This window comes from Camellia sinensis, chromosome 10 (assembly GCF_055761805.1).
Source record: "Camellia sinensis isolate YWXY chromosome 10, ASM5576180v1, whole genome shotgun sequence".
Classification (NCBI taxonomy): domain Eukaryota; kingdom Viridiplantae; phylum Streptophyta; class Magnoliopsida; order Ericales; family Theaceae; genus Camellia; species Camellia sinensis.
This window is the reverse complement of record NC_138970.1, coordinates 91,819,931-91,892,019: the sequence shown is the minus strand read 5'-3', so window position 1 is coordinate 91,892,019 and position 72,089 is coordinate 91,819,931. Positions and strand designations below refer to the sequence as shown.

Genomic DNA, 72,089 nt, shown 5'->3' with positions numbered 1-72,089 from the left:
AACATCTCCATTGTCGGTTTGCCGAACAACCTTTGTTGAAGAACTTGTGATTCTAGTTTAAACCAAAATGATTGGAAAGTTGAGGAACTTAAGTTGTGTGTCGAGTAAGTGGCGCCAAAATAACTGGATCCCTCTCGTTTATAATGTGATGACTTCGCCGAGAGCTTGGCCGGCATCACTTAGGGCTGCAATTGTAGCCACCATGATTATGTATACTTGAACCAATAAGCGTGGTGACAGAATTGTGGTGCCGAGCATCCAGAAATGGTTGAACGGCTGCACGAATTTAACAAGGTGGTGGCCGAATAACTTATGCTTGGCCGAGTAATGTGATGTAGGAGATGGGAATTTTTGAATAATGTTGTCGACTAAGCAACTTGATAAAGTTGCCAAATAATGTTACTACTGTAAAAAAATAAAAAATAAAAAGTAAATAAAAAAAACAATTTGTATGTATATATATAATCCCCAATAGTGTTCTCTACAAACTGATATATAAAATTCCTAATAATGGTCTCAGCAAAAAGGTAAGGGTTATAAGGGGAACAATGTTTTCGACAAACTTCTAATACCATTATATATATAAAATTTATTTTAATAGCCGAATTGATTGTACCCACTGGAATGCTCCATGGAAAGGTAGGTGAGAAAAGTTAGTTCCCAATTTTTAGAGAGAGAAAGTAAAGACCCAAGTTTGGAGTCCATAGAAATTGTTATTATATATATATATATATATATATATGTATGTTTATTCCAAGAAGAGATGAAATTTCATCAATCAACTTGAACAGTGTGAAGTGCACTTGCATAAGTTGGTAAAGTGCCAACTAACAGCTTTAACAGATTCAACAAGAAAATTTCATCACTTAGCTTTAATATGCTGAAAAGATGCTCTCTTCAAGAAAAGTGAAACCTATTTGTAGAGAGAGAAAAAGGAGATGCAAAAGATTCACAATGAACAAAATGCTCTATTTTGTAAGCATAAACATATGTATATCCAATCCAAGAACAAATCTTAAAATAATTTTCAGAGAGCAAATAAATCAAAAATGTTGTTAAATTTGTACTTACAAGAACATGTTTGTTGTGTTCTTCTTTGATCTCATTCAGTCATTCCCACAGATGGCGCCAATTGTGAGGCCATGAAATATCCCCTCACATGGATTGTTAGTGAGATTCAATAATGATAGTTTCGTGAACCTGCAAGAGATAAATATGGTTGATGCCACCCAACCGGGGTTACCGGCTGGGGACACTCCGATGATGAAGTTAGAATCCATGAATGAAGAGTATAGATAGTCAAGAGTGTTCTGTGTGAATTGCAGAGAAAAATCATACCTATATGCCATGAGGTGCCTTCCTTTTATAGACGAGGGTGGGCCAAATAAGCCTAATAGTTGGCCCCTTGGCAGGCCTTGTTTGGGTTAGCCCAATAAGTTGATATATATTATTTTTTGGCTTCCACAACAGCACAGGTTGCTCCCATGCATGGGATTTGGCCAGCTATCTTCTTTTGAAGATATTTTCGATGTGAGAAGATGAAATTCTATAAACAGATCACCTCTCCTCAGAGTTTAGGGTTAGAAAAATTTTCCCAAAGGCTTAGAAGATTGCCCAAAGCATTTCTCTACCCTCTTGAATATAGATACACTATAAATACACCATTAAAGCTCAAACTTAAGCCTTTTATTGAAGTTTTGAACCTTATTTCAGATGCTTGAGGATGCTTGGATTGAAATTTGCTAGCTAAGAAGCTCTTCTTCTTTCCAAGAGGTTAACCTTTGAACTCCTTTCATCACCTTTCTTTTATTCTTTTGCTCTTCATTTCTTGCCATAATACACTGATTTTCAGAGTTATTTTAGGCTTAAAAATGTGATTGAGCATTGTCAAAAGTGGAAGGGCCAGCCACCCTTCCATAGGCTAGTTGTAATCCCTTTATGCTCTTTCATCTTCGCTTTTTTTTTTTTCTTTTTTTTTCCACTTTTTTTAGTTACTTTTTAGCATTGTTTTAGGTTGTTTTTTGTGTGATGTGAACTGAATATAGGCTTGTAATAGTCCTCACGGATTTGGTGTGTTTAGGATATAGCTGCCAATCCGTTTGAGTTGATCGCTTTACTTTTATTCTTATAGCTTTCCATATGTATATTGGAACCTTGTGGTCATGGGAGGTTTAGAACTTAGCCACCCCACTACAAGTTTGATTAACTGGTTGTAAATCTTTCGTTTTCATACTATTGTTGTTCACCTCGAAGCTAAACGATAGCTTCATTTTCAAAAGTGTTGAAAAGCTCTATTCTTTATTATTTTTGGAACATGAAAATGGATGTTTCATCCTTATTCCATGAGTAGGAAGAGGAGTTGTCAACAATTTTGATGAGTTGTGTGTTTGAGCTTTAATAGGTAGCTTGATTTTGATTTTCCCTCTTGTTTTCTTTAAAGTGTTGTAAACTCTCTTCGAGTTCCATTTTGAAGCTTGGATATGGGTGTCTCATCCTTATTCCATGAGTAAGAAGATGAGCATACAACAACTTTTTATAGCTTCATATATTTGCTTAGTTTTACTTTTATTTTGCTTTGAAGCCAAATGAGAGCTCTTTCATCGAAAGTATTAGAAACTCTCTCCTAGTTCCATTTTGAAGCATGGAAATGGATGTCAATCCATGTTCCATGAGTAGGGAGAAGAGTCTATAGTTTATTTCTTCAATGAAATAATCTCTTGTTTATAAGCTTCCCTTTAAAAAATGGTTCTCATTAACCTATTCTCTCTAATTCGAGTACTCATTTACTCTTATTCATTATGAGACGTAGTAGGTTTGAACCATTTCTTCATTTGAAGTTTCAAGCTTTAATTCTAATTATTTGTTAGATCTTTCATCCCGTTGCTTCACTAATCATCATGTAATACCATTAGGATGTTTGATGATTTGAGAAACAAACCTATTCCCTTCTTCAATATCTTCATGATAGGAGGGAACATGAAGGGTAAACATCCTTTGGAAATCCTTTGTTTGCTTTGTTCCAATTCTGTTCCAACAGGTTGTCCAGAATCAATGGTCGGCCGACCATTCAAGTGTGCGGCCGACCATTTTATCAGGCCAGCCGACCAAATTTTTTGTACAACAAGTGTGATTGTTTAGCCAAGTAGAGCAGATCCTGAGGATAAAACAAAATTGTATTCACGAACAAGGCAATTTCTGATAAGTTGAGAGGTTTCTGAAAGATGTTCTTATTTGCGCACATACGACTTCCCTCCTTTCACCGCTCAAAATTTTATATTTGTAATAATTAGTTCATTCATTTGTCTTTGTAATAATTAGTTAATTAGGACATTCGGACCCTGTCACGACCTCATTCCGCCCTTAGTAGAATAGTGCCATGATGGCCAGTAAACCGAGATTACCCAAGGCCAACTGACAAAGATTCACACACAAACAGAGTATACATATGGGGCTAACATGTACGGAAGCAATGAATTTAAATCTAATTAGTCCACAAGAGCTGTGCATAAATCAAATAAAATGGCATACATAATACAGTTTTACATCTTGGATACAGATGAAATAGAGTACATAATACATCTTGATCAAAAGGTTTCTCAAGCCGACATATACAAAAGACATAAGTGCAAAGCCAAGAAGCATAATCTTCAAGATGCTAGCAAAAGTGGGAATCCAAAACAAACTTGCAATTTGCAAACAAACATCTAGGCGTCACCGCCTTCCTGCTCGTCACCTACATATATATAGAGAGGGTGAGCTTGGAGACTCAATGAATGATATTAGTAATAAAGGGTTGCATGAATGATATGCGAGATCTTTATCAAAACAATATCAAAACAACACATAGCACATCTAGTACAAAATCAAGGGATGAACCAAGTTCATCTATCAAATCTTTCAAGCTTCAAGGGATGCTTACAAGCATCAATAATACAAGGGATGACATTAAACAAAGGTGTTACAAAAGCTTAGAGTCCACTAGCATGTAAGGACTTGTGCTACAAAGGCTTAGAGTCCACTAGCATGTACGAACTTGTGCTACAAAGGCTTAGAGTCCACTAGCACGTATGGACTTCCAAAATAAGGGTGCAGTTGCATTATAGTCCCCTGGCACTAAAGACTTGTGCTACAAAGGCTTAGAGTCCCCTAACATGTACGGACTTGTGCTACAAAAGTTTAGAGTCCCCAAGCACGTACGGACTTTCAAAGAATGTCATCCAAAACAAAGCTAATACTTGATACACAAAATAAGGATATCATTCATGCTTACAAATACTTTTCCAAACAAGGCAAAACAAGACTTTATCAAAACGTTGTAACATAGCTTTATTAAGAATACCACTCACATAGCTCTTCAAGTGTAGGGCTTAAGGCAAGGATCCAAGACCTACAATCATATAACAAGGTCTACTGAATGCACTTCAAGAAGTCAAGAAGAGATGCTCAAAATGGATACGAAATGCATTCCCAAAACAAGCTTCACATGCATGCAAATGATCCCGGCATTTCCTTCAAGACTAGATCAAGACAAAGCAAAACATGTTAGGAGTTAAAACACTGTTTTTCATCTCGGGAAACATGCTGGGCACTAACCAGGTCTTGGCGGAGGTCTCACACCTCCTTGCCGAGGTGTGGTTCCGATGGCCACATTCAAGAGAGTGAAGTCGGGAAAATCTGGGTTTCCCTTCGAAGAACATGAAGAACATGAACATGGAGAAGATGAAGACTATGAATGCTAAAATCATAACTTCTTTATTCAAAATCTGAGATTTCATGCTAGGAGTTCGAAAACATGGAGTTGAGTACCCGTACTTGGAGATTTCGTGAAAACAAACACGAAAACATAAAACTTGATATAAGCTTTTGGATTAAAACTTGGTTTTCTTTCAAGAACACAAGAACACCATTTTCTCTTTCTAAAACCAACTTTAAATCAATGCATAACTTGTAAATCATGCTCGATCTTACAATGCAGCTAAATAAAGAATAAGAACGACAAGTGTAGGTTAAGATTCTAACCTCAAGACACGAATCTAATGGTTTGAATCCTAAGGATCAAGCTTGGAAATCTACTTCTCTCTCAAGAACTCCTTCTTCCTCCTCTAGAGCTTCTCTCTCCTCAAGAACAAAGACATGTAGCAAATGATATATTTTCCTAGGTCTACCGGCTGACTTAACCCTCTACAGGGCACGTGGCACTACCGGATTGGTTCTCCTCAAAAAGGTGATTGAAAGACAAGACATGTGTAAGACAAAGTGTATAAGACAAGCTAGACGGCAAGGACACTCTGGCAAGCAATGACATCGGCTAGGAAAAGGTTTCGGCAAGTAAGGTTGTAATGATCTCGGCTAGGAAGGACAACACTTGACTTAGCTATGCCACACCTTGGCCTAGATGTGCCACACCTCGGTCTAGGTCGTACCAATCCAGGAACAAGATCACTTGGGTTCAAAGATAACATCTTGGCCTAGATAATACACATCTTGGCCTTCGTGATGCACACCTCGGCCTAGATAGTGACATCTCGGCCAATATGCAAGGGTGAAGGTGGAGGTCAACCAAAGTGGTTCCAAGATGGTCCTAGGTGTAAGAAGTTCAAAGGTGACCTAGGCTTAAGATGACCTCGGCTACGCTCACTAAGCAAGAAACAAAGCATACAAGCAACACTTAAGCAAAACAAGACAAGATTTGCAATGCAAACTTAACAAGACAAAATCATATAAATGCATGCGAGTATGACTAAGATAAGGTGAGGGTTGTTACATCCTACCCCCCTTAAAGAAGTTTGGTCCCCAAACTTGAGTTACCTTGCCCCAAAAACAATTCTGGATGTTGGATCCTCATTTCTTCTTCCATTTCCCATGTAGCATCCTAGCCGTAATGCTCCTTCCATTCAATTTTCACCATCGGTATCGACTTACTCCTCAACTGTTTCACTTGCCTATCAATAATCCGTATCGATTTCTCCTCGTATCCTAAATCTTCATTAACCACAATCTCAAAATGATCAATTAGATGCACTGGATCCCGTATATACTTCCTCAACATCGAAATGTGAAACACATTGTGAACTTGACTTAGTTCTGGCGGCAAAGTAAGTCTGTAAGCAACGGGGTTAACTTCCTCAAGAATTTCAAATGGCCCAATGTAACGAGGTGCTAACTTACCCTTCTTTCTAAATCTTGTAACTCCTTTCATCGGCGAAACCTTCAGGTATACATGATCCCCGACTTCAAATTCTAACTCCTTTCTTCTCTGGTCAGCATAACTTTTCTGTCGACTTTGAGCGGTTTTGATTCTTTGATGAATGAGCTTAATCTTTTCAGTTGTCACTTGAACTAGTTCTGGACCAATCAGAGCTTTGTCTCCCACCTCGGTCCAACATATCGGCGATCTGCACTTCCTTCCATACAAAGCTTCATACGGCGCCATGCCAATGCTAGCTTGATAACTGTTGTTATAAGCAAATTCCACTAATGGTAAGTGCACTTCTCAACTTCCCTTGAAGTCCAATACACATAGTCTAAGCATATCTTCAAGTGTTTGAATTATTCTCTCTATTTGCCCATCGGTCTGGGGATGAAAAGCTGTGCTAAACCTTAACTCGGCTCCCAAAGCCTTTTGTAAACTCTGCCAAAATCTAGAAACAAACTTCGGATCTCGGTCTGACACAATAGACATCGGCACTCCATGAAGTCTAACAATCTCATTCATATACAACAAAGCAAGTCGATTGGCGTTAAAGGTAGTCTTACCAGGCAAGAAGTGTGCTAACTTAGTTAATCTATCCACGATAACCCAAATTGAATCCATACCCTTTTGTGTCTTCGGCAAACCAACCATAAAATCCATGGAGATGTGTTCCCATTTCCACTCAGGAATCGGCAAGGGTCGAAGAAGTCCTGCTGGCCTCTGGTGTTCTGCTTTCACTTGTTGACAATACAAACATTGGGATACGAACTCGGCTATTTCTCTTTTCATATTCGGCCACCAAAAGGTCTGCTTCATATCTTGATACATCTTGGTGTTCCCTAGATGAACAGCAAGTCTAGAACCATGGGCTTCTTGCAAAATTTTTCTTTTCATCTTCTTGATGTCGGCCACGCACAATCTTCCCTCGAACTTAAGCACTTGATTTTCGATAGTGTACCCTGATCTCGGCTTTGTGATAATCTCATCGGCTATCTTCATGAAGAATCCATCCTCCATTTGTCTTGCCTTAACTTCCTCAATAGTAGTCGGCTCCACTAAAATCATTGCTAGATATGCCAAATTTCCAACTATCTTTTTGCTTAAAGTGTTGGCTACGGTGTTAGCTTTACCTGGGTGATATTGAATTTGCATGTCATAGTCCTTCAATAACTCAAGCCATCTTCTCTGTCTCATATTTAATTCTTTATGAGTAAACAAGTACTTTAAACTCTTGTGGTCTGTAAAAACTTGACAAGAAGCTCCATACAAGTAGTGATGCCAAATCTTTAAAGCAAATACTACGGCTGCCAGTTCTAAATCATGGGTAGGGTAATTCTTTTCATGGGGTTTCAACTGGCGGGATGCATATGCTATAACCTTACCCTCTTGCATTAATACACAACCCAGACCCTTATGTGAAGTATCACTATAAATCTGAAATTCCTCATTACCTGTTGGTAGTACGAGAACTGGTGCTGTGACTAACCCCGTCTTCAGCTCCTGGAAGGCTGATTCCCTATCCTTGGTCTATTCGTATGCCGCTCCCTTCTTAGTCAATTGTGTCGATAGAATTGTAATCCTTGAGAAGTCCTTCACAAACTTTCTGTAATAACCTGTCAAACCTAGAAAACTACGAACCTCGGACACATTAGTCGGCCTCAGCCAATTCACAACAGCTCCAATCTTACTAGGGTCAATCGAAATACCCTTTTCATCAATTACATGACCCATAACTGAAATACTAAAAAGCCAAAACTCACACTTGTTGAACTTAGCATTCAATTTATGGTCCCTCAAAACTTCCAAGGTAAGTCTCAAATGATTCTCACGCTCAATTTTACTCTTAGAGTAGATCAATATATCGTCGATGAAAACAACTACAAACTCATCTAAGCACGGCTTAAAGACTCTGTTCATCAAATCCATAAATGTTGCGGGAGCATTAGTTACTCCAAAAGGCATTACTAAAAATTCGTAGTGGCCATACCTTGTCCGGAAAGCAGTCTTCTCAACATCCTCGGCTTTAACCTTAAGCTAATGGTAGCCTGACCTAAGGTCAATTTTTGAAAAGACTCGTGCTCCTTGTAACTGATCAAACAAATCATCTATCATCGGCAATGGATACTTATTCTTGATGGTTACTTTGTTTAGCTCTCGGTAATCAATACAAAGACGAAGTGTACCATCCTTCTTCTTAACAAACAAAACTGGCGCTCCCCAAGGTGAAGTGCTCGGCCTAATAAAACCCTTATCTAACAACTCTTGTAGTTGCAGTTTCAATTCCTTAAGCTCGGCGGGGGCCATTCTATAGGGTGTTTTAGAGATAGGCTTGGTTCCTGACATAACTTCGGCAGTAAGTTCTACTTCTCTATCAACTAAATGGCCAGGCAAGTCGTTTGGAAAGACGTCGGAAAATTCATTAACAACTGGGACATCGGCCAATTCAACATTTCCATTCATATTACTTAGTACACTACATAAATAACCCTGACACCCTTTTTGAATCAACTTATAAGCTTTCATGGATGAGATTAAGTACGGTGGGGATACTACTCCTTTACCCTGAAACGTAACCTCTGCTGGTTTGGGGGTTTCAATGTGACACTTTTGGAAACACAATCAATGGATGCATGATTCGCTATTAACCAATCCATTCCCAATATAATATCAAAATGAGTCATGTTCAACGGCATCAAATCAACTAACAGTTCGACATTCTCAATCACAATAACACATGCTCTATAAATGGATGCAACAATCATAGTTCTCCTAGATGGAGTAGACCCACATAACACATAATCAAGGGGTTCTAGTTCTCTATTTAACTTCTCGGCAAACTTAGCAGATACAAATGAATGTGTAGAACCCAAATCAATTAATATATAAGCATCTTGAGAGCAAATGGGGAGTATACCTGACACTACTGTCTCGGCACTCTGAGTGTCTCCTGGCACTAATGCAAAAACTCTGCCCTGCCTCATCTATCATTTCCCGACATTACTTTTCTGCGCGGAACCCGAGGTATTCCCGTCTTTCTTGCTATCATTAGTTTTTTTCTTGGGGCAATCTTTCACACGATGACCTACTTCACCACATTCAAAACAAGCTCCAGACGCCCAATGACAAACCCTGAAATGTGGCTTTCCACAACTTGAACACGTCGGCTTAGCGTTACCCTCCTGATTCGAGTTGCTGGAATTACCCATGCTTGCCTTCTTCTTGGCTCCATACGACACGCGACGATTGTCATAGTTCTGCCTCTTTCTCTGGTTTTCTCCTGAATTCTGGTACCTGTTCAGGTTAGCTTCTGCTAAGATGGCTTTGTCCAATACTCCGGCGCAAGTCGGCATGTTGGGTATGTTAACTCGATCTTGTATCGGTCCACGAAGCCCACTTTCAAACTTTCTAGACTTCCTATATTCATCGTTGACCATGTGAGGTGCGTACCTCGCCAATTCGGTAAAAGTACGGTCGTATTCAACCACTGTTCTATTGCCCTGCGTCAAAGTCTGGAATTCTGTGGTTTTGCGATCTCGAACACTGAGGGGAAAGTGCTTGTTGTAAAACAACTCCAAAAATCTGGCCCAAGTTAGACCTGGATTGCTTTCTCGGGTCATCATCCACCACCTACAAGCGTCGTCATCCAATGTGAATGCTGCCAATGACACCTTCTGAGCGTCGGTGCTGGGAAAAACCTCGAACAACTTCTCCATCTCAAGAACCCATGCTTCGGCTTTCATCGGCTCTATACCCCCAAGGAACCTCGGCGGTTTCATTTTCTTAAACTCTTTAATCAAGGCTATCATGCCGTCCCCATACAAGGCTGGCTATAGGGGCACTTGTGGTACTGGAGGAGGTGAAGGCGGAACTGCATTTCGGCCGTTTGTCTGCTCAACCTGAGTGGAGGTGATACTAGTGTCTTGTGGCCTAGGTTGTCTCAACTCACGAACTAAACCTTCGACCAATCTCTCTAATATGTCCAATCTATCCTCTGGATGATCTCGGCCAACTGGAGGTCTACCCTTTCTCATGATGCTAAGAGTATGCAAAATGTGGCTTTAAACAAAACGAGCAAATAGACATGTATGCAAGTAACAAATAATCATGCCGAGAGAATGCACATCTTGTCAAGTAGCAAGCAATATGATGCAATCCTAAGATCATTCTACGGGAAATCCTATGCTCTTTAAGACTCAAAATGTGTGAATAACGTACTATAAGGAATTTGTGCTCTAATACCAATCTGTCACGACCCCATTCCGCCCCTAGTAGAATGGTGCCATGATGGCCAGTAATCCGAGATTACCCAAGGCCAACTGACAAAGATTCACACACAAACAGAGTATACATATGGGGCTTACATGTGCGAAAGCAATGAATTTAAATCTAATTAGTCCACAAGAGCTGTGCATAAATCAAATAAAATGGCATACATAATACAGTTTTACATCTTGGATACAAATGAAATAGAGTACATAATACATCTTGATCAAAAGGTTTCTCAAGCCGACATATACAAAAGACATAAGTGCAAAGCCAAGAAGTATAATCTTCAAGATGCTAGCAAAAGTGGGAATCCAAAACAAACTTGCAAAAAAACATCTAGGCGTCACCGCCTTCCTGCTCGTCACCTACATATATATAGAGAGGGTGAGCCTGGATACTTAGTGAATGATATTAGTAATAAAGGGTTGCATGAATGATATACGAGATCTTTATCAAAACAATATCAAAACAACACATAGCACATCTAGTACAAAATCAAGGGATGAACCAAGTTTATCTATCAAATCTTTCAAGCTTCAAGGGATGCTTACAAGCATCAATAATACAAGGGATGACATTAAACGAAGGTGCTACAAAAGCTTAGAGTCCTCTAGCACGTAAGGACTTGTGCTATAAAGGCTCAGAGTCCACTAGCACGTACGACTTGTGCTACAAAGGCTTAGAGTCCACTAGCACGTACGGACTTGTGCTACAAAGGCTTAAAGTCCACTAGCACGTACGGACTTCCAAAACAAGGGTGCAGTTGCATTATAGTCCCCTGGCACTAAGGACTTGTGTTACAAAGGCTTAGAGTCCCCTAGCACGTATGGACTTGTGCTACAAAAGTTTAGAGTCCCCTAGCACGTATGGACTTTCAAAGAATGTTATCCAAAACAAAGCTAATACTTGATACACAAAATAGGGATATCATTCATGCTTACAAATACTTTTCCAAACAAGGCAAAACAAGATTTTATCAAAACATTATAACATAGCTTTATTAAGAATACCACTCACATAGCTCTTCGAGTGTAGGGCTTAAGGCAAGGATCCAAGACCTACAATCATATAACAAGGTCTACTGAATGCACTTCAAGAAGACAAGAAGAGATGCTCAAAATAGATATGAAATGCATTCGCAAAACAAGATTTACATGCATGCAAATGATCCCGGCATTTCCTTCAAGACTAGATCAAGACAAAGCAAAACATGCTGGGAGTTAAATCACTATTTTTCATCTCGAGAAATATGCTGGGCACTAACCAGGTCTTGGCCGAGGTCTCACACCTCCTTGCCGAGGTGTGTTCCCGATGGCCACATTCAAGAGAGTGAAGTCGGGAAAATCTAGGTTTCCCTTCGAAGAACATGAACATGGAGAAGATGAAGAATATGAATGCTAAAATCATAACTTCTTTATTCAAAATCTGAGATTTCATGCTAGGAGTTCGAAAACATGGACCTGAGTACCCGTACTTGGAGATTTCGTGAAAACAAACACGAAAACATAAAACTTGATATAAGCTTTTGGATCAAAACTTGATTTTCTTTCAAGAACACAAGAACACCATTTTCTCTTTCTAAAACCAACTTTAAATCAATGCATGGCTTGCAAATCATGCTGGATCTTACAATGCAGCTAAATGAACAATAAGAACGACAAGTGTAGATTAAGATTCTAACCTCAAGACACGAATCTAACGGTTTGAATCCTAAGGATCAAGCTTGGAAATGTACTTCTCTCTCAAGAACTCCTTCTTCCTCCTCTAGAGCTTCTCTCTCCTAGAGATCAAAGACATGTAGCAAATGATATATTTTCTTAGGTCTGTCGGCTGACTTAACCCTCTGCAGGGCACGTGGCACTACCGGATTGGTTCTCCTCAAAAAGGTGATTGAAAGACAAGACATGTGTAAGACAAAGTGTATAAGACAAGCTAGATGGCAAGGACACTCCGGCAAGCAATGACATCGGCTAGGAAAAGGTTTCGGCAAGTAAGGTTGCAATGATCTCGGCTAGGAAGGACAACACTTGACTTAGCTGTGCCACACCTTGGCCTAGATGTGCCACACCTCGGTCTAGGTCGTACCAATCCAGGAACAAGATCACTTGGGTTCAAAGATAACATCTCGGCCTAGATAATACATATCTCGGCCTTGGTGATGCACACCTCGGCCTAGATAGTGACATCTCAGCCTTGGTGATGCACACCTCGGCCTAGATAGTGACATCTCGGCCTAGATAGTGACATCTCGGCCAATATGAAAGGGTGAAGGTGGATGTCAACCAAAGTGGTTCCAAGATGGTCCTAGGTGTAAGAGGTTTAAAGGCAACCTAGGCGTAAGATGACCTCGGCTACGCTCACTAAGCAAAAAACAAAGCATACAAGCAACACTTAAGTAAACCAAGACAAGATTTACAATGCAAACTTAACAAGACAAAATCATATAAATGCATGCGAGCATGACTAAGATAAGGTGAGGGTTGTTACAGACCCTCTTGTAACGAAGGCAAATTTGTAACACTTGATGTATGTCTTCCAACATCTATTTTTTTCTCCCTTTTTATTTAGATGCTTACCGTGGTTGTATAAAGCATCACGTTTTCCTTTATCATTCCCATGCATCGTTTCCATTTTTACATGTATTAAGGTTCGACTCATCATACTGGATGTCATTATCATTTCCTACTTGATTATGTGCGCTAGCTCATGTTTTGAGTTGATTCGCATGTCATGTTAATAGCCGAATCTAGTAGTTACATTTTGTATGTGTTGCATTAGTCATGTGCATTTTTAGTGTGTCTGTTGTTACCATGTTGAGCATACTACCATGGGGCTATTTGCTTATTTGAAATATCTCTATGAATGCCTGTGGATGGCAGCTATTTTGCTTAAATTGGAATGACTTTGATTGTTATACATATGAGCTCATTTTTCCTTTGGGTTGCACATATTGTAAACTCTTTCAAAATCACATGAGATCAAAGCATTCTAAAATAAGTGACGTGGTCTATACTTGTTTGCCTCACATAGTAATGTTAGCGTATTAATAAAACAGAATATAAGCATATAATGTCTATAAAATTCACATTATGACTTAGTAGAGGCCAAACTGAGACAACTTTGGTTATGACGGACAAATGGCCTTTAACACGAGTTACATGATTTTTAATTCTCCCAAAAATATTAGGTGGCGACTCTGAAATCTGGCAATGCTGTCCATTTTTGGCATCTCTGGTGATTAATGGATTTTTCTAAGATTTGTTGGATATGGACTCTCATTTGTTTTTCTGTTTCACACTGCACTTGTGAAGCCAGATTTAGAACCACGAGAGTCCGAACTATAGGGAATCGTATCCGAGGAGACTAAACACCTCTGAGGAGGGCGAAAAACCAACTACAGTTTCTGGCGACTCTGCTAGGGATATTAGAGAACTTGACTTGAACTTTATGATGTGAACTTTTATCTACATATATATGTTCTTTGCATTGAATTTGCATGGTGCTCTGAAGTCACTGTGTTTACCACTTGATATCCTGGAGGGCTTGCTAGAGGCTTGCCAAAATGTTGGTCGAACGTAGGCAATGTCACGTTGGGAACACAACCCTTGGATCTGGGTTACTGCTGTACTGCTTGATCCTCCTTTTACTTTTCGGTGTTAGTTATGAGAGGTATATTAGGTAATCTTGCTGAGGTACCCTTTTGACTAATTGGCCTAGTGCATGTAGTAAGCTCTAGTGACTTTCAAATTAAGACAGAATACTCTCCAATTTTTAGGATGTCGTGATACTGCTTGTTTGAATTAATGAAACTCTATATCATTCCAAAGCTAGGACAGGGTAACCCTACCCCCTTATAGGGGTGTTTTGCTCTCTTTACCTAATATGTGCTATATAGTGGATCTATACAGGGGTTCCTGAATTCATATCAGTGGTTTAGTTATATCATTTTGTGGGGTAAAATTTAGTGGGAGTACAGTCATTCAGTTATGATCATATCTGTTCTAGTGAAATTAGACTGAGGTGTTGTCTGATTTTTTATTTTTTCTTTTCTTTTTATTTCTTTTGCTAGATAGTCTTGTAATCATAGCTTCGGAAAGACCTGATATCCCCTAAGTTTTGTGGACTCGCACCAGTAGGCTTTGCAAGATCAGATATCTGGTTAAAGGCCAGCTAGTGTTAGTCTCTCACCCGTTGGTTGTTCGAAGGACGAGAATCAGGCAGTTGTCGCCAGTATAGAGCATTCACTAGTCACCTGTACATTCCCACGCACTCCGCTCGCCAATAGCTGACTCTGCCGTATCCGTAATGGCACAAAGTTCAAAAAAGGTTGCAGTCATGATGACGCCCTTTCAAAAGTCCATAGATACACTAAACCAGAGAATCGCCATGCAGATGAGACCATTGCTGAAATGCGACATCTATCTAGGGCATCTACTACACATCCAATCCTAGCCACCCAGCCGAATCCCGACCCACCTCCGCTACTAAAGATTTGCAGGGTCCAGATCCTCAAGAAGGGTTAGTATAAGCCTGGGTTTTTGCACCTCTGGTACAGCCTAATGAGGGACTTTTCCCTCTTGATATTAATGATTTCAATCCTACCATGATAAAAATCTCCAAGCTTGAGAAAATGCTCAAAAAATCTCAAGGCTTTAACTCTATTCTGGACATCGAGGATAGTTACACTGAGGCTTCTGTAAGGTTGCCAGAGAAGTTTAAGATGTTGGATATTGACAAATTCGACGAAAGTAGAGATCCGATCATCCACATCCGTCTCTTCTCAGATGTTCTAAAACCAATGGGCCTAACACAGGCTCAAAAATTGTCTTTGTTCGAAAGGACTCTATTAGAAGTGGCAGCCATATGGTATGTCAAACTAGAGGATTCGACCAAGCAGAATTGGAAAGAATTAGTTGAGGGATTTGTTGATCAGTATTTCTACAACACTCAGATAGAGGTGACAATTAGCGAGCTAGAGGTAACTTCTCAGAATCCCAAAGAACCCTTTATTGACTTTGTTGCCAAATGGAGAGCAAAGGTCGTCCGAATGATGAATAGGCCTTTAGAGAAAGAGTAAGTCCGGTTGGTGGTTCAGAATCTTGAACAAGACATGCTGCAAAGGATGATAGTCTCTCTACTGTCCACTTTCACTGCTTTATATGAATTAGGGGTTCAGATCGAGAGTGCATTAAAAAAGGGGATCATTTGGAGGACAAGCGAACCTGTAAAAAGGCCATTTACCAGGGGTTCCAATGCTAGCGGTAGCACTATTCCTAGGTCCGCTGAAGTCAATGCCGTCACCACTACAACAAAGACAGTTGATCCCTTTGCTGGTGTAAACCCATAAACCACCTGCTCGGCTCAAAACCAACTCAGAACCTTTACCCCTCTTCACATGTCTGAACCATGCTTTGAAGGTCCTGGCAGAAAAAGGGCACCTCAAGCCCCTTGACCCTCGACCTCTCCCCGACCCATTCCTGGCTAGGCATGACCCTACCCAGTACTATGCTTTCTATCAGTAGGACAGCCATCATACTGACCTTTACATCCACCTTCGTCATAAGATTCAGGATCTTATTGACGATGAGATTATAGCTCCACCCAAAAAATCCTATGCCACCACTAACCCATTACCTCTACACCTCAACCTAATCCGTACACTGCCATCTACCTACAACCCCAGTGTATACATCACCCTAGACAATTTACCCAAGCCTGAGGCGTTCATTCCAGAAAGCATGGACTTGTGTATGATGGATGCACTTGAACTCCAATCACCTCAAACCTAAAATATTAAACTCCTTAATAGCCCAATTCCAATCTAACCCACTTCAAAGAGCCTAGCCCAACCAACTCACAAAGACCAAGTCGGTTCAAATACACCGCAAACACTAATGGTCGAACCTACTACTTCTGAGCTGATGAGCATGATTGAAGATCTTAAGAGAACTATGGTATATTTAGCCTTTGGGGTCTTGGCTCCATCATCAACTACATCACATGCCAGAAATTTCACGTCAAAAAGCTCCCCAATCTTGGGGCGAGCTATAATTAAAAAGGGCCAACCCGAAGCTATCTCAAGTCTGGGTGATGACATGTTAACAGCAAATGGGACTCGCTCCGATATAGCCACCCAATCCCTTGGCCAAGCTGAAGCAAGTGCAAGAACAAGGCCGAGGCAAGTATTGATCCCTATGTACATCTTCGGTGGCCTATTGAGACTTTAAAGGTTAAAGGACTGAACAAGTAGCAAGTACTTGCAATTGTTGCAAAGACTATGGATTACACTTCTGTCGCTCAAGTTGGGGGCATTTTGAATCAGGGGGTAAGCCATGAAAAAGGATGCCTTACCAGAAACACCTTTTTCAGCTCTAATCCTACACCCGTAAGAGATCTCCAAACCCAATCAACACTCGCTAACCCCTCTGTCAATACTTCTAGGACTAGTAGTCGCCCCTTCAATACCCTTTACATGATCTTGCCCAAAGCTCTCCAAATCCTCATAGGGCAAGGCCATCTCAAACCCCTTGACCCTCGGCCTCTCCTTGATCGCTTTCCAGCCAGACATGATGCTGGCAAGTATTGTGCCTTCCATCAGCAACCTGGCTACAACACTGACCGTTGTTTTCATCTTCGCCATGAAATTCAAGACTTGATTGACAACAAGATCATCACCCCACCGGGTCCTACCTAGTCTATCGGAGCTGGATCAATGAACTTGGAGGATAATATGAGTAGTTATGTGATCGGGGATGAACCACCTACTGATGGCACTCATTTTACTCCTATATCAAGTGGCTATTGATATCTAATCAATATGATTTTTTATAAGAATAAAGTACTTGACAAGTCTTACACATTGAATAGTTTGAATCATCGAGATGTACTCAAAATGGGCCCATACTGAGCCAGACTAGACCATCTAATTGACTAGCTCAACTGGAGGCAGTTTAAACCCTTTAAAAATTGTTAACCAATATTATTAGGACATTTATTAATAAGATCATTTTTTTAGTGGCCCACTTTTAAAAAGATCTCCTATACAATAAAAAAATTCTACCCTAGAACATAATACAAATTTTACAGATTTAGAAAAAGGTCTTGGTCCATGTAGTTTATAAATGAAAAGTAGTTATTATATTTTTTAAAAACTCCACATGTTTTGAAAAAGACTCACTTAAAAAGAATAAAAAATAAAAATCTCTACCAATTTAAAATTAGTTGAAGTTTAGTCTTTAAGTATGTTTTTTTTCTAGCATAGGCTACATTTTAAATCCATAAGCGCTAATTATTAGATAATCTTCATAAAAGCATTAAATAAAGGGAAAACTACAAATCATTGTAGTTTTTCAAAAAATTTCAAATTATTGAAAAACTATATAAACATAAATGATTAAATTTATAAATTTTTTCATTAATTTATAAATATTTTGTCCAATTCTCACTTATGTGTAATATTTCCTAAAATAAATCATAAAATTAATAACATTTTCGAATTGGGCACTCAGCCCATAAATTCAAATTTGAATTTTTTTTTACCCAAACGCTAAACTATTACGTCTATAAGGAGATTTTTAAGTGTATAAGGACACCATTCTCTATCTGTACAAATAAACACATCCTCTCTCTCTCTCTCTCTCCCTCTCCGAATAATCGAATATTCGCCATTATTCTCAACGCCGGCGATCCCAAATTTGAACGAGTCATAACTTAGGATTTGATCATCAAACCTTCATATCTCACAGAATTCGGTCGACGAGTCAAATGAAACTTGCACCAACTCAATGACATCTTCATCGCTCATCGTCATATTCAATAGAGGAAGACCAAACTCGTCATCAGAAGCTTCAATAAGGAAACCTAGATCAGGTTGAGACTCACTAGAATATAATATCAGATCCACCACTGTTACAGGTGGTGAAACGATTATCTTTACCTCAAAGCTCTTCATAAAGGAGTCCAGATCTAGACTTGTTGTGCACACATCTGAGTCATCGAGATTGCAAAGGAGATCATCTTTGAGCCTCTTCACCTCCGATGAGTCAGATTCTAACTTGTATGAGAGAGAGAGACGGACAGATAGATAGATATAGATAGATAGATGAAATAGTATGTAGGTTTATAGAGAGAAATAGGTTTCAGATATGGCAAAATATATTTGATTCAATGTTCAAGAACGTCTAGCCCATCATTGTTGGTTATTGATTTAGGCTGGGGGATACTGAAGACACGCTGGCTAATTCAAATCTGAGTAGGGTTAGAAACTCAAAGGAAAGACTCTAATGAAATGGGTTTGTAAAGAGAGAGTTGGATTTTGAACAGATAAAAACAATATTTTGACAGATATAACCCCTCTCTCTCTCTCTCTCTCTCTCTCTCTCTCTTCTCTTTATATATATTTGTATGTCTATGAGAATTTGAACCTATAGAATAAAAAATTGAACAAATATGAAAAAACAAGCTTGGTGAATTTCAATAGATATGGAAAATAACCTTGGTGAATTTCAATAGATAGGAAAAAATAGACTTGGTGAATTTTAATAGATAGATACAAATTTGAACAAATAGGCTAGAAAAATTGAATAGATAAGAAAAAGATTTGAACAGATAAGTTAAAATAAAAATTTCAACAAATATGTGGTAATATCCTTTTAACCAACAAATGTCCTTATCACCAAAAAAGATTTTTCTTTAGATCTAATATTATACCTTCTTTAAATTAGACTTTTCACAAATTTTCTCTTTCAAATTTATATTTAAATATTAAAAAAATCACTGGTATTTATTGTAAGCACTATTAAGTGCTAAGTTGGAGTGTAAATTTGTTTACACACACATTCTCATTGAATCATTTTATATTTTTTGTGAGACCATCTCATTGGTTATTATTATTATTATTATTATTTTTTTTTGGTAACCCTTAAACCCCCAAGGCCGAGCCCTTAGGACCCGACTCTATAAGCCAACTCAAGAGAGGATGTCGAGGACCTTACCCCTCACCCCCTAATTTCAGTCAAGGGCTATAAGAAGACTAGTAGAGGTTTTAAACCCTGAACTTATCATCATGCTGGCTGATACCTTATCATGTTATCCAACCTTGGGATATCTCATTGGTTATTTATTGGTTTAGAAAAAAAAAGAGAAAGTAATTTGTATTTTTGTGAACAAATTTTCTATCGTAAAACCAAGCCCTGCTACACTTGTATTAGGGTTGGATATCGGTCCGTTAACCCGCCTAACCTAGCTCTATTTTTCTAAGGGCCAGGCTAGACCAACATTTTCAATCCGAAATATTAATAGGCTGGGCTTCAGATTTATACTTTCAAACCAACTTGGCTTGCTAATTAATTAATTAATTATTTATAATACATTAATATATATATATATATATATATTTGGGATCTAAACTTTATCTTTATTAATTTTATTAAAACTCACATTTTCGGTGACGTATGATTGAATTTATTTGAGAAATCCTTCAATCTATATTCAAAATCTTTCAATTTATAATAATGTCAATATATTTATTTAAGAAATATAATGTGTGATTAAATTTAATTATTGAATGCTTTAATTTTTTTAATCACATAGCTCGATTTATAGATTTAAGATTTATAATTATTTTTTAAATCAAATTTAGACAAATATAAAGTCTCGATGTTAAGACCTAACCATACTTAGATAGGCACAAAATATCTTATTACGGGTTTGGACCGGCATTTGCCCACCCTTAGGGCTATTTTGGGAAGAGGGCTAAAAGCCATCTTTTTACTTTTAACTCATTTTAAATCATAAGGTGATTTTACTTACACAACTACTTTATCTCTTTACATTCTCTATATGAGTTTCCCCCCTCCCCAAATTTTATCCGTTTGTGAAATTACCTTGAAGGACAAAACACTAAAATTAAATTTATTTTGTTATCTCCTTATATCCCTTGGTCTTCAATTCCCACTCCTCTTTTTCTTTTACATATCTCTTTTCAAAAAGTGAGAATCATAATATTTTGATCATTAAAGAAAGTAATGGATGAAGAAACAGTGATGAAGAACCATCAAAAAAATTAAAATGGTGGGTTTTTTTTATTTATTTGGTAAGTTTTTATTGCGTTTTTCTAGACTGGTGTTCGACTTTCGTTTAGTGATTTGAAATCGAACAAAATAAAATAGTTCAGCAGTACATTGTCGAACAAAAAATATAAGTTCGGTAACCAACTACCAAATAAAAGATACATTTCCGATAATCCCAAATCGAATTTTTTTAATTTGTTTGGCTTCTCATTACCATATATTTTCAGTTTTATTTTTTTATATTTTTAATTTTTTTGCCTGAAATGATTATATTTATATTCATTGCAACAACGCAAGTACTACAATATTAGTGGACACTAGTCATGAATTCATTACAGACGAAATTTGTTAAGTCTTTTTTTTTTTTACAAATATAATTTTTTCTTATTTTTAATTTGTATTGCGTTTTATTAATAATTTGACGTATAAATGTATTATCTTTAGATTTTTCGTAGTCGTGAAGCATGAATTAAATGGGCTTCTGATATTGGGAAAAAGACTAGATTTATCATTGTTATAAAGACATCAGATGCGGAAGGCAATGGCAGAAAACTATGACTTACACTTGTTTGTAAAAGAAGTGGTTATTATAGAGATAACATGAAGATTAAGGGGGAACGATTGAGATTAACAGGCTCTAAAAAGTGTGGACGTCTATTTCTATTAAGAGGAGAAAAATTACCTAAAAATTATCAAGACGAATTGTGATAGCATGTTTGATTGATAGATGCAAACAATGACAGATTTTATGGATACTTTATGGATATTCGTACACTTAATGTTTTTATGAATAATTTTATGGATACTTTTTATGTATGATTTTATGGATGCGTGTTTGATTTATAAATTTTTTTATGAATGCTTCAAGAAAAAAAGTAAATCTTTCAATGTGGGCCTAGACAATTCTATTGTAGTTTGGCAACATAACATTATAATAATCCCATTTGTATAACAATGTATCACTGAACATGCACTTCACAAGTGACCTGAATTAATTTCTTATTATCATCTAATTGGATGGCAACATAATGCTGGGAAAAAAAATATTATCCAATAACATGGCACTGGAGTAATTTAAATTAATTAGCGTTGTATTACTGAACAGGCCCACCACAAATTAAAAAATCATTGTTTGAAAGAAAGTGTCTCTGTAAATGTATAACAACAAAATATTAGAGAGATCTATTTTTTCCAACAATATAACACCGAATAATGTAAATTGTTTAGTATTGTGTTACCAAAATTAGTGGTGTAAAAAGATAAAATAGTTAATTTAGGTTAGTTTTGGTAGTATATTGGGGGTGTAATAAGAATTACATTTTTTTTAGTGGTGCAATGAGATGGAAAGTATAAAAAAGTTAAATAATGGTGTAAGTACAATCACCCTAAATCATATCATCTCTCATATCTTTTACATAATTTTTTTAGAAAAAAAACAAAAAAATTAACTTTTAGGTCAATGATCAAGTCACATATACTTGTCGTTCTCATTTGACATTACCTATCCAGCAGCGATCAAGTCCGTTGTAATGGTTTACCAGTAGGGTTGCAAACGAAACGAACTGTTCACAAACATGCTCGAACTCGGCTCGATTAGGCTCGACTCAAGCTCGGTTCGATTGCTTAATAAACGAGCTCGAGCTAGAAATTTAAGCTTGTTTTATTAATGAGCTGAGCCCGAGCTTGGTAAGGCTCGGCTCGGTTGGGCTCGCGAGCCTATATATATATATGTGTGTGTGTTATGAAATTAGGGTTCAGTCCTCAAATTTGGAAGCTGCTGTGTGGTTTTCTCTCCCCAAAAAAAAAAGAGTCTAGCTTGTCTCAAGTTGAGATCAAGACTGGACCCGTCCAGTCCGGCCTATGGGGCCTATTTTTTGGGCCCGTTTTGATAATCTGAACCGTCAATGTGTAGAACTCGTCGAGTACTATATGCCTGTAAAAAATCACGTTGATCGGATATCAATAGCTATGTGATCAAATCAGTTTTGTATTAAAAAAAATAGACGGTGAAAAAATTAACGATTAATAAAAAATTATTTTATTCACATAACTATTGATATCTGTATTCGATGAGTTCTACATATTAAACAGTTCAAATTATCAAAACGAAAACCGTAAGCGCTCACGGCCCCAACAACACGGTCCAGATCTTGGACCCACTGCCAAAAAAACAAAAACCTTGTTTCCTTCCATCCAAGGTTTTCCTGATTCGCATAAGTGTGAGAGATTTGGTCTCATCTCATCTCTCTCTGCAGACAAATTTTGGGGCTACCTACGGTCACAAACCCTAGAACTCCTCACTCATCTTCATCGCCTTTCAATTTCTAGAGAGAGAGTGTATGTTTACAGATCGGAAATGGCGGAGACCGAGACGTTTGCTTTCGAGGTTGAGATCAACCAGTTGTTGAGTCTCATCATCAACACTTTCTACAGCAATAAAGAGATCTTTCTCCGTGAACTCATTAGCAATTCCTCTGATGTAAGTCTCTCTCTCTCTCTCTCTCTCTCTCTCTCTTACATGTTGATTATTGATATTATTATTGATTTCAAGATTGATCTGGTTTGAATTGTTCGTTTTTTGTTCTCTTTGATTTAGATCCTCCTTTGTTTATGAAATTTCAAGATGTGTTGTATAGAAATCAAAGATCTATGATTTTGTATCTCATTGTTTTTGTTTAATGTTTCAATGGAATGGAAAATATGAAAATAGAATTGATATATATATATATATATATAAATTTTGTAAAAAATGTGTACTAATCTCTAGGCATTGATGTTTTTATTTATTTATATTTATCTCCCACTTTTCATGTTGTTGCACCTGGTGCTTTAGATTAATGGTATAGGTTGGTGTTGTCTATATATATATATACATATATATGGTAGATTGACCATTCTATAACAATATGATGATCCACGTTTGATTTGAGTATTTATTGTTTTAGTGTATCAGATCACCTATATTCATTTTGGGTATCGTAGTAAGATTTGTGCTTGTTTATTTGGTGAATTATTTAATATATAAGAACAAGTCTGAAAGATTCAATTGTGGTTTGGATTTGATTTTGGCAGATTTGAACAAGTCTATAAGAACAAGGCAGATTTGATTTTGGCTCTGTTCATAGCTTAATTTGTTTGTGTGTTCGAGCTCGAGCTCGTTCGTTTGTAAACGAGCTATGTTGAGCCGAGCTCGAGCTTTATAAATATCTAGCGAGCCGAGCTCGAGCGCAACTTTCATAACTCGACTCGAGCTCGAGCCGAGCCCGAACATTATCAAATTCTATCGAGCCGAGCTCGAGCTTCACAGAACTCGACTCGGCTCGTTTGTAGCCCTATCTACCAGAGCAGCTGAGCTTACAAACAAAGCTGACAAAAGGTTTGATTTATTAATGTAATTCGGTAGCTCCGAAATCTGAACCCTGCTAGTAATATTCCTCTCGATTCACAGTTAACAGTTAATGGCATCTGTGACCCCCAACGAAATGGGTTCCGGGAAACTTGTTCGTGAGAAGATCATAATCGATACAGATCCTGGTATTGGTATGTTCTCTCTCTCTCTCTCTCTCTCTCTCTCACCACTGCATAATTGTTTTCCCATTTTATTCCTTAGCTACCTGTTTCAGTGTTGAGTCAATTGGGCTTCACATCATCTCTTTCAATTCTCTCTCCCATATACCCTTTTGATATGTTGTCCCCTACTTGCAAAAATAGATAAACAGTTCAATGTGGTAGGAGTTTTTTTTTTTTTTTTTTTGTGTGTGTGTGTGTGTGTGTGTGTGTAATATAAGTGGTTTAAGTAATAAATTGATAGTTGATTTTAAATGGAAAAAAATTTTAACAGAGCATTCTATGTCAGTGGAATTCTTATATATTTCTAGTTTTTTAATTGCTTATATTATTGGGCACGAGATTTTATTTACTGAATGATTATTTTTTAACAAGAATCGATCATAAGTATTTGCATATGTGGTTGTGACAAAAATTAATCATAAACATATTATTTGACCAAAAAAAAAAAAAAAAGCAAAAAGAAAAAAGAAAAAAGAAAAAGAAGTGTCCACTAGCTCAGTTGGGATATGTGGTGGGTGCTGTCACCGCACTTGTGCCGTGACACCTCATGGGATTTGTCCCGAACTTGTTTTGATAATCTGAACCGCTTAGAATAGGGTTCGTCAAACATCTTATCCATAAAAAAATTAAAAAAAATAAAAATAAAAATAAAAGAGAGATTAATCGAATATGTGTAGCCTCATGATCAGACTTTAATTTTTTTTTTTTTTTTTTTTTGTTGATAAATGAAATTTTATTACCACAACATCAAGAAGATGCCAAAAGAATACAAAACCAAGGCCGGCAAAACGGGAGCCTAACCACTACATTATCAACAAAATCTAAGAGAGCAAATAAATCTGGATTCGCCTTTCTTGACACCCAGCTGTACAAAACACCCAAAAACCAAGCCTCTAACCGTGCAATGGATTGAGCACTATCCTGAAAAATACGTCGATTTCGCTCACCAACCACATCAAACACAAAGGCGCAATCGCCAAACCCTTCTGCCGCCGCTTCCCAACTCAACCACCCCCTAACACCACAACACATCCATGACCCGCCTAGGTTGAACCCCGACCACACCAAACAAAGAGAAAACAAGCACCCGCAAGCGAGAAGCAAACGGGCAATAGAGCAGCAAATGGTCCACTATTTCCGCATCAGGTTTTAATTGTTCTCCAAAAGATATGTCCAATTAACCTAATTTTTTTCATGAATGATTTATTCAATGAACCCTATTATATGAATGTTTTGGATCATCGAAATAGGATCGAGACATGTTCCCATGAGCTTCATAACATGGTGTTGTGCCTATAAGGGCATCTCCAACGGTTCACCAAATATTTCATCAAATTTGAATAAAAAAAGCACGAATTCCTTTATCTAATATCAGCCACTCTGACGGTGCTGTCATCAGAACACAGATCGACCGGGGGGATGATTGGGCTGACGTCCAGCAACTGTTCCAGCTTACAGAGGCAACATTCATCACTATTCTAGTCTTTGGAAACATCAACCTTCTCCTTAGTCAAGAAAGAACCACCACAAACATCCATTGATGTCCTTTTCTTAGCAGTCTCAACCCTCATACTCTGATCAATATCCATATTTAGTTCAGTTGCCAGTGCTCTCTTACTAATCTCTGACCTTATGGCTTCTACTTCAATCACATCATCACAGAGGCATCGAAGTATCTCAATTCTTACTACTACTAGTTGTTTGTAATAATCACTCTCAAATAGCTTCAAGTATCTCAATTTTTACAAAGAACTCTTTGTTGATGGATACTTTTCAATCAGAGAGAGAGAGAGGTGCTTGATAATGGAGGTTGTTGAAGAATGTCCAAAACAGAGCATAAGTGAGAGAGACAGTGAGAGTGTTCTTGATATGTGCGAATGAGTGAGAGAAGAGAGAGACATTGATGGAAGCACTTTGAAAGTCAGGGGTGAGTTTATGAAAGCACTTGAGCCTTTTATAAAAGTGCCTCATCAACCATCACAACCACCTCCTCCTCTCCTTCTTCCCCCTTCCCTCCTCACTCTACTTCCTCCCTCTCTCCTCCCTCTACCTCCTCCTCTTCTTCTTCTTCTTCTTCTTCTTCTTCTTCTTCTTCTTCTTCTTCCTATTACCCTTTTCGCTCTCCTTACTCTTCTCTCTCTTCAGAGCCCAAACCATTGGGGATTTGGGGATTTCTCTTCCAGGCCGAACATAAAGAAAGTGGTGAGTTGGGGATTTCTAAAATGGGTCATCTTTAAAAATTGAAACTTTTTGTTGTTGTTTTGTTTTGTTTTTGGGGTTTTGAAGCTCAAGTCTTTTTTGTGTGAGCTCTCGATTGTGTTTTTACCAAAATCTTTGAATATTGATCAAGTAATCTTTGGAGAGGCAAGTGGGTTTTTGAAATGAGAAGCTGTTTATGAGCTCAAAGCAATTCCATCTACTGTTCTTGGTCTGGCATTGGATGTAACTCCAACAATCCATGATCGAAATGCTCGATCTTACGCTCTAAGGGCTAGAAGGTAATGTGTAACAGCGCCCGTGTGGGCCTCATGCTACAGTTCGGACTCGATTTGTGTCACGGTTCTAAATCTGAACCAAAGAGTCCAAATCAGGCAAATCGTTTTGAGAAACAGATTTTTGAAAAAGTAGTGCCAAACATGGACTGCTTTGCCAGATACAGAGTCGCCACCTAAATATTTTTTTTATGGGAGAATTTAGGAAACCCTGACTCGGTGCCGAAGGCCACATGTCCGTCATCACCGGAGTTGTCTCGGCTCGGGAGCTTGGGTACGATCGGGGAAGGTCAGCTATGAGCACCCCCTTTCGCCCGGTCCGAAGACCGGCCTCTACTAACCGTGATATCCGTTTTTGAAAACTTTATGTGTTCTTAAACCAATTGTTAGCCTAGAATTACTATGTTATGCGCGCAGCAAACAAGTATAGACCAAATCACCCAAATTGGAACAAAACATTTCATGTTCGTTTTGAAAATGGTTTGCTACTCGTAAGTAGGCTAAAATGAAGGTTTTGCCACCTTCAAGTGGGCTTTTGGAAAAGATGGTTTTGCCACTATCTAGTGGGCTTAAAAAATCGCAGTTTTAACGCATTATCCCAATTTAAGCAATTTGACCTCCACCCACAGGCATTCAAGCAGTTATATCACATAAGCAGCTAGCCTCATGGTAATCATACTGTCATGGCAACACTCACACGCATGCGATATGCTAAAGCATAAAAGCTTACCTCGTGCTCCGTGCCAAAACAGTAAACTAGTTAGCAAACATGCATGTCCTAGTTCATGTTAAAAGTGGCTAATGCATCACATGCAAAATGCGATCTAGGCAGGCTCGGCTAGCCCTAAACATGGCATATGAAATGCGATCAACTATCACATAGTCAATTTTTGAATTGAAGTACGAATGCAGTTAGCGTGATGTACCGAGCCTAATGCATGTCAACAAATGCATGAATGCACGCATGCATAGCATAAGGTATGCTAAAATAAATATGCCCTAATCTACCATCATAAGCAGGTAAATAAAAGGGAGAAAGAAGTGGGGGTTGGAAGACATACACACACGCACCCACACTTATTACAGACTTGCCCTCGCTCGGAGGGACCGAATAAATATTACAAATTAATTAACTACGCAAGCTAATTAATATTACAAATTAACTAATTTAATTAACAAATTAAATAAATTAATTGAAACAGGAAAACGCCTCGGGAAGCGCGCCGCCATGCGCAAGCTGCCTCTGTTTTCCTTCTTTCACTCCTCTGGAGACTGTCAAAACCTCAGGGTTGCATCCCTAGGCACTGGGGAGTACCACCGGCTGAGTGGAATCACCACCGGCACTGGTATATGTCCATCGGCACAAAATTGAATCTGCCGGCAGAGAAAAGGTTGCCGGCCGGCACCTTACACTGCCGGTCGGCAAAGAAAGTCTGCTGGACCTGCAATTCACAGCAACAGAGGGCAAAACGAGGCATGGCAGCGCAATTCAAGGCATGTATGCATCGACCATATCCCTTATCATTGTAACGACTCAAAGGGACATGTGCCTCGGTTCCCGGACCACCAATCACGCATTTCCATGCATGATGGCCCAAAGAACCAAGTATGCAACTTTGATTTCAAATGTATGCAAACCAATCAAACAAAACTCCCAATCCCTATCACCCAAGTCAAGGGACAAGGAATGCATGCAAGATGCAATGCAACTTAGGCATACAAGCTAAGAATGCAACATGGCATGGCAAGGCACTTATGCAAGCATACAAGCATACATATGGCAATGCAAATAGATGGAAAGATGGACTTATACATGAATTAGGCAGCTCTAGTTAGGCCCAAAACAGTGGCCAATGGAAGAAGGTGAAGTGCCTCGAAATGCGTGCGCACGGGCACGCAAACCGAGGCAATGGCATATGCAATGCAATGGCTAAAACGGCATATAGAATGCAACATGGACTTATACTAACATGAGAGAGCCTCAGCCACACTCACATGAGAGGCCGATGGATGAAAATGAAGTGCCTCGAAATGCGTGCACACGGGCACGCAAACCGAGGCAATGGCATGCGCAATGTAAATGACATGAAAACATGATATGGGCTTATACCAACATGAGTGAGCCTCAGCCACACTCACATAGGATGCCGGCGGATGAAAATAGGACTCTCGAAGTACGTGCACGCGTGCACGCAAACCGAGGACCGAACCTACGGCACGGAATGCCACTCTAACAAGACATGGCAAGATGATATGCTAGCATGCAAATTTCAGAAGCTAAACATGACCCGAAACAGCCCCGAATCATGGCAAAATGGCACCCGATGCATGACATGCGACCCGAAATGCAAAATTAGGCATACACAATGGCCTACAGCTATACAAAGCATGCACAATATGGACATGGAGCATGAAGACAGAAGCAAGGCAGCCTCAAAATTAGCATTTTTCTAGTACAAAACATGGCCAAACAGCAAGCAAAGACGGGGCAAAATTAGTATGCGAAAATGGCCCTAAACATGAGATTATGAAGCAACTCACAGCTGCAAACCCCAAATGGGTTAGGACCCTTCAACAACATTGAAGAGGGACCAAAAATAAGCACTTTCACAGAACTGTAAAAACCTCAAAAACAAAAGCATGGTAGGCTAACAAAACATGCAAGAAAACGGACCAAAAGGTGGCCAAAGAGGCAAGTGGCATATGCAATGCCCAAACTGAAAAATTCCCTTCTACAACATTGAAGAGGGACCAAAAATATGATGTTTTTCAGTAGATGACAAGGCTCGAAAACAGATACAAGCATGGCAAACAATTTATGCAAGATTAAGGCCACAAGAGGGCTATAACATGAAGTACACAAAATATTCATCAAATAGCCAAAGACCCTTAATGAAACATGACAAGGGGGTCAAAATATGGCCACTTTAAGTTCGGACCAAGCCACAAAAACAGAAGAAAAACAGGCTAATAAATTATGCAAAAAAGGGGGCCAAAGAGGGCTACAATGGCAAGTGGTACATGGAGATCCCAAACAAGGATGAGCCCTTCTTCAATGTTGAAGAAGGGCTCAAAATAAGCCTATTCACAGTTTATAACATGCTCCAAAACAGATTACACATGGGCCAAAAATACTATGCAAAAATGATGGCATACAAAGGTGTAAAGAGGCAAGTGCAAAATGGAGGTCTCAAATAGGGTAGGACCCTTAATGAAAGATGAAATACAGCTCAAAAAAAGGCTACTTTCAGTTTTGGCCGGAGCTCAAATATACAAGAAACTATGGCTTAGATATGATGCAAGAATAGGCTAGAAAAGGGAAGAAAAGGAGCTCACCCTTGTAGACCAAGTCTTGACAGCCTCTTGGCTTGAGTTGCAGCACTCCTAGCTCTGAAAATCAGCCTCAAGCTTCTGGAATGGATGATGGAAGCCTTGTGCTATGAGTTGGTGTGTAAATAGCCAAGGATCATGGACTTTTTAGCTTTGAAGAGGGGGGGGTGAATGTATAGATATAGGCTTGTATCTATATGGTGCCTCAGCTGGTTTCTTTTTCTTCTCACCTAGTATAAGGAAGAAGAGGGCTTCCTTTATAGAGCCAAGGGAGTAAGACTTCTCTTAGAAGCTTCAAAACCAAGAGCCAAGATCCTCCATACACGTGTATGGAGGATCCAGTCTGTGCCCTCCAGCTGGCACAGCTGGAATCCACTCAATCTGCAGAATGCTCCGGAAGGTCGTCGGCTAGCAAAAAAGGCCGGTCGGCTACTTTAACCTGCCGGTCGGCACAATAAATTGCCGGCCGGCACAAACAGAGTGCCGATGGGTGGCCGGTGAGGTCAAAAAAGTGCCGGTGGATGTCCAGATTGAAGCCCCGGAAGTTAGTTTTCCAATGGCGCAAACCTTGCATTAAAATTCGTTCTGTGCAAAAAGTTATGCCCTTTTCCGTGAAGCCGCGCAGATTCGATCCAACCGGGATGATGCCCGACTTCAACTGATCATATCTCCCCCACCCGGACTTGGCTCTAGGAGATTCTTGAGTGCAAAATGAAGCCTCGGAAGTAAGCTTTCCGATGGTGGTGGCCCCATAGCTAAACTCCAAGTGTACAGACAGATAAGCCCGATTCAGCGAGGGCTGCTCGACTCGCTTCTACCCGGATTCATGCCGAACTTCTCCCAAATTAGTTTTCTCCTCTCCTTTCCTCTCTTCTTCAACTCCAAACTCCAAACTCCTAAACCAAGTGTTTTGAAGGATTTGCCTCTCTCCTTGCCGAAGAAACTGAACATTTCCCCTGCACACCTGTCTCCACCAAGTAAACCATCAGTAATGCCCAAGTCTTAAGGGCGGTCAAAAATGGGGTGTCTACAGTTGCCCCTCTTTGACAGAACTCGAAAGTCATAACAATGACGGGAGTGAATGTCAAAGCCCCGAGACGACCCATTTTTGACAAGGCCGAAGACTTGGACAAACAAACAAAATACAAATGAATGAATGGTTGTGCCCGCAGGCTGCCTACGTATCCCTTTGCAAGGAATCAAACCAGCGTAGTTCAAAGGCAGGATGCAAATGATATGAAAGGAGACTTTGACGATTGGACTTATACGCTACGCGAAGCCGGTTTGTATTCAAAACAATGTAATGTACTAACAAGTACAAGTGAGGTGCGCAAGATAGCGCGATAGGATGCATGCAAAATGCAAGTAAGGTGCACAAAACAGTGCGATGCGCAAGAAAGCGCGAGTGATTTGAAATGCACAAGGCAGTGCGAGTGAGGTGAAATGCACAAGAAAGTGCGATTGAGATGCGCGAAATAGCGCGAAATGTAAACTGCACAAAACAGTGCGATGCGCAAAATAGCGCGAATGATAAACTGCACAAAACAGTGCGATTGAGGTGCGCAAAATAGCGCGAATGTAAACTGCACAAAACAGTGCGATGCGCAAAATAGCGCGAATGATAAACTGCACAAAACAGTGCGATTGAGGTGCGCAAAATAGCGCGAATGTAAACTGCACAAAACAGTGCGATGCGCAAAATAGCGCGAACACATGCAATGCACAAACAAGTGCAATTGAGGTGCGCAAGATAGCGCGAACAAATGCAATGCACAAAATAGTGCGATGCGCAAAATAGCGCGAAGGAAATGTGATGCACAAAACAGTGTGATGCGCAAAATAGCGCGAAGAAAATACAATGCACTAACAAGTGCAAGTAAGGTGCGCAAGATAGCGCGAACAAATGCAATGCACAAAATAGTGCGATGCGCAAAATAGCGCGAAGGAAATGTGATGCACAAAACAGTGCGATGCGCAAAATAGCGCGAAGAAAATACAATGCACTAACAAGTGCAAGTAAGGTGCGCAAGATAGCGCGAACAAATGCAATGCACAAAATAGTGCGATGCGTAAAATAGCGCGAAGGAAATGTTATGCACAAAATAGTGCGATGCGCAAAATAGCGCGAAGAAAATACAATGCACTAACAAGTGCAAGTAAGGTGCGCAAGATAGCGCGAACAAATGCAATGCACAAAATAGTGCGATGCGCAAAATAGCGCGAAGGAAATGTAATGCACAAAACAGTGCGATGCGCAAAATAGCGCGAAGAAAATACAATGCACTAACAAGTGCAAGTAAGGTGCGCATGATAGCGCGAGTGAATGCATGTTCTATGCAAATGAGGTGCATTTTCTATGCAAATATGGAAGAGTGCATTTTCTATGCAAAAGATACGAACATTTTCTATGCAAGAGATACGAGCATTTTTTATGCAAGAAACAGGAGCATATTCTATGCAATATTGAAAGCAAATTCTATGCAGAATCGAAAGCAAGCATATTCTGTGCATGAATCATAACGATATGCGGCACGCATGTCACAGAAGTGTATACGAAAGTGCACATTCTATGCAACGGAAGGGTATCAAACACGTACTCTGGTGCCTCCGATTTACCTTTCGGAGGACTTTGTAATACGCTTAGCTCAAAAGGGGACACCCTGTTTATGTTGGCAAGAGATAACATCTGCTGCTGCTTTAATTGCCATTCTGACTTGAAGCAGGCTTACACTTGGGGTCGAGATACACTCATACTCCAGAGAGATGGTGAGGCCTGAGAAGGTGCACCTGGAATGCAGTCTCGGATCTTGCCAAAGCTGGAACACCCTAAGATGCTCCGAATTTTCCTTTTTCTTTTGCTTTGCAGTCTGGAACCTACATAGCTTCAGATAGGTCCTTGTTCTACTGTTCACACTTATCGGGGGTGGACCCTGCAGTTTTATGAAAGAACAAATACTGTTTTGCACAAATGTGGAGAATGGCACAGCACTCTGAGCACAAGATGATTTTTTTTGGAAATTGAGAAATGAGTTCTTAACCGGGTATTGAGCCGACGACTGGCCACAGCCAAAACGACTCGACAAGGGAAAAACAAAGGTAAACAACCTAAACACATCGAGTAACACTCGAAGCGACTCAAAACAAGAATCGAGACAGACAAAATAAAAACACAAGACTCAAATGTGCACATGGAGCCTGTTTCCCCGGGTATTGTTTCCCACCCTTTCTCATTTGTGATTCTCACATCGCTCGGCCCTCAGGCTCTGTTTTTCTGAAAAAGCCCTTTTCTCACTTTTTCTCTCAACGCACATCTCTCTATTCTTTAATCTCTCATTTTTCATCCCTCCCCAGGGTGGTTGATGAATAAACAGGAAGTTGCGGGTTCTGGCTCCAAGCATTCTGCTAGATTCTCTTCTTCTGCTCACAATAGTGAACTTTCTCCCACAGAGGGGATGCGATGCGGCTGGATGTGCAGCGACGATGCTCTTACTGGGGAGTTTGGACGTGATTAGATCTGTCCAAACAAAGGAGTGGAATATCTTGATCCGTTCCCGTTCGTGCTTCGCGCTTGGCTTGATACCTCGTTGCGTAGAGGATGTGAGAGCCTTCTGCCCTTTTGCGGTCAGCTTCAGTGGTGCCCTTTTCTGGCAGGTAGAGTGCCCTTCTTGGCAAGTATGTTGAAAATGGGGAAAAGACAGGAAGCCTGACTCAATTGTGCCCCTAGTTCATCATTTTGACCATTTTTTATTTTGTTTTCTACGAAAACAATTTTGACCAATATGAGAGTTAGATTAACATACTTGTTCGATTTTTGATTTGAAAATCATGCAAGTCAGGCTATGAGCACTGAAAATTTTCCTTTTTTGGGTCCAAGAAATGGTCCAGTTTTTGGAAAAGATGGAACAATTTTCGAGAAAAGTAGTCAGCTTCAGTAAAAATTCTCAAAAACTATTTTTGCAAACGGCCAATGCTTAACAAGCACGGAACCTACTCTTGAGACGCACAACCTCGGATCTGGATAAAATTGCCCCCTTGCTCGAAGAGAGCTACATGGCAACGGAACGTTGCCCCTTGTTTGCACGGCACCGCAGCGCATTGAATGGCAACAGAAAGTTGCCCCTTGTCTGAATGGCCCCGTAGCGTATTGTAATCAGTCCTCAGAGCGATGATTGCAACCGAACTCCCGGATACAGAAAAGACAAAGATGACTAGAACCATCACATGGACACAAGTTGAATTTGAAGTATTTTACGGCTGGACTTCAGAATGAAGTTGCCTACGTATCCCAAACATGGGAATCAAGCCTTACGTAGTTCCGGGGTTAAGGTACACTCGGGTATTAACCTCTCCTTTTTAGGCTCTAACTTTTGCCAAGGCGCCCGATGCGGGTTTTCGACCTTGCGAGCTTTGTTTTTCTTTTCTTTTCAATTCTTTTCATTTCTTTTTGATTTTTTTGTTTTTTGCATTTTCTTCATTCCATTTTCTTTTGCATTTTTCTCCTTCTTTTTTTTTGTTCTTTTTTTTTTCTTTTTCTTGCTCTAACTTTTGCCTGGGTCGCCCTTCCGGGTTTTCGGCCCAGCGAGCCTCTCAAGGGTAAAAGTGTAGCTTGGTCCATGCCAAATGGTTTTGAGATCCTAAAATCATCTGAATCCAGGAGAATGGCTGCTGATTTGCAAGAGGACTCATCTTCAGCTCTTTGATCGTGTCTGATATCTTTGCCCCTAGTTCGAGGGGTACTTCCGTTCCAGCTTTGCAAGCTCATTCTGATCTTCTGATCTTTTTGATCTGACTTTCCTGGCCTCTTGTTCGAGGGCTGCTTCAAATCTGGCCACACAGGCCTCACATCGTAGTTGGCCGTTGAACCTTCTGAATTCAAGTTCAAGGTTTGGGAGCGAAGGGGTTGAGTTTCGAGGCTGAGGGCGATCCTAGGCTGCACAATCTCAAGAGCGATTCCACACAGGTCTTCGCAGGACCGCGCAAAACATTTTGTTTTTGAAAGTTTTTAAGAAAGCGACGGATCGCTCGTGCTGAAGACAGTGTGGGACCAATCTGGATCAAGTGAGGATCCTTCTCAGTACTCACATTAACAAGCATGATCTCGATCATTAAGGGCTTTGCATGCCTCTCTTTCTCTCAATTGATTAAATTTTGCAAAACCCAAGGAATTTTTTTCCTCTTTGTTTTTATCACAATGTTTCGAAAAAAGTTTTGGAAAACTTAGGTCATTACAATGACTTCAAAGGCACAGAAAAGGCAGGCGAAGAGCACTGTCATGTCATTCAAACTTCTGGCACAACTGGCACACGGCAGAAACAAACACAAGAGTATGAAAATTGCTGCTGTTTCATTCAAATCTGTTGGCATAACTGGCTCCAAGGCAGAAACAGACTCAAAATAAGGCAAAAAGACAAACGCAAAACAAGATAGTGATGTCCGAGGTAACACCCCCGGAATCACCCGACTCTTAACAAAACAGGAGTGACTCGATACAACAAGACAGACCTGAAACAAAAAGACTGACTCAAAACAAACTCAAAACAACACAACAAGACTGACCCAATACCCAAGTCAGAAAGTACCAAAGCTAGTGTTCGCACATTGCTCAAAACTGTGCGTGTCAAACGCCACATCTGAAGTAAACTGAACGCCGCCCGCAGGTGGTTCATCCCCCGATCGCACCGCATTATCCCCCAGGTTCACTGATCCAATGACGATAGACTTTGTTGAGTTGGTGCGATGATGACCTTATTGTCAATCAGATCTTGTATTTCGTGGCGAAGACGGAAACAACCATCAGTGACATGGCCGACTTGCTGATGAAAGGCACAGTACCTGGTCGGATCATGGGAGGAAGGAAGTCTATCTGGCAGTGGTCGCGGCTCTAAGGGTTTCAAATTTCCCTCTCTAATCAAGATCCTAAAGGCCGCTGATAGAGACATGTACAGTGGTGCGAACACCCTCTGGCCTCGAGGTGGATATTTTGAGGTTTGTGGATTTTTACTGGGCGCACCAGCAAAGGGATTGGCAGGCGTTGACTGGGTTTGCTGATCGTTTCCGAGCATGGGATTAGGGTTGAAGGGAACATTCCTAGTACAAAGGCCCTTCTCCCGGCTTGCCCCTTGATTCAGACTGCTCTCATTCTGAATGGCAAAAGTGTCATCCACAGTTTTTGTAACAATTGCGAGGACTTGCTCTTTGTTTAGTCCCTCAGCTTTCAAAGCCTCAATATCCCACCGAAGGTGTTCATGGGGACCAATGCCTGCCCCTACCTTGTTCTTACCACTTGCCTCCACTTTGCTAAAAGATTGGCCTTCTCCCAATGCAGCCCGTCCTGAGGAGCCTTTTGACATGAACTCCCTGGTATGTGATGCGGTTGATGACGGGGCCAAAATTCCAAAGGCCAGATCTGCCACAGTTCTCTGAAGATCTTCGATCATTTTCATCAGCTCAGAAGTAGTGGGTTCATGGGTTTGAGATAATTGGGGTTCAGATGCACCCATCATGCATAAGTTCATGCTTTCCGGGATAAACACCTCAGGCTTGGGTAGATGGGCCGGGGTGATGTATATGCTGGGGTCAAAGGTGGACAGCAGTATGTGGATGTGATTGAGGTAGGCGGGAGATGTTTGGTCGTTAGGGTCTGAAGGTGGAGCTATCGTCCGGTTGTCGATGAGATTCTGGACCTCATGACGAAGGCGGTAGCAACGGTCGGTGCCATGACCGCGCTGCTGATGGTACACACAGTACTTGGCGGGGTTATGTCTGGCTGGGAGTGGGTTGGGAAGAGGTTGAGGATCGAGGGGTTTGAGATGCCCTTTTTCCATCAAGGCTTTTAGTGTGCTAGTCAGGCTCATATAGAGGGGGGTGAAAGTTCTACCATGAGTTCGGGCTGGGCCAGTTGTTTGTAGGCTCGGTTTGGCAAAAGGGTCGGCTGTGGCGACGGTATTGATTTCGGTGGGTTTGGGAATAGCACTACTACCAGCGTTGGTACTCCTTGAAATCACCTTCCTTGTCAGTTCCCTTGTCCTGGGAATGATCCCGCTGTTGAACGCATTCTCGACTTGAACCCCCAGTTCATGCAAACTTTTGAAAGTGAATAGTGGAGCGACTATCAACTTTTGCAACATATCATGCTCGAGGTTTCGGACCATCATCTGCACTTGATCCTTCTCAGAAGGGCGACGATCTGTCATTTGTGCTGCCTTTGCTCTCCACCTTGCAATGAATTCCACAAAAGGCTCTGTTGGGTTTTGGCGAGTTGCTTCAAGCTCTTGGATGGTCATTTCAACTTGGGTATTGTAGGAATACTGATCGACAAAGGCCTCAGCCAGTTCTTCCCAGTTTTGCTTCACTGTATCCTCCAATTTGGTATACCAAGTGGCTGCCACACCCGACAGGGTTCTTCCATACAAAGAGAGTTTCTGTGGCTTAGTCAGACCCATCGGCTTCAGGATATCTAAGAAAAGTCGGATATGCACCATTGGATCTCCAGACCCGTCGAAACGGTCGATATATGGCATTTTGAATCTGTCTGGGAGCCGGATGGAAGCCTCGGTGTGCCCATCCTCAATGCCAGGAATGGAGTTAAGGCCCTGTGCCTTTTTGAATTGCTTCTCAAGGTTTGCAATTTTCACTGCAGTCGGTTTGAACTCATCAACATCAAGGGAATAAAGCCTCTCATTAGGCTGTACCAGGGGTCTGAGCACCTGAGCTTGAGTCAACCTTTCTCGAGGATTCGGACACTGCAAATCTTCAACTGGCGGAAGTGGGTCAAAGTTTGGCTGGGGTCCCAAAGCTGGATGTGAGGCAGATGCCCCAGATGGACGTTGCATTTCAATACTGGTCTCAGCCTGCATGGCAGTTCCCTGATTTAACGCTGCTATCACGGCCACAAATTCTTCTGAACCCTGTGCCATCATGGTCTGCTGAGTCCGAACAAAGGTGATGTGGCTGGTGACTGTCGGATCAGATGAACCAATGAGCCCTGTTTGGCCCTTCTTTGCCTTGCCTCGGCAAAAGAACACTGGTTGCCCTTGAATTGAATTTCTGACCTAACAAAGTCTATCAGCACTTGTCCAATGTACCCGGGGGATATCGGAGCCTTCTGAAGCTATAGTTCCAGGACTACCTTGCAAAAGAGAAAACAGACAGCATCTCAGCTCGGATATGATCATAGTGGAATGACTGTGCTCAACACTGATCACTGTTCCCCCAAATATCTGTCCCAAAATTGATACCCTCAGGTAAAACTGATTCCCCAAATACTAATGCCCACGGGCCTGATGCCCAAACTTGCAAACTGAAATATGCATTCCTATAGAGATACACTCTAAAAGCACATAGCAAGTAAAAAGAGCCAAAACACCCCTATGTTGGGGTAGGGTTTCCCTGTCCTATTTTGTCAGGAGCTAGGGTTTCACTACGCACGCAGTGGTTTCAAACAACCTATAATCGGGTAAGCAACCTGTCCTAGCTTGGAATGGTCACTATGGATTCCGAATATGCACTAGGTCGAATGGTCAAAAAGGGTGCCCCGGTAAAACCGGGGTTTGTGTTCCCATGCTGTCAGAGCCCATAGCCGGTCAGCCTTATGGACATGTCTTGACAAGACAAGCCTCCGGCAAACCGTTCAGGAATGGCAGATGGCAAACACTGTGTTCCTAGGCGCACCAATGCACATGCAATGCAAAGAAACACATAAATGAGATCAAAACAGGATATCACGAGTTCAAGTCAAGCTCTCTAAAATCCCCAGCAGAGTCGCCAGAAACTGTAACAGCGCCCGTGTGGGCCTCATGCTACAGTTCGGACTCGATTTGTGTCACGGTTCTAAATCTGAACCAAAGAGTCCAAATCAGGCAAATCGTTTTGAGAAACAGATTTTTGAAAAAGTAGTGCCAAACATGGACTGCTTTGCCAGATACAGAGTCGCCACCTAAATATTTTTTTTATGGGAGAATTTAGGAAACCCTGACTCGGTGCCGAAGGCCACATGTCCGTCATCACCGGAGTTGTCTCGGCTCGGGAGCTTGGGTACGATCGGGGAAGGTCAGCTATGAGCACCCCCTTTCGCCCGGTCCGAAGACCGGCCTCTACTAACCGTGATATCCGTTTTTGAAAACTTTATGTGTTCTTAAACCAATTGTTAGCCTAGAATTACTATGTTATGCGCGCAGCAAACAAGTATAGACCAAATCACCCAAATTGGAACAAAACATTTCATGTTCGTTTTGAAAATGGTTTGCTACTCGTAAGTAGGCTAAAATGAAGGTTTTGCCACCTTCAAGTGGGCTTTTGGAAAAGATGGTTTTGCCACTATCTAGTGGGCTTAAAAAATCGCAGTTTTAACGCATTATCCCAATTTAAGCAATTTGACCTCCACCCACAGGCATTCAAGCAGTTATATCACATAAGCAGCTAGCCTCATGGTAATCATACTGTCATGGCAACACTCACACGCATGCGATATGCTAAAGCATAAAAGCTTACCTCGTGCTCCGTGCCAAAACAGTAAACTAGTTAGCAAACATGCATGTCCTAGTTCATGTTAAAAGTGGCTAATGCATCACATGCAAAATGCGATCTAGGCAGGCTCGGCTAGCCCTAAACATGGCATATGAAATGCGATCAACTATCACATAGTCAATTTTTGAATTGAAGTACGAATGCAGTTAGCGTGATGTACCGAGCCTAATGCATGTCAACAAATGCATGAATGCACGCATGCATAGCATAAGGTATGCTAAAATAAATATGCCCTAATCTACCATCATAAGCAGGTAAATAAAAGGGAGAAAGAAGTGGGGGTTGGAAGACATACACACACGCACCCACACTTATTACAGACTTGCCCTCGCTCGGAGGGACCGAATAAATATTACAAATTAATTAACTACGCAAGCTAATTAATATTACAAATTAACTAATTTAATTAACAAATTAAATAAATTAATTGAAACAGGAAAACGCCTCGGGAAGCGCGCCGCCATGCGCAAGCTGCCTCTGTTTTCCTTCTTTCACTCCTCTGGAGACTGTCAAAATCTCAGGGTTGCATCCCTAGGCACTGGGGAGTACCACCGGCTGAGTGGAATCACCACCGGCACTGGTATATGTCCATCGGCACAAAATTGAATCTGCCGGCAGAGAAAAGGTTGCCGGCCGGCACCTTACACTGCCGGTCGGCAAAGAAAGTCTGCTGGACCTGCAATTCACAGCAACAGAGGGCAAAACGAGGCATGGCAGCGCAATTCAAGGCATGTATGCATCGACCATATCCCTTATCATTGTAACGACTCAAAGGGACATGTGCCTCGGTTCCCGGACCACCAATCACGCATTTCCATGCATGATGGCCCAAAGAACCAAGTATGCAACTTTGATTTCAAATGTATGCAAACCAATCAAACAAAACTCCCAATCCCTATCACCCAAGTCAAGGGACAAGGAATGCATGCAAGATGCAATGCAACTTAGGCATACAAGCTAAGAATGCAACATGGCATGGCAAGGCACTTATGCAAGCATACAAGCATACATATGGCAATGCAAATAGATGGAAAGATGGACTTATACATGAATTAGGCAGCTCTAGTTAGGCCCAAAACAGTGGCCAATGGAAGAAGGTGAAGTGCCTCGAAATGCGTGCGCACGGGCACGCAAACCGAGGCAATGGCATATGCAATGCAATGGCTAAAACGGCATATAGAATGCAACATGGACTTATACTAACATGAGAGAGCCTCAGCCACACTCACATGAGAGGCCGATGGATGAAAATGAAGTGCCTCGAAATGCGTGCACACGGGCACGCAAACCGAGGCAATGGCATGCGCAATGTAAATGACATGAAAACATGATATGGGCTTATACCAACATGAGTGAGCCTCAGCCACACTCACATAGGATGCCGGCGGATGAAAATAGGACTCTCGAAGTACGTGCACGCGTGCACGCAAACCGAGGACCGAACCTACGGCACGGAATGCCACTCTAACAAGACATGGCAAGATGATATGCTAGCATGCAAATTTCAGAAGCTAAACATGACCCGAAACAGCCCCGAATCATGGCAAAATGGCACCCGATGCATGACATGCGACCCGAAATGCAAAATTAGGCATACACAATGGCCTACAGCTATACAAAGCATGCACAATATGGACATGGAGCATGAAGACAGAAGCAAGGCAGCCTCAAAATTAGCATTTTTCTAGTACAAAACATGGCCAAACAGCAAGCAAAGACGGGGCAAAATTAGTATGCGAAAATGGCCCTAAACATGAGATTATGAAGCAACTCACAGCTGCAAACCCCAAATGGGTTAGGACCCTTCAACAACATTGAAGAGGGACCAAAAATAAGCACTTTCACAGAACTGTAAAAACCTCAAAAACAAAAGCATGGTAGGCTAACAAAACATGCAAGAAAACGGACCAAAAGGTGGCCAAAGAGGCAAGTGGCATATGCAATGCCCAAACTGAAAAATTCCCTTCTACAACATTGAAGAGGGACCAAAAATATGATGTTTTTCAGTAGATGACAAGGCTCGAAAACAGATACAAGCATGGCAAACAATTTATGCAAGATTAAGGCCACAAGAGGGCTATAACATGAAGTACACAAAATATTCATCAAATAGCCAAAGACCCTTAATGAAACATGACAAGGGGGTCAAAATATGGCCACTTTAAGTTCGGACCAAGCCACAAAAACAGAAGAAAAACAGGCTAATAAATTATGCAAAAAAGGGGGCCAAAGAGGGCTACAATGGCAAGTGGTACATGGAGATCCCAAACAAGGATGAGCCCTTCTTCAATGTTGAAGAAGGGCTCAAAATAAGCCTATTCACAGTTTATAACATGCTCCAAAACAGATTACACATGGGCCAAAAATACTATGCAAAAATGATGGCATACAAAGGTGTAAAGAGGCAAGTGCAAAATGGAGGTCTCAAATAGGGTAGGACCCTTAATGAAAGATGAAATACAGCTCAAAAAAAGGCTACTTTCAGTTTTGGCCGGAGCTCAAATATACAAGAAACTATGGCTTAGATATGATGCAAGAATAGGCTAGAAAAGGGAAGAAAAGGAGCTCACCCTTGTAGACCAAGTCTTGACAGCCTCTTGGCTTGAGTTGCAGCACTCCTAGCTCTGAAAATCAGCCTCAAGCTTCTGGAATGGATGATGGAAGCCTTGTGCTATGAGTTGGTGTGTAAATAGCCAAGGATCATGGACTTTTTAGCTTTGAAGAGGGGGGGGTGAATGTATAGATATAGGCTTGTATCTATATGGTGCCTCAGCTGGTTTCTTTTTCTTCTCACCTAGTATAAGGAAGAAGAGGGCTTTCTTTATAGAGCCAAGGGAGTAAGACTTCTCTTAGAAGCTTCAAAACCAAGAGCCAAGATCCTCCATACACGTGTATGGAGGATCCAGTCTGTGCCCTCCAGCTGGCACAGCTGGAATCCACTCAATCTGCAGAATGCTCCGGAAGGTCGTCGGCTAGCAAAAAAGGCCGGTCGGCTACTTTAACCTGCCGGTCGGCACAATAAATTGCCGGCCGGCACAAACAGAGTGCCGATGGGTGGCCGGTGAGGTCAAAAAAGTGCCGGTGGATGTCCAGATTGAAGCCCCGGAAGTTAGTTTTCCAATGGCGCAAACCTTGCATTAAAATTCGTTCTGTGCAAAAAGTTATGCCCTTTTCCGTGAAGCCGCGCAGATTCGATCCAACCGGGATGATGCCCGACTTCAACTGATCATATCTCCCCCACCCGGACTTGGCTCTAGGAGATTCTTGAGTGCAAAATGAAGCCTCGGAAGTAAGCTTTCCGATGGTGGTGGCCCCATAGCTAAACTCCAAGTGTACAGACAGATAAGCCCGATTCAGCGAGGGCTGCTCGACTCGCTTCTACCCGGATTCATGCCGAACTTCTCCCAAATTAGTTTTCTCCTCTCCTTTCCTCTCTTCTTCAACTCCAAACTCCTAAACCAAGTGTTTTGAAGGATTTGCCTCTCTCCTTGCCGAAGAAACTGAACATTTCCCCTGCACACCTGTCTCCACCAAGTAAACCATCAGTAACGCCCAAGTCTTAAGGGCGGTCAAAAATGGGGTGTCTACATAATGTCACTATCATTTCTAAGCTCAAAGCATTGAAATAGCTTGACCTTTCATATAATAACTTACATGGATCAATCCCACCTGCTTTTGGGAATTTGTCTGAGCTTGAGTGTCTTGATTTGTCTTCAAATAAGCTTGGAAATTCAATGAATTGTTCAAGGAAGAGGATGACCGGGGGGACATCTGGCCGGACATCCGGTGGGTGCCATCCTCAACGGTCATATACAGTAAAATGGTGAAAGGTTCCTAGATCCTCAGTTTGATGAAACATTTGCTATTTTCTCAATTTGATACATGTTTGGTGAAACCATTGGAGCATAAAAAGAGGTACTTTTTCACCAAATTTGAATTTGATGATAGATCTGGTGAAGCGTTGGAGATGGCCTAACTCCACTTCGAGCTCAGTTGGCCACTACTGATAGGGTTAATCATTGCCAAAAGTGAAGATTGATTATTTTTTCACTATTAGGGTGTTTTTCTTTAATTGTTTATTTAGTTCCTATTATGGGGTTCTTTGTTGTAGTGTTGTAATGATTGTTGGTGTTGAGCTTGTGGATGTGTTACAGATATATGTTGTTAGACATTCTTACATAGTTGATTGCCCAATTTGATATAATTCTCTACAAAATTGTGAATAATCTTCTATTGATTGAAAAAAAAAGAAAAAAAATGGAGTGACGTATAGTCAAGGTAATCTTGTTTTTCTTTTCTCTGAACAAGTTTTTTATAAATAAATGTGTGACTCTTCTTGACAACAAATTGAGGTGGCATCTTACTTACTTTTATACAAAATTTATCACAATTACATGGTTGTGACAGTCTTGAAAATAAACACCATGTGTTTGGATTCTCTATCTTAAAATCATAGATTCAAATTCAATCATATTGTTCTCTATCCAATTACCATATATATTTTATGTTTGTATAGCATTATTGTAATTATGTTTCACATCAATTTATGTTTTGAAGAGAAGGCATATAATAAAATCTCACATCAGTTTGTAAATTTTGTTTGTTTGTTTATATAGCATTTCTTGCTGTGCCATTATCCTTAGTAGTGCTCACATTCTCTCTTTCATAATGTAATAAGATTCCTATTTCATAGTGACAAAAAGAAGGGGAAAAAATTACTTAATTGTCATGTGTGAGATGTGAATGGAATCTTCATTGATCTACACAGATGATAGCGTCGCGATCTTCATGGCATTCCAAACTCCACAGCTGGAGGTCTTAGGTTTAACAACAATATTCGGTAATGTTACTACAGAAGATGCCACTCGCAATGCTTTGATCCTTGTATGTATTAATTAGTCGATTCTAATTATAATTTCCTATACAGTAAATACATTTTTTTCCATAATTTGTGGTCTTTGATGTTTTTGGAACATTTTCATGATTATTTTTGATGTGCAAATCGATAGGGTGAGATTGCAGGATATCCTGATGTTCCTGTGGCAGAGGGTACCCTGAGCCTCTAAAGGTAACTTCTTTTATGAGTTTATCTATAATTTTCTGCACAGTTGCACTATATCAAAACAAAGGCTACATGTGCATTTAATGTATTTTGGAACAGGGTGGAACACCAGATGTTGCATACTTCATTCACGGTTCAGATGGATTAGGGAACACAAATTTACCTCCTCCAAAATCCAAGAAAATTGAGAAGACTGCATCAGAATTTTTGGTGGATATGGTTTCTGAATATCCTGGCCAAGTATCTATACTGGCACTTGGACCATTGACAAATTTGGCTTTGGTAAGTTTTAGTATCCTTCCCTTCCGTTCACTGTGGTGCATATCACATTTATTTCCAAGTTTTATCAATCTTAAAGATGCATTTTGTTTTGATCAGGCTGTCAAAAAGGACTCATCCTTTGCAAGCAAGGTTAAAAGAGTGGTCATCCTTGGCGGATCTTTCTTTGCATTGGGAAATGTCAATCCTGCTGCTGAAGCAAATGTAAGTGCTCAGCTGGAATTAAGAATTTGGTCTGATCTCCACTCACTTACTCTTGTAAATAATCAGTTGCCGATAAAAAATCATCTTTGGGTCTTGCATTTGGTCACGGGTGATGCACCTGATTTTTGTGATTCCAAATTTTCCATATCAGAACTGCCCAAAGATCAAATTTTCTTAAATGACAAGCATAAAGAACCCCCTCCATCTGTTGTAAATAAATCAGTTGGCTGCTAGTCAAAACAAAAGTGAAGAGGCTGACTAGAGGTCAAAGGTTCATTAGAGAGTGGCAAAACACATCAGACACCAAGGACTTAGAGGACATCTGGGGAAGAGACATGGTCGTCCATCCATTTGAGAGAGAGAGAGAGAGAGAGAGAGAGAGAGTGACGCACGGGAAGCTTATGTTGCAAAATGTACTTCTATTTATAGAAGGTTAGGCATGTGACCATAATTAACTATCAAGATTTCCTAGAATTCTGTTAGGATTTGGTAGAAATATTTAATTATTAGGATTTGTCCAAATCTCAATTACCGAGGTCCCATACATAGTTTTTTGTGATGTGGTCTCTCTCTCTCGACAGAATGCCTAAGTCAGCTTTGCTCGTGAGTGCATAGTGCTAAGGCAGAACGCCCATCTTTAGCCTCTAAGTCACTAGACCCCCCAGAGTCTTGTGATGAACATTGAATACTTTGGCATGCCTGAACCTTGCCTACTGGCTTAGGCACTTGAGCGGGCATTGTATACTCCTTGGAGTAGTAGCTCGTGCAGTTCAGACATGTGAAGTATGAGTTCTGTTGCTATGTTACATGGACTATGGTGTAGTTGTTGCTTGCCATGCGGATATGTGTCTTCGTGTCCTCATCTAATTATTATGTCGAAGGATATGGGGACATGACAACATATTTCTATTTCTCTATGTACTTGTTTTATTTTCTTGAGTAAATGGTGTTAACAAAACTGAAAAGTTTCATTCAGTGATAATTTTTCCATTAAAGCCTCATTTGGCAATTTCACTTTTTAGTTTAAAAGTAAAAAATTTACCAAAAAAATCAAAAAGTCAATAATCTATAGCAAAAAGTTAAAGATTTATTTCTCTTTTTTTTACACATCTTTTTGTAAAAAAATAAAAAAATCATCTCAAACATGCTAATTTTTTAATATCATATTTTAGTTAAAAAATAAAAAAATTACTAACAGAACTTATTCCCAAATGAAGCCTAAATCCGACTAAACAAAACTACTTACACCATTAGGTATACATCAATAATAATTAGTTGTTAACACAATCAAAGGATATCAATCTCTATTTCATAGGATTTAGACATGCAATCTCGTTGTATACAATGGTACTACATATATAATTAATAGACCAAACACCTCGATTCCACCATTTTGATATTAAGGAAGTAACCTTGTTTGCTGTTGCGAAAATTATTAAATAATCTTGAAATACCACTTGATCATACTTTCTCACTCATTACTCATTGTACCCTCTCATATTCTTTAATCACCCAATACAAAATCATAATACCCTCATTCTCCACTAATCATACTATTATGAAGCACCATGTGATCATACTCCCGAACTATCATAGTGATTATTCAGTAGTCCGAAAATATGGCCACGTTGTGCTCCCTAGTACTATGATTGGTGAAGAAAGTGGTGTATTATGATTTTGTTTTGAGTGATTAAAAAACAAGAAGAGACATAATGCATAATTGGTGAGGAAGCATGACTACCTGATATCTCAAAGGTATGTAATGATTTTTCCATTTTAAGTGTATTTAGATTAAGTGTATCTAAAATATAAAATTTATGTAAAATATTTTTAAAAATTCACTAAAAAAAATACGAAAAATAAAAAATTTAATTTTTTGAAAAATGAACTCAATTTTATGGAACCAAACATGGAGAATTGACATAAAAAAATAAAAAATTAAAGTGTGGTCCCTAGGTGAACAATGACTTTGCCACGGTTACAAGAAAACTAATTAAATACATGACAGCAGGTGGCCCTCTCCCGATGATTATTTACACATTAAGAAAAATAATTAAATACATGACAAGACCAGTCTAGACTTGCTAATAGCCAAAAATCAAAAATGCTGTTACCATGCTCGCCAAAGGAACCGATATGTTATCATCCACCACCTCTGTAATTGGGAGTGACTCTACAATTGTTGCCACCAAAGAAATTAAAGCAACTCTTTCCACCGTCCAAATCCAATCCAACTGGAAGTATCAGAGGGCTGAAAAGCAGTAGAACATCCTATCATATGAAAAAAAGTTGTGAGTCAATATCAAATTTCATACGGGGTAAGCTAGTCTACCGTCACGTGTTTGATTGCAAAACAAAGTTTCCAAAACTCACCCAATGGAGATCAAGAAACCAAATATAAACATTGAGATGCTACCAGCCCAACTCTTTTTTTTGTAAGTGCTAATAACAGCACTCAAAAATAAAAAAGGGCAAATTACCTACCAGTCATTTTTTAAAAGTGTGTATTTTATTTAATCCCAAAATTTTTAGATAAACGAAAAATCCTGTGCCCATTATTTTCTGCTCTTTCTCTGCACCTTACTTCTTCTCTTTATATCTATTTCTCTGAAATCCGGTGACGACCACACCTTCCTTTTGTTCTTTTTCTTTCTAATCTAAAGTCACTAGCGACCACCATTGCTTGGGGTTCACCGTCAACCACCGAGCACCGACTCCATGCTTTATGCTCACCGATGGCGAATAAGATAAGTTTCCGACGAAGAAGATGAGCAGATTTACGTTAGATCCAGCTAGATTTAAACCAAAAATAGTTTTCGTAGTGCAAGCCTCTCTCTATATCTGTCTCTTTTCTTCAATTTCTTAGTTTTTATTATTTTTTATTTTATTTTATTTTATTTTACCATTTTTGTGCTTGATGAATTCTAAAATGTGAACGGTTCAGATTATCAAAATTGGGCAAAAAAAAGGGCCCACTAGACCAGACTAGACGGTCTAATCCAATAGAGGACTGGAGACAATCCAGTCCCTTTTATTTACCTCCGAAAAATGTACATGCACATACCGGTTTCATCCATTATATCTAATAAAATAAATTTAAGCAATTGATATAGCCACATTAAATCATAACTAACACTAATTAGACTTGCAATCAAAAAATTACTTTAATCATAACCAAAATACAAATGAGGGCGATCGCAATAGATTTATAACAAATATTATTTTAGAACAAAATCAACTATCATTAGTTCTTTTATTTGGGTAGAATTTTACAAAATCAAATACAATTCTTTCCAACGGGATGGTAGGATTCGAAGAAATGGTAGGAGAAGATTGTATCCAATTTTACGATTGAATTAGAGGGTTACTATTTACCCCTACCTTATTTTAGGGGAGTACATGGTTCGGATTGGTTCGGTTATGAAAAAATTCAAGAACCGAACCGATCCTAACGGTTCTGTAATTTTGAGAACTAGACCAGACCATTACACTTGTAAAACCGGATCAGAACCAATCCAAAAAAACGGTTTGGTTTCGGTTTGGTTTACGGTTCCAAAAATTTCTATTTACAAGAATAAATTGTTAATATTAACAAAATAATTACTCAAACTAATTACATTTAACTCATGATAAAAACTAATAATATTAAGGTATTACTCAATATTACATATCTATACCATCCTAATATCATTAAAATTATAAAAAAATCAATTAATAAAAATAAAACTTGATATTATATATATATATATATATATCTTTTAAAATTCGGTTAAGTTCGGTTCGGTTCGAACTGCGATTTTTTCAAAAAATTCATTAACCGAACCGTTTTTATAGTTCTCATATTTCTTAATCCGAAACCGAACCAATTCTTAATAGAACTGAACCAAACCGTATGATTCGGTTTGGTTCGGTCCGGATTACCGGTTTGAACGGATCTGACTGTTCAAGAACAACTCGTCGGCCGAACTCATCGATCCATTACCTACTGAATCGTTCGGTGAGAACCCAAAAGAAAATTCGAACTCGAACGAGCCAGACTCAGTTGACAAGAAAGAATCTGACCTAGGAGCGGGGGATAACACGTAGTGCATAGGACTTGCAGGAGCACTGGAGAAATAGTTGATGGTGGGGCAGCCACGGCCGGGGCTTGAAGTTGCGGAGACGTAGGGAGTGGAACATGTGCTTTTGATTTCTTTGCTGAGACGGTGGCTTTCGTGAGCATCGTTGGTGTCGCCATTGTTGGAGGAGTGACGGTCGACGTTTGGTTCGCCATTGTTAGGGTTTGAAAAGAGCACCATTGCTGTGAGTTCGAGAGCAGAAATGATAGAGGACCCCCACAACAACAATCCCTACAGAGACATGTCAATGATGAGTGACAGGAGGAAAAAAAAAAAACAAAAAACAACCAATTCCAAGACATTGGGGTGGTGAGGTTTTTCCGCTTGAGAGAGTTTTGGGGTGGGCTTAGAGACTAAAACGAGTCTGACTGGTTTATTGTACACGCAATAATTAGACAGAGAGCTCTGTGAATGAGAGAATGCATACATGGTTATGCGTTGTGCTTCCAATAAATATTGGAATTTAATTTTTTTAAATTAATTTTTATTTTTTATATGTTCTTATTTGGAAAAATTATTCAAAAATTTTATTTCAGAAAATGTTGCTTCATTTAGTTTTGGATGTTTTCTTCAAAACCAATTATTCAAAAATTCCATTCCATTTCAGAAAATTATTGATGGTATGTTGTTTTGGTTTAATTTGGGAGTTTTGGAGTTTACTTTTTTACTTTTGGGTGTGATTTTGGTTTTAATTTTTTATTGGTGTTGTGGTGAGTTGGTTATGGTATAGTGTTATTTTTAATTTTTTGTGGGGGATTGTGTGGAGTGATTTAGAGGATTAGTGATGTTACCCATTTGGTGTGGGTTTGTAATGTAGGTCAACATATAATATGGTCGGGTTTGGTATTGATATGTTACTATTTTATTGTATGTATGTATGTATATATATATATATATATATATATTAAGGAAAAGGGGGCTTTCAATCCCCAAGTCTTGTGGGAATTCCAATATCCCAATTTAAATTTTTTGAATTTTTTATTTAAAAAAAAAAAAAACCTAATATTTATTAACTTTTCCCAACCCCCAAGCTTTACTCTCAAAATAACCCTTTAATGTATAAGAACAATCATAAAAAAAATTCCTTAAAAAGTCTTGAAAAAGGTACTGTAGTAACTATACACGGATTGTATCTATAATTATTTGTATGAGGGGATTTTAAATGCTGATTAGGGGAGTTTGACCAAATCAATAAATACAGGCATGTGGAAAGACATGTGGATTGAAAAAAGTTAATAAATGCTGATAAGGGAATTTTGACGAAATCAATAAATGCTGAGTTTTTTTTTAATAAGAAATTTAGAAAATTCAGATTAGGATATTGAAGCTCCCACAGGATTTGGGGTTAAAAACCCCCATTTTGCTTAATATATAGTATAGATATATATATACATAAAATAAAATAGTAACATATCAATACCAAACCCGACCATATTCTATGTTGACTTGTATTAGAAACCCACACCAAATGGGTAACATCCCCTAAATCACTTCACACAATCCCCACAAAAAATTGAAAATAACACTATACCATAACCAACTCACCACAACATCAATAAAAAATTAAAACTAAAATCACACCCAAAGGTAAAAAAGTAAACTTCAAAACTCCCAAATTAAACCACAACAATGTACCATAAATAATTTTCTGAAATGGAATGGAATTTTTGAATAGTTGGTTTAGAAGAAAACATCCAAAAATAAATGAAGCAACATTTTCTGAAATGGAATTTTTGAATAATTTTTCCAAATAAGAATATATAAAAAATAAAAAATTAATTATTAAAAAATTGAATTCTAATATTTATTGGAAGCACAGCGCATAACCATGTATGCATTCTCTCCTCATTCACAGAGCTCTCTGTCTAATTATTGCGTGTACAATAAACCATTTAGACTCGTTTCAGTCCCTAAGCCCACCCCAAAACTCTCTCTCTCAAACGGAAAAACCCCACCACCCCAATGGATTGGAATTGGTTGTTTTTTGTTTTTTTTTTTCCTCCTATCACTCATCACTGACATGTCTCTATGGGGATTGTTGTTGTGGGGGTCTTCTATCATGTCTGCTCTCGAACTCACAACAATAGTGCTCTTTTCAAACCCTAACAATGGCGAACCAAACGTCGACCTTCACTCCTCCAACAATGGCGACACCAACGATGCTTACGAAAGCCATTGTCTTAGGGAAGAAAGCAACAACATATGTTCCACTCCCTACGTCTCCGCACCTTCAAGCCCCGGTCGTGGCTGCCCTGCTGTCGGCTACTTCTCCAGTGCTCCTACAAGTCCTATGCACTACGTGTTATCCACCGCTCCTAGGTCTGATTCTTTCTTGTCAACTGAGTCTAGCTCGTTTGAGTTCAAATTTTCTTCTGGGTTCTTACCGAACGGTTCAGTAGGTAATAGATCGATGAGTTCGGTCAACGAGTTGTTCTTGAACGGTTAGATCAGGACGATGTCACCACTACGAGCAACACAATTCCAATGCCAAGAACACGAAGAAAATGAGGGCTCTCATCATCATCATCATCATCATCATCATCGCATTCTGGAGTTGGAAGATTCTAAGAACAAAGAAGCTGAAACTCTGTTGATCGAGACAACACCGTCAGGCTCTGCTTCGTTTTCAAGGTCTTCATCGTCTGGAAGGACCTTGAAGAAGTGGAAATGGTTCATGGATCTATTGTACAGAAACAAAACCGAAGGTAGAGATAACAAAAAGAAGTTCTGGTCATCGATCACGTTCACTTGCTCATCATCTTCAAGGGACGAGAAGGAAAAGAATCGCAAGGAAACGCAAAAAAATAGATCTTCGGAAAACTAGTGAACGGCGTCGGAAAGCGTAGGGTTTCGCTGTCGGCTCACGAGTTGCATTACACTGCGAATAGAGCACAAGCGGAGGAGATGAAGAAGAAGACCTTCTTGCCCTACCAGCAAGGACGGCTCGGATGTCTAGGGATTAGCGTTTGCATTTTCGAGTAATTTTATTTGTTACCGTATTATGGGTTGTAATTTAAGCTCTTGTATAGTAGAGACAGAAGCCTTTGTTCCAGTCACCATTGATGATTTTGCTTCTTTAGCTGTGAAGATATTATTGGATTCTTTAGCTATGAAGTATAAATAATATATTTATTTAAATTATTTTAAATAATTTCACTGTACTACGGAAATTATTTTTGGTTTAAATCTAGCTGGATCTAACGTAAATCTACTCATCTTCTTCGTCGGAAACTTATCTTATTGTCCATCGGTAAGCATGAAGCATGGAGTCGGTGCTCGGTGGTTGACGGTGAACCCCAAGCAATAGTGGTCGCTAGTGACTTTAGATTAGAAAGAAAAAGAACAAAAGGAAGGTGTGGTCGTCACCGGATTTAAGAGAAATAGATATAAAGAGAAGAAGTAAGGTGCATAGAAAGAGCAGAAAATAATGGGCACAGGATTTTTTGTTTATCTAAAAATTTTGGGATTAAATAAAATACACACTTTTAAAAAATGAATTGTAGGTAATTTGCCTTTTTTTATTTTCGAGTGCTATTATTTGGTAGAAATATATTTAATTATTAGGATTTGTCCAAATCTCAATTACCGAGGTCCCATACATAGTTTTTTGTGATGCGGTCTCTCTCTCTCTCGACAGAATGCCTAAGTCAGCTTTGCTCGTGAGTGCATAGTGCTAAGGCAGAACGTCCATCTTTAGCCTCTAAGTCACAAGACCCCCCAGAGTCTTGTGATGAACATTGAACACTTTGGCATGCCTGAACCTTGCCTACTGGCTTAGGCACTTGAGTGGCATTGTATACTCCTTGGAGTAGTAGTAGCTCGTGCAGTCCAGACATGTGAAGTATGAGTTCTGTTGCTATGTTACATGGACTATGGTGTAGTTGTTGCTTGCCATGCGGATATGTCGAAGGATATGGGGACATGACAACATATTTCTATTTCTCTATATACTTGTTTTATTTTCTTGAGTAAATGGTGTTTACAAGGTGCATTTATAGCATTCATGCATAATATGGGCACTTTATACTTTGTTTCACAATAAATGTGAATTACTAAATATATCTGTTAGGTGAATGTTTAACTAAACATGCCAGACACACCTCATATCCTTACCCATGAGTGTCAGTGTCCGACAAATGTACTTCATACACACAGAAGTGTCCATGTAATGATTCCTAACTACAAGGGATGTCAGGTTGGCGAGGCTTGCTAAAGATGAAGTCTTAGGACTTAGGCACATTTGAGATGCTTGTCAGTCCTTTGATCCCTCTCAGCTTGGACTGACCATATGGAAACTAGTTTAAGTTCTCATTCTGTCAAATTACACCACTTGCCTTTTCTGAGTTGCAGATTTACGGGGACCCAGAAGCAGCTGATATTGTGTTTACATCTGGGGCAAATATTGTTATTACTGGCATAAACATTACAAGACAAGTCATAATGACAGGTCCTGCTTCGCCTTTTTAGTTTTCTTTGTTAGAGTTTTTGTTTTGTATCATGCTTTAACGAATCTATTTCTCCCCTAAATCAAAGATATCTTGCGGTTTCAGATGCTGACCTTGACGAATTGAGGCAGTCTGAGGGAAGACATGCTCAATTGTTAAGCACTATGTGCAAATGTTACAGAGATTGGCATGTTGAGTCTCTTGGAGTCTATGGTAACTTCTGTTCATAAATTGGACAATATTAAAGTTGTGCTGTTTTGATTGTTAATCAACGTAGTCAGTTATAAACATTAATCAAAATAACAAATTGAAGTTAAAAATGTAGGGATTTTCCTCCATGACCCAGTCAGTTTTGTGGCACTAGTTCGACCCGACCTCTTTACATACAAGAAGGGGGTTGTGCGAGTTGGAACAGAGGGGATATATATGGGGCACACACTCCTGGACCATGAACAAACGTACGTTTAAAAGACCAAGGATACTCTGTTCCCAAACCCCTATGCCTCTATGTCCTAATGTCATTTATGTTTTGTGGGAATTTCAAGAAATGATCGGGTTGAGAGTGCATTGGGATAGAGTGATAGGGATTAGGGGAAAGAGGATTCCGTGCCCATTTCAAATAAAATGCATTTTTGGGGGTGTATTTTGGTCTTTTTCATTATTGTTTCTAAATTTATCTTAATAATCTGATACAGATGGGATTCAAGCAACCCATGGTCAGGATATGCCCCTGTTTCAGTGGCGTGGACGGTTAATGTGGACGAAGTTCTTGATTATATTAAGAAACTGTTGATGGAACCATGAAATCTTTTGAAGTTGTGCTCGACACCCACTGAAGATGTCAAATACTTTGAAAATAAATGTTGGGTTGTCTTCATTTTCTACTTGAGATCCCTTGCACTGTTAGTGACAAACCAAATTTTGGGGGTTGAGTTCTAGTTTGCCGGTCTCCCATAGCTGAAAGTTTGCTGTAATATATGAAATATATAAACGCATTTACTTAATTTATATCAATCAAAGTAAACATTTTACGAACATATAACTTCATGAGTACGCACTGTTTTGTAAACTTTTGAAGTTGTGTGTTGTTTCTTTATACATGGCTTTGTTTTCTTTTAATCTATATTTTGCATGCTTTAATTTATGTTTTGTTTGCATTCATCGGTCAAATAGTTCCTTTGTTGCATTATCTCTTGTATTAGTTTTGTGTACATCTCTGTTTCATTGTTTTTGTACTGTTTAGTCTTCCAAATTCTGATTTGTTGCATACTATGTTGATTTTATTGTTTTGTATTATGCAAATTTGGATATAGTTACATTTTACTGTTACATATTAGTTTGTTTCGCCTTTGAAACCCTGAGCCATCATAATTTTGTTTATTAATTTAGACTACACTAGTCTACATATTGAAGGTGTAGTTGATATTAATCTTAAAATTATGACCTGAAAAGTGCAATTATATATGCTACTAGCAAGTTGGTCTCTGCTCAAGTTCCCTTCATCTCCCTAACCAAAAAGGAGGTGATTATGGTCTTGTTTGGTGTAATTTTTCTGAAGCTAAATGTTGATAACAGCAAAAAACAAGATAAACACACATTTTTCTAACTTCTGGATAATCAACTTTTTTTTTCCTAGCTTATTTAATCCATTTCTGCGTCATAAATAATAATTAGATGCTATACAAAAAAATTCTACACACACATATATATATATATATATATATAATAAATTATAAGCAACTCTAATAAATTAGGTCAAACAAGACCGATATATGTTTGAAGTCATCTTGACGGAGATTTGCACCTAACCTCAACTTTGGCTTTTATTTCCCTTTCTTCCCTTCCTTTCCTTTCCCTTCCCTTCTTTCACCCAGCATACTTCTCCCCTTCTTTTCTCCTAAATTAACTCGACGCACCATGTTACTTTCGGTTGTGGTAGGTGCTTCAGTCTTTGACCTTGGTAGTTTGTTGAGCTTTTTATTTTCCGTTTCCTTCTTCTTGGATAAGTTTGCATTTTCATCAAAATCAAAATTATTAGTAGAGGAATAACAGCTCCTTAGACGTCTTCCTTAAGTATTATACTTGTTAGAAACGGAAGGTCATTTTCCTTACCATCATCTTGAGATGAGCAGTCAACCATTTTGTCCATTTGTTGATTAAATGTTAACGATTTTTACATAAAAAATGAGTGAGACCTCTACCACTCCCTTTGAATGCTGATTGATTCAAATTTTTTTTTTTTTTTTACCCTCCTCTCGTCGACCCCCACGTGTATGTGGAGGTGGTGGGAGTTACGGGTTTGTATCAGTTTTGTTTTTACATGTTCATGGCATTGAGCCTCTTTTAAATACACTATAACTAGAATATCATTCATGCTATGCACGAGATAATTATAGATATTTATATTTGTTTTAGATTTTTTTTAATATATAAATTATATTTTTTAAGATTTTTTATAAAAATAATTTAACAATCTTATCACTAACCATAGTGTATGGAAGAAGTTGAAAAGTATACTGCAGTAACTATATACGGATTGTATCTATAATTATTTGTATGAGGGGATTTTAAATGTTGATAAGGGGATTTTGACCAAATCAATAAATGCAGGCATGTAGAAAGACATGTGGATGGAAAAAAGTTAATAAATGCCGATAAGGGAATTTTGACCAAATCAATAAATGCTGAGTTTTTTTTTTTAAATAAAAAATTTAGAAAATTCATATTGAGATATTGAAACTCTCACAGGTCTTGGAATTAAAAACTCCATTTTGCTTAATATATAACTAGCCTATCACCCGTGCTACGCACGAAATAATTATAGATATGTATATTTGTTTTAGATTTTTTTTAATATATAAATTATGTTTTTTTAAGATTTTTTATAAAAATAATTTAACAATCATATCACTAATCATAGTGTATGAGAGAATTTGAAAATGGTACTGCAGAAACTATACACAGATTATATCTATAATTATTTGTATGAGGGGATTCTAAATGCTGATTAAAGGATTTTGACCAAATCAATAAATGCAGGCATGTGAAAAGACATGTGGATTGAAAAAAGTTAATAAATGTTGATCAAGGGATTTTGACCAAATCAATAAATATTGAGTTTTTTTTTTTAATCAAAAATTTAGAAAATTTAGATTGGGATTATTTAGAGCCATTGAACAAACTACAATCGCATTTTTCTTTTTGTGAGTTAACTTCAATCATATTAAAAAAATCAAATTATAAACAAAAGGAGATAACTTCAATCATACAAATCACAATTTTTTAATACTATCTAACTACAATGACATTTTTCTCATAATAAAAAAATATAATTGAAAAATAATAACCATTAAAATAGTAAATAAAAAAGATTATTTAGAACTATTGAACAAACTAAAATCACATTTTTATTTTTGTGAGTGTTTATGTTTATCTAACTTCAATCATATTAAAAAATAAAATTATAAACAAAAGGAGATAACTTCAATCATACAAATCACAATTTTTTTAATGCTATCTAATCATCATCAATAATTAAAAAAATAATCACAAATTAAGTCAATTGATAATTAAAAAATACAATAATTTATTTTTTAAAAAACATAGTGAGTTAAAAAGATCCATTACAATTTTTTTTTGTCAAAATACAATTTAATCATCATCAATAATTGGTATATTATGTGACTCTAATGAGTATAATCCATTTTGTTTTTCAAAAAACACAGTGAGTTAAAAATCAAATCACAAATTAAGTGAATTGATAGTTAAAAAAACACAATAATTTTTTTTCAAAAAACATAGTAAGTTAAAAAAATCAATTACCATTTTTTTTTTTTGAAATACAATCTAATCATTATCAATAATTGATACTTTAAAAATCAAATCAAAAAATAAATAAATCAAATCACAAATATTTTTATGCTATCTAACTACTATCATATTTTTTCATAAATAATTGTAAGAAAAACTATTAAAACAGTAAATAAAAGATTAAATCACATTAAAAAAAAGAACCATTGAACAAACTACAATCACATCATATTTTTTCCATAATAAAAAAAATAAATAAATGAAAAAAAGAACCATTGACTAACTACAATCACATTTAAAAAAAAAAATCATTGAATTAACTACAATAATATTTTTTTATTTGTGAGTGTTTATGTTTATCTAACTTCAATCATATTAAAAATAAAATTAAAATAGTAAATAAAAAGATTAAATAACATTAAAAAAACAAAACCATTGACTAACTACAACAATCATATTAAAAAAGAGAGCCATTGAACAAACTACAATCACATCACATTACAATCACTTTTTTTTCTTTGTGAGTGTTTATGTTTATTTAATTTCAATCATATTAAAAATAAAATAAAATAGTAAATAAAAAGATTAAATAACATTAAAAAAAACCATTGAATTAACTACAACAATCCTATTAAAAAAAAGAGTCATTGAACAAACTACAATCACATCACATTTTTCCCATAATAAAATAAATAAATGAAAAAAAAGAACTATTAAACTAACTACAATTACATTAAAAAAAAAAGAATCATTCAACTAATTATAATCACATTTTTCTCTTTGTGAGGATTTATATTTATCTAACTTCAATCATATTAAAAAATCAAATTATAATTTTTTATTTGTTAGATAAATCACAAATATTTTTATGCGTTATCTAACAACAATAGTAAAACAGTAAACAAAAGGAAAAGTCAAGAAGGAGAAAACAAAAAGAAGACTTACTGTTTGCATACGTGGTCACTAAAGTTGAAAGTGTAGAAGTGAGAAGTCAAGAAGGAGAAAATAAAAGGAGACTCACTGTTTGCAATAAGTATGTGAAAAGTTAAAAAAATGTGTATATTAGAGAAGTTAAAAAGATTTGGAAGAATTTAATAAGTGCTAAGTTTTTTTTTCAAAAAAAATCAAAAAAATTAAGAAATTAAGGTTAAAATATTGGAACTCTCACAAAACTTGTGGGTTAGAGATAGATATAAATAAATAGATAGATATAGATATAGATATTTATATTTGTTTTTAATTGTTTTTAATATACAAATTATTTATTTTGGAAAATGTACTGCAGTAATTATGAGAGAAGTCAAAAAATCTTGTGAGTTGAGAGAAATTAATAACGACAATGCTACGCAGCTCAAATTTTGTGGCTCAAAAGTGGCTCAAATGGCCAAAACGACGTCGTTTTGAGTACAGAACAACATAAAAATGGCCAAAACAACAGCCACTTTTGAGCCACAAAATTTGAGCTACGAGACATTTTCCAATTAATAAATGCTGAGGTTAAATTTTTTTTTTTTAAAAACAAAAAATTTGAAAATTAGGATTTACACATTGGAGTTTCCACAAGTCTTGGGGGTTAAAAACCCTCGTTCACTTAATATATAGTATAGATATAGATAGATGTCCACCAATGTCTGTTTATTATCATTACTGCAACCTATTGATTCCATGATTATCAACAAACGAAGTGTTGAGTCACTGATCAAATTTTGAAAACAAAAATTCAGAGAAACCGCTCTGATACCACAACTGGTGAGTTCTTTTAGAAATAAAAATTAATTTATTTAAAGAAACACTGACTTGAATTAATTAGATAATGCCAAAATAAATCAAATCAATTAAGTTCAGCTGAGTTAGAACATGCATCCACCATAAGAATAAGCTATCATGCATAAGAGACAAGGATTTGCCATTTAGAATGGGACTTCCAATTGAGAAGGTAAAAAAACTCATTGTGATGCAATTCAATACGGTACTCAGAGATGTACAAAAAACTAATACGGTTTTATTTGTCAATTATGCATTTTAGTCAAAAAGTTATTATAAGTTGTCACATCGTTCTCTCTACTTTTCTGTATATTTTTTCGTAAAAAGTCAAAAATTACTGAAATAACATGTTCCCAAACGAGACTTGCAAGTCTAAAATTAGCTTTTTGGTGAGAAATGGACATGTCAAATGACTTAAAATGTTTTTTATTTTTTATTATTTTTTATTTTAAGTGAAATAAATTTATAAGCCAGCTTATGAGAGCTGCCAAACAAAGCCTAGCTTAATCAAATCAACTTGCATGACTCCATATTCAGACAAAGATTCTACCTACTTACATCCGAGAGCAGTCCATACTTATAAATGTTTTTCCTTATCCATGCCAATCTCTCTTAAACTTTGCTGATTTACTATCCCCTGCTAGCACGCCATTGTCAAACTCTAGCTCCAAGTTACTTGATCGACATAACTAATTTATGTGCAATTGTATGTGCTTTAAGCTTGTACATTGTGTCAAGGATTTGCGACTCACAAAGAAATTCAAAACCCAATCCCATTGATTATAAACCACATATAACACTGAACATTCAACCCACTCAATCTTTAGAATGAAATTTTCAACACAAAAAATGACCAATTGGTACATAGACATTTTCCCTCACTACTTGTGCAAATCATGGTGAGAGATCGGCTTTCTCAATTGTAGTTCTCAAATGTGTCTTACTGTTAAAATATTTTCAAAATATTTTAAAGTTGTTTGTTCTTTGGGTTTTTAAAACTTCCCTTTTTTCTTTTTTTTTTTTCAAACCTACTTCTATAAAATCCAGTCCCACATAAGAAAAAGAGGACAAAGTAATGCCTTAACAAATGAATTCATGAAAGATTCTCTTAATTTGAAGAGAATCAAAGGCCATGCTAGTGTGTATTTATATGTTCCATCGATGGTATTCGCACATGCGCGTGCGCGAGTAGTTGGAAGCATTGTAGCGCTTTAGAGGCGCACTTAGACACTGGAAATTATTTAATATTTTCATAATATTATGTGGTTATACTCTAAATCGATCATCAATTATTTAATCTCATGTTGCTCCCCATTTTCAATATAAATTATGGATTCTTATGCCTCTCCACTAATCAAAATCTTGTGAAATATCACGTATCCATACTCTAAGGGTACTGAATAATCACCCCTTAAACACATGGCAAGTGTGCATGTGAGGAATGATCAAAGATTGTTGATTTTTTCAATTCATAGTGGGTGATCATTGAATGTTTTACTTATGTCGTACTAAAAAATTATTTTAAAATTTAAAAGAAAAAATAGTTGGGATTATGTCAATAAATTGTTTTCATTTAAATTGTAATGGGTAATATTTTATTTTAGGTATTATCATCATCTTGTGATCGATCTCTAACATTTAGAGCAAAAAAAAAATTAAGTGAATTATAAAAAGAGTTAATTATACTTATCACCACTGTAGTTTTATCAAAATCTTATTTTAGATCTTAAACTTTCTATTATAATAGTCAACCCTCTATACTTTAAGTCAAGTTGCAATCTTGTATTTCCATCCATCTACCGTTAACAAAGTTGTAATTTGTCATTTGAATCATGTATGGCATTTTTGTTGTCTCATTATTAAAATATTACTTTAGTCCTTACACTTTCTCCGAAATCTCACTTTAATGCCCCCACTATCAATTTCCGTTTGCTTTATTGACGATAGATAAATGGAAGGATGTGAATGAAACTTGATTTAAAGTGTAATGGGTTGATTGTTACAAAAATCAAAGTGAGATTTTAATAAAAGTACATTAGAATTAAATATAAGTTACCCATTATAAAAATTACTTTTGGCATAAAAGATAAATATATATATTTTTATTTCATATTTTCTCCAATGACATAACAACTAAAATTTTTAATTCACAATTAAATATTGAAATTTATTTAAAATTTGTTAAAATCAAAAGTAGATTGGAGAATGAAATGGAAATTTTTTGAAGAGTAGCATTGACCTCTTTTTCCGAACCTTCCCAGATCAAGTCCTTCCTAACCCGTATTAGGCTCTACCTCTAAATCATTTTACTTCCCTTGTTAACCACTTGTAATTAGGGATGTGTGCGGTGCGGTGCGGGTCGGTGCGGTTTAAAGGAAAAATAGATAAAATTATCATTAGAATTTGCCATTTTTATTATCAAAAACTGGCGGTTCGGTTAGCAAATAATGTAGGATTTGCCTTGGCGGTTCGGGCCGATTGACGGTTTATAAAAAATGTAATTCAAATTATAAAACTTGAATAAAAAACATTAACAAACTAGTAAACTGAACATCCAACACTTTAAATAAATTATACAACAACAATTTAGCAAGACAATAAATACTAGAAAAAGTTCAAAAAAAAATTCTAAAGTTAATCTAAGTTCAACATAGTTCACAACAATCCAACATAGTTCATCCAACATCCAACATCCAACATAGTTCTAAAAAAGGTTCTGAAAAGTTAATGATAGTGCACAAACAATCCAAAAGTTCGAAAGTTAATCTAAGTCCAACATCCACCATAATTCTAAAAAAAAAAATTCTGAAAAGTTAATCAAAGCTCACAAACAATCCAAAAATTCAAAGAAATTAATCTACTAATCAAACTCCACAATAACTTCAATCCTTCACAGTTGCTTCAACCAAACTCCAAAAACTTCATTAATCTGTGGACATAAGCAAAGAAAACATAAATAAATAACAAAAAACTATCATCAAAATCATTAAAAAAAATTTAAAAAAAAAACATTATAACAAAATAATATTCAAGAGTAAGAATTAAGTCTAACATCAAGAACTTTAAAGCCAAACTAACTTGGAGACAAATTAGTCTTCAACAATAGTTGCTTCTTGTGTAGTAGATGATGAAAAAAATTCTGAAAAATAAAAATATATTTTTAATGTTATTCAAAATTACATAAAAGCTAAAATCAATATTGAATAATCTTTTCAAAATAAATGCATATCAAAAAAATTACCTGACTCAATTTCTTCATATTGTTCAACATCATCCATACATTCTCTAAGATTGATTGGAATTGATAAAGACCGTAACCAATTTTGTGCACAAATTAGAGCCTCCACCATCTTTGGCGTCAAAGAACTCCTAAATGGATCAAGCCCACGTCCACTGGTACTAAAAGCTGACTAGCCACTGTAGAAACTGGAACAGCCAACACATCTCTTACTATTAGAGAGAGAACCTTATACTTATTGCCATTAACCTTCCAGCAATTCAAAATATCAAAGTTTGGAACTCTTGGGTCTACACAATCATCAACCAAATATTTTTCCAACTCTAATTTGTTCTCCACACTTTTTTCTGACTCCAAATGGTTAATATATTGAGAGGCAAAGAGTGTCATGGGATTTTCTTCTTCCTCTTCATCAACTTCCATCACTTAAGGAGCTTGACTTGCATATGAAGGTGCAACATTACCAACATTGTTCTTTTCAACATAATGATCAAACAAGCGCTCCAATGTTGCCTTCACCCTCGCCACTAAAATTTCTACCTTGTCATTTTCATACACTTTATTGAATGAAAATTTAAGATATGTCAACTTGTAGTGAGGGTCTAACACAACGGCAACATATAACAAGAAATCGATATTATCGAGATTTTCTCAATATTTGTTGTATTTCAATTTCATCTTATCAGCCATGTTACTCAACACTGCATCTCCACTTTTTCTCAATTGAACTAATTTAGATTGCACCGATACAAGTTGATGAAAAAAAACATTAGATGTCACATGCAAAGACCCTGAAAGTTGCAAAGTCACATGATAAAAAAGTCTTAAAAATTTCACAAAGACTCTAGCTACCTCCCAATCTTCTTCTTTAGGATATGAGATGAATCTTTTTCCTTTCCCTTTGCCTCTTCCACCATCATTCTCATTTTCAGCATCATTCTCCATGAAAAATAACTTGAATCGTGGGTCATCCTCTTCTAAACACTCAAAAGCTTTTTGAAATTTCTCGGCTACCTCCAACATCAAATAGGTGGAATTCCACCTTGTTGGAACATCAAGGCATAACAAACTTTTACAAGTAATCTTTTTATGCTTCACACAATTTTTAAAAGTTTGTAGCCTAGCTGGAGATGACTTTACATATTTCACAGCTTTTCGAATCTTGGCAATTGAGTGATTTTGTTCTTTTAAACCATCACAAACAATTAAATTTACTATGTGTGCACAACATCTCATATGCAAAAACTCATTTGCCAAGATAGTGGAAGGCCAATATTTCGTTCTTCTCTCAAAAAACGTAATAGCACCATCATTACACTACAGGAAATCAGGGATTTAGCGGTGTTTAATTAAACGTCAATTTTTCTAATTTTTAACTGCGTTTTATAACCGTCGTATATGTTTTTAACCAAAACGGCACCGTTTTCTATTTAAAGGCATCTAAAAGTGCCTCCAAATGTGGTAGATACAAACGCCCCTTTTTTGAAACCCTTATTTTTTAATCTGAGCCCTCTCTCTCTTATACGCACACCTCTCTCTTATCTTATACGCAGACATCTCTTTCTCTCTCTCTCAGCGACGAAGAAGACGGAGGAGATAACTCTACGAAGAAGCTTCGTATCTCGAAAGATCAATCGGCTGTTCAGAGCGATTTCGAAGTGATTTCAAAGATTCAGATCGATATCAATCGGCTGTTCAAAGCGTTTTCGAAGATTCAGATCGATTTCGAGATTCAAAGCGATTTCGATTCTCCGTCGCCACCGTCATCTACACCGGCGAGGTAGCGAGCTCCACCGTCTCTCTCTCTCTCTCTAGATCTCTCTCTCTAGATCTCATACTGATTGTACCTTTATAAGGGTTTCTGGCTCTGAGTTGGTTTAGAAGTATATCGGTGAGGGCTCTCAAATGGTTAGATAATTTTTTTTTATGGCCATATTTGTCTGACTTCATTGATAACATTGTTATTGCCAAAAAATCATAATATCGTGTATATCAGGTTAATAAATCTTTTTAGTCTACAGAAGTGTTATATAGTTCCTCTTACATGTTTTTATGTGTGATTTATTTTTGTTTATGTTGTATAGGGAGCATGCTCCATCAATCATCTTTATGGATGAAATCGATAACATTGGATCTGCTTGAATGGAATCTGGATCTGGTAATGGTGATAGTGAAGTGCAGCGGACGATGCTGGAGCTTCTCAATCAACTGGATGGATTTGAGCATCATTCTTGTCACGCCCTCAAAATTAACCCATTATATATCATTGACATTTATTATTTAAAGAAGACAATCTGTTAATTCATTCATCAGAGTATTACAAAATAAAGCATTACATGTATCATCGAATAAAATGCCCTACAGGCTTACATCTTTCCAAGCCAACACTTGGATACAAAAATATGAGTTCTAACTCAATACAAGGAAAGCCCTAGGCTTGAATGTTTACATGTACTAATAATTTAAGACAGTTAACTAAAAGTAGTCTTCTTCAATCCAGAAGCCAAACCCTCCCAAGCTAATTCCTTGGAGGTAGTTTATCACCTGAACCTGAAAATGATGTTCCCATAAAGGGTGAGCCACAGCCCAGTAGAAATATACTAAACCACGTATAAGCAATGAATAAAGCAATAGCATTCAACAGATGGTTAACCAAGATAATCAATTACTTCAATTTACAGTCTCATGACACTATTGTCTAAGATACGTTTTACTTTCCAATTTTATCAACATGGCTCAGAACCTGGCCAAACTTACAACAGTGAATCACATATATCATATTCACATTCTTCCAATATCAACAAACAAATGAGACTCAAGCTCAAATCAAACACTTCATACTTCCAGATTGATACACATTTTAGTGCTGTATCAATAAAACACTTCTATATAAATAAGCACACATAAAAGTGATGCTAATGGAGTCCATCCCCTATCTCCTCCCAAACAAAATCCGGTTTAGAGGTCCATCCCCTATCTTCCCCTAAACCGTGGAGTACATCCCCTATCTCCTCCCACACACAAAACAATGTATGCAAATGCAATGCTCAACCAATACATGTATTTTCTGTATCAATGCCATAGTCAAAATTAATGACTTAACCAATGTGATTAGTTCCAATTATTCCTAATCCACATGCAATGTCTACAACAATCACGACTATCCTCCACCGATAGCCCAAAACAGTTATTTCTAAACTGAAAATAACTATGTCCACAATTCAATAGACAAATGATTCAAATAATCCAATTATGCCATTTAATCAATGAATTCCCCAATTCCATGAATTTAACCATCTTTTCCCAATTCCATGAATTACTTATACAAATCAATTCAATAATTCAATTAGGGTTTTTCCCAAAATTTACCAAAGTATTCCCAACATATTAAAATACCAAAACTTAGAACATAACCTATAAAATGGAGTAGGAAATCCCTACCTTACAGAAAACAACCCAAATGGTGAAGACAAAGATGAGTACCCAAATACCAAAGTGCTCCAAATTGCCAAATGTTCAGATTAAATGGAAGCCCTCGACCCACTCTATCTTTTTAATGAAGGATCTACGGTAGAAACACTCCCTAAGTGGATCAAATCTAAGAGAGAAGGTGAGTAGGGAGAAGGAGAAGTCGGACCTAGGGTTTGGAATCCAAAGAAGATGAAAAAGACTGATCAAATCCCGCTGCTGTGTATATAAACTGGACAGGCTCGCTCGAGCGAAGACTTGGTCGCTCGAGCGACCAGACACAGAGAAACTACGCTCGAGCCAAGGAAGCCTTGCTCGAGCCAACAACCCAAAAGCTCGCTCGAGCGAAAGAAAGCTCGATCGAGCGAAGAACTCAAACCCTCAGGCCTGAAACCAGACTCACGCTCGAGCGAAGGAACTATTGCTCGAGCGAAGAACAAACTAACTCGCTCGAGCGAAGAAAAGCTCGCTCGAGCCAAGAATGCAAAGCTACAGGTCCATACAGGACGCCAACTCTCGCTCGAGCGACCAAACCCCAGCTCGAGCGAAGAACAAAAATGACATCTCGCTCGAGCGACAAACTCCTCGCTCGAGCGAATAACCAAAATTCTGGACAGCAACACTTGGTTTCTAAACCCAACCAACCTGAACAAACCTGCCCAACACATCCTATAATTCCAAATAAGAAAATAAAGAACAACAACAACAACAATTATACAATGACAGAATCTACGGAACAGTCCGGATACAATAATCAAATGGGAAAAGACCGGGGTCGCTATAACCTCCCCCCCTTCAAAGAATTTCGTCCCCGAAATTAGGCACAAATTTGAAAACAGGTTTTTCTCAATACCCAAAGATAGTATAGAACAATAATAAACAACTTGACCTAATACTGGTCACTTCATCTCTTTATCCAGAGGCATCCCACAATATATATAAAACAACATATATTTCAACCTGCAACATTATTATGTATTATTCCTTTCAATGTTAACAATTTCCATATCATATTCAATTGCATGATATATATAACACATCCAACAATGTAATCAACATATACAATGTTACACTAATCTTCTATAATGAAACAAGTTTCAAGATACACCCATTTACCAAAACATACTCAATGTTTTACAACTTAAGACATATGTAAAGCTCTTAAGTTCAATAATATAACAGAATCTAATTATAAGATTACAAATCACCAAACATGTCCGGATATTTCTTGCGGACTTCCAATTCACGTTCCCAAGTGGCTTCCTCCACTCCGTGGTGTTTCCACAAAACTTTGACCAAAGGGATGGTCTTGCCTCGCAAAACTTGATCCCGCCTATCCAAGACTCGAATCGGTCTCTCCTCATACGAGACATCCTCATCAACTACTAAATCGGTCCAATCCAACACATGTGATGGATCCGGCTCATACTTTCGAAGCATACTCACATGAAACACGTCATGTACTCCGGACAACTGCGGCGGCAAAGCTAAACGATAAGCCGCCTCGCCAATCCTCTCAAGGATCTCAAACGGACCAATGAACCGAGGGGACAACTTCCCACTCTTCCCAAACCTCATCAAACCCCGTCTAGGTGATATCTTCAGAAAGACATGATCACCCACCTCAAACACCAAAGGTCTCCTCCTACGGTCGGCATACGATTTCTGACGACTCTGTGCTGTAACAAGCCTCTTACGGATAAGCTCAACTTTCTCCGTCGTTTCCCTCACCAACTCTGGACCCAACAGAGGTGCATCACCCACCTCGGCCCAACACACAGGAGATCTACACGGTCGGCCATACAAGGCCTCAAATGGTGCCATACCGATACTAGACTGGAAACTGTTGTTGTAGGCAAACTCCACCAACGGTAAGTGCCTCTCCCACGACCCACTAAAGTCTAGAACACAACCCCGAAGCATATCCTCAAGTATCTGAATAGTACGCTCGGACTGTCCGTCAGTCTGAGGATGATAAGCCGTACTAAAGGTCAACTTAGTGCCTAAGGCACCCTGCAAACTCTGCCACAACCTGGCAGTAAAACGAGGATCTCTATCTGAGACGATCGTCACTAGGACCCCGTGCAATCTCACTATGTCCCGAATATACAAGTCGGCAAGATGATCTACCGAATCTCTCACGCGCATAGAAATAAAGTGCGCCGACTTAGTCACCGGTCTACAACCACCCAAATAGCATCACTACCCCGCTGAGTCCTCGGAAGACCTACAACGAAGTCCATAGTGACATGCTCCCACTTCCACTCGGCAATAGGCAAGGGTTGCAACAAACCCGCTGGCCTCTGATGCTCGGCCTTCACTTGCTGGCAAGTAAGGCACTTAGATACGAAAGCTGCCACATCTCTCTTCATACCCCGCCACCAAAACTGGCGACCCAAATCCCGATACATCTTAGTGCCTCCCGGATGCACCGCAAGGCGTGAATGATGAAACTCTCGGAGTACCTCCTCTCGGCAAGACTCCGGCACAAACAGACGGTCACGGTATCTCACACTCAGGTCGGAAAATACCATCAAACCCTTCTCAACCTTCCCACCGGAAATCTTCTCACGGAGAGATTCTACCTCAAAGTCACCTCTCTGAGCCTCTAACACTCGAGTCACAAGTGAAGGCTGTGCAATAACAGAAAACAAGGCCGCAGCCTCAACGGATTCGCCCAGAAGTAAATCAAACTCCCCAAGTGCACCCAACATCTCCCATTCTCGGACGGCTATATTAGCTATGACACCAACAGGTTTTCTGCTAAGGGCATCGGCCACCACATTGGCCTTTCCCGGATGATAATGCAACTCAAAGTCATAATCCTCTATAAATTCCATCCACCTTCTCTGCCTCAGGTTCAAGTCTTTCTGAGTAAACAAATACTTCAGACTCTTATGATCCGAGAACACCTCGAACCTCTCACCATAAAGATAATGCCTCCAAATCTTCAAGGCAAAAATCACAGCTGCTAACTCTAAATCATGTGTAGGGTAATTTTGCTCGTGAATTTTCAACTGACGTGAACCATAGGCAACTACTTTCCCTTCTTGCATTAACACACAACCCAGACCCTCTCGTGAGGCGTCACAATAGACTGTATAACCCAACCCTCTCTCTGGAATAATCAATACTGGAGCGGTAGTCAGTCTAACTTTCAACTCCTGAAACGACTTTTCACAAGTCTCACTCCATACAAATTTGACTCCCTTTCGAGTCAGCCTAGTCAACGGTGATACTAACCTGGAGAAATCTTTCACAAACCGACGGTAATACCCAGCTAATCCCAGAAAACTGCGGATCTCAAATACACTCTTAGGCTGTGCCCAATCCTGCACTGCCTCTACCTTGGATGTATCAACAGACACTCCTTCACTGGATACCACATGGCCTAAGAATTTGACTTCTCTCAGCCAGAACTCACACTTCCCAAACTTGGCATACAGCCTATGGGCTCTAAGTAACTCAAGCACCACCCTCAAGTGTGCCTCGTGCTCCACCTCAGAAGGCGAATAGATAAGGATGTCGTCCACAAAAACGACTACAAACCGATCCAAGAATTCCCGGAAGATCCGGTTCATCAAGTCCATAAAGACTGCCGGTGCATTGGTGAGCCCGAATGGCATCACCAAAAACTCATAATGGCCATACCGCGTACGGAATGCCGTCTTCAGAATATCCTCTTCCCTGACCCTCAACTGGTGGTAACCCGATCTCAAGTCTATCTTAGAGAAACAACGGGAACCCTTCAACTGGTCAAACAGGTCATCTATACGGGGCATAGGGTACTTATTCTTGACCGTAGCCCGATTCAACTTCCGGTAATCTATACAAAGTCTCAAAGCACCTCCTTTCTTTTTAACAAAGAGGGCCGGTGCTCCCCACGGCGAAACACTAGGACGTATAAAACCCTTGTCTAATAACTCCTGGAGCTGAATCTTCAACTCAACTAACTCGGCTGGGGCAAAACGATAAGGTGCCATAGAAATCGGTGCTGTGCCTGGCACTAGGTCAATGGAAAACTCAATCTCCCGACGCGGTGGCAAACCAACAAGATCCTCAGGAAAGACGTCCGAGTACTCACAAACCACCCTTGGCAACACAATCTGTGTCTCCTCATCCTCACTAATCGAAAGGTTAGCAAGTAAACTACTAAGCTCACTCCGTCCTCGTGGAACATACCCCGGTGGCAACACATCACCAACCCGGTCCCCCAGAAAATGAAAATACTCTCCGCTCAAGGTACAACAAGTGACCCTCTGGCGGTAGCAATCAATAACTGCCCGGTATGACGATAACCAGTCCATACCCAAAATAACATCGAAACCCCTCATAGGCATAACGACAAAGGAAAATGGAATTCTATGATAATCAACCTCTATATCACAACCCCTAACACCTTGTTTCAAAATCAATTCACCCCCAAGAGGTGACACTACACATATAGGAGATGCTAACTGTGCTAACTCCAATTCCAAAACAGATGCAAATGCAGCAGACACAAAGGAATGAGATGCACCCGTATCAATCAAAACATTAGCAACCGAGTTGCAAAACAAGAAGGTACCTCTCACAACTGATGGAGTCGGTACAAGATCCTGCGCGGTAACAGCGTACACGCGCCCAGACGACCTCTGATCAACCTGCTCACCCCTAGGAGCATAAGATTGCTGCACTGTCTGGGACGATGAAGCCCCCTGATTAGCCCTCGAGGCCTGACCCGACTGAGCTGGCTGCTGACCCTGAATCGGCCTCAAACCAGATGCACCAGGTGTGCCACCCAACTGTGGGCAATACCTCTTCATGTGCCCTGGCTGACCACACTGATAACACGAGAGTGGCTGACCTCTACCCTGACTCTGGCTCTGAGATCGAGCCGAAGATGATGCTGCTCTCTGAACTCCTCCCCTCTGAGGACAAACTGGAGACTTGTGGCCTAGCTGGCCACACTTGAAACAGGTAATGTCTCCCTGACTGCCTTTCCCCGAACTAGCACTCGGTACAGGAAAAGTCGATCTAGCAAAGCTACCCTGAGACTGCTGGGGATTAAAACCCTTCTGTCTCCTACCATCACTCTGACTATCCTGACTCCTCTTGGAGCCCTTCTGCCCTTCCTCCTCCTCCTGCATCATGATCTCCATATGGGCTGCAGCATCAACCATACGCCCATAATCCCGAATCATAGTTCCCCCAACTCTCAGCTTGAGGCCACGCCTCAACTTCTTCTCAAACTCAATACAACGGCGTTCCTCAGACGCCACCAACTCAGGTGCAAACCTGGACAAACTAGTAAATGCAGCCTCAAACTCGGCCACTGAAGAACTCGCCTGCTTAAGCTGACAAAACTGGTCTCGCAGCTTCTCCCTAACTGCCGAAGATAAAAACTTCTCCTGGAAAGCATTCACAAAAGCCTCCCACGTATCTCCTATACGCTCCTTAGTAAACTTCCACCACTGACCCGCATCCCCCTTCAACTGGAAAGATGCCAAGGTCACTTTCAACCCCTCGTCTTCGATGCCAAGCATCTCAAACGTCTTCGTTGTCTGTTCGAGCCATTCATCTGCCTTAAGTGGCTCTTTAGGATCACCCACAAATTCATCCGGATTAGACCGGAAGAACTCCCTCTTCAGAAAGGAAGGTCCTGCATCCGCAATAACAGCCTGAGCTTGATTCTCAGCTCTGAGAATGCCTACTGACTCCCTGAATGCCCCTGCTATCTCTCGGGCTAGAGCGCCCATAGCCTGCTGGCCTACTGGCTCGGCCACATTGGCCTGGCCAATTCCCTCTTGAACTGCCGGAATCTCCTCTGGCACAGGCACCTCCTGCCTACCCGGCCTACCACGCCTACCGCGTCCTCGTCCTCTTCCTGACATCCTAATAAAGGAAACAAAGACATTAGCACATTAATAAATGTGCCGAAGCTAAACACTCACGTCCTAATGCAATGGACAACAATAATTCATTCCACGTAAGCACATAATCACATAAGCACCTACGAATTTCATTCCCGGATAATGATAGTCCCAATGCGTTACTATAGTTCCGGTTGGAAGCAGCAGTGATCAAGTGCCTTTCCAACAAGACTACTAGAAACTCAAGGGTCCAATCAACATCCTAGAAACTACATTCCATACCCACATAATCACATAAACATGTTATCACATAAGCATATAACATTACACTAAGTCTCTATCAAAACGAGACGAACCCAATGTGATACTAATCACTTCCCACGTACCCAAAGTATTCAAACCC

General features: G+C 38.8%; 1 protein-coding gene across 1 annotated transcript; it reads left to right on the top strand.

Annotated features, from left to right (window-relative positions):
* Positions 1-22,733: 22,733 nt before the first annotated feature.
* On the top strand, positions 22,734-54,591 carry LOC114276766 (uridine nucleosidase 1). The gene is given in 11 exon segments (XM_082891798.1): positions 22,734-23,008; positions 23,602-24,069; positions 44,215-44,330; positions 44,456-44,495; positions 44,498-44,514; positions 44,608-44,790; positions 44,887-44,991; positions 53,460-53,556; positions 53,660-53,767; positions 53,880-54,012; positions 54,250-54,591. Coding segments are annotated over 10 exon segments (990 nt in total). The 5' UTR covers positions 22,734-23,008; positions 23,602-23,987; the 3' UTR covers positions 54,359-54,591.
* The last annotated feature ends 17,498 nt before the right edge of the window (positions 54,592-72,089 follow it).